This window comes from Littorina saxatilis, linkage group LG2, assembly GCF_037325665.1.
Source record: "Littorina saxatilis isolate snail1 linkage group LG2, US_GU_Lsax_2.0, whole genome shotgun sequence".
NCBI classification, from domain to species: Eukaryota; Metazoa; Mollusca; class Gastropoda; order Littorinimorpha; family Littorinidae; genus Littorina; species Littorina saxatilis.
Window position 1 is genome coordinate 11,373,893 of NC_090246.1, and position 72,089 is coordinate 11,445,981.

General features: G+C 41.2%; 3 protein-coding genes and 2 long non-coding RNA genes across 10 annotated transcripts in view; 3 read left to right on the plus strand and 2 right to left on the minus strand.

Moving 5' to 3' along the window:
• Nucleotides 1-3,806: 3,806 nt before the first annotated feature.
• On the minus strand, nt 3,807-14,266 carry LOC138958187 (uncharacterized). Of its 6 annotated transcripts, XR_011453334.1 has the most exons (7): nt 13,783-14,087; nt 13,057-13,122; nt 12,444-12,524; nt 11,362-11,453; nt 10,618-10,703; nt 9,894-10,024; nt 3,807-5,915 (listed from the first exon to the last, which is right to left on the minus strand). XR_011453334.1 is itself a non-coding variant. In XM_070329273.1 (6 exons), the coding sequence occupies exons 1-4, from the start codon at nt 13,635-13,637 to the stop codon at nt 10,631-10,633; spliced, it is 312 nt and encodes a 103-aa protein (XP_070185374.1). In that variant the 5' UTR covers nt 13,638-14,266; the 3' UTR covers nt 7,501-7,610; nt 9,894-10,024; nt 10,618-10,630. The 6 variants fall into 6 exon arrangements, 3 of the variants coding, with proteins under 3 accessions (XP_070185374.1, XP_070185375.1, XP_070185373.1); XM_070329273.1 differs by lacking the exons at nt 3,807-5,915; nt 11,362-11,453 and adding an exon at nt 7,501-7,610 and having other exon boundaries at nt 13,546-14,266; XR_011453333.1 differs by lacking the exon at nt 3,807-5,915 and having other exon boundaries at nt 9,512-10,024; nt 13,783-14,084.
• An 11,243-nt stretch (nt 14,267-25,509) lies between these two features.
• LOC138958188 (E3 ubiquitin-protein ligase TRIM39-like) lies at nt 25,510-32,324 on the minus strand. Its single transcript, XM_070329275.1, has 3 exons — nt 32,052-32,324; nt 28,885-29,241; nt 25,510-27,700 (listed from the first exon to the last, which is right to left on the minus strand). The coding sequence occupies exons 2-3, from the start codon at nt 29,230-29,232 to the stop codon at nt 27,470-27,472; spliced, it is 579 nt and encodes a 192-aa protein (XP_070185376.1). The 5' UTR covers nt 29,233-29,241; nt 32,052-32,324; the 3' UTR covers nt 25,510-27,469.
• An 11,711-nt stretch (nt 32,325-44,035) lies between these two features.
• On the plus strand, nt 44,036-47,406 carry LOC138958190 (uncharacterized). The gene is made up of 3 exons (XR_011453337.1): nt 44,036-44,166; nt 44,955-45,045; nt 46,056-47,406. It is a non-coding gene; the product is annotated as an uncharacterized lncRNA (long non-coding RNA).
• A 245-nt stretch (nt 47,407-47,651) lies between these two features.
• On the plus strand, nt 47,652-54,299 carry LOC138958189 (uncharacterized). The gene is made up of 2 exons (XR_011453336.1): nt 47,652-47,976; nt 53,399-54,299. It is a non-coding gene; the product is annotated as an uncharacterized lncRNA (long non-coding RNA).
• A 14,864-nt stretch (nt 54,300-69,163) lies between these two features.
• Nucleotides 69,164-72,089, plus strand: part of LOC138958191 (uncharacterized) — a 16,439-nt gene continuing 13,513 nt past the window's right edge. The window contains exon 1 of the mRNA XM_070329276.1: nt 69,164-70,124. The gene's annotated coding sequence lies outside the window, so the exon portion shown is untranslated. The remainder of the gene's footprint in view (nt 70,125-72,089) is intronic.

Below are 72,089 nucleotides of genomic sequence, written 5' to 3' on the forward strand. Positions count from 1 at the left end.
CTCATTCCAGCTGTGTTGCGTTTTTTTCTGCTCGTGAAGTGTATCGCCACATTGCCAAAGCCATTGGTCAAGAGAAGTCACCCTGTCTGCCCATTTTGCATAGCCTTACAGGCTGTGACACTATGTCGTTCTTCAATAATCAGAAGGCTTGGGAAGTATGGCAAGCATTTGAAGACGTCACTCAAACTTTCTTCAGGTTGTCTGCTCCTCTTTGTAAGCTGAGTACCACTGACAGGGCAGCACAAGAGCTTTTTGGTGTACATTTGTAGGACAAAACCAGCAACGTACTGGGTGTAAACAGTGCTAGACGGTACCTCTTCAGTAAAAAGAGCTGCCAAATTGACCATAATCCCCTTACAAGTGAGGTGCTGCTGCAGGACATGAGATTGAGAAGAGCCATCTACCTATTAGACTTCCAAACTCTGTGGGCTGGCAGTTCAAGGCTGGAAAGTGGGAGTCATTCTGGACGAGCTTTCAAGAGGTATCCAGCGTGTGCCGAGAACTCATGAGGTGTGCCTGCAAGAAGAGCTGTACAACAAAACGCTGCAAATGCTGCTAAGAAGGACTGCAGAGCACAGCTCTCTGCAAATGTGCTTGCATGCCTGTGAAAACTGTCAGCATCTAAACTGTGCAAAAATATTATTGCACCCATTTTCATACCCCAACTCAAACATTTATTCCTCAGGGGCTCACATCCACGTCGGACATCGGACATACACGGATATTTTTTCCAAATGTCCTATACATTGTCCATACAAGAGGACATATGTCCTATTGTTTTTGTCACAAAGTGGTCATTGTCCGATTATGATTTCATTTGATCTGAAAATTGTCAGTACTTTCCAATTTACAGTAGTTTGATTTGCTATGATGTGTCTCTCCAAGCAGACAAAACCATGACAAAACCATGCTGTTAGTGTACGTTTTGTTGCGAGAAAAAAAAGGTCCTATTCATTTTTGTTTTGTTTGGGACAAATGTCCTATCGCCTTTGCATTGTCCAGGACATTTGTCCTATGCCATCTCTCATGGATGTGAGCCCCTGATTCCTGTGTCATTTTATTCAAACTGTCTATGCCATTAAAGGCTCGCATCTTCGCTATCTGGCACATTTTTTTTTTTTAACATCATCATTTACGCCGTCAAAATAAGGATACCCTTGACGTGACAAAGAGATGTGACAAAAACTTCGGGTACCTTTTAAAAAGCCGACGACAATTCCTGAGGCACAACTGGGTCACTGTTGTATACGAAGAGAAAGTCAACTTGATCAGTGATGTTCCCAGGGGTCGGCCCTCGGCCCTGGGCCGGATACCTTGGTCTAATGACCGGTACCTTGTGTCTCTGGCGGACAAATGTCCGATAAGTTTATGTCAGAGACGGACACTGACCGATCGTTTTATTGCCACGTCGGACATGGCAACATTGATCCGTTTATTTAGATCAGGCATCAGATGATACGTCTCCTAATCTCCGAATCGGCAACGTCTTCTGTTGTTTGGTTTAGTAACTTCGCCGTTTGAAGACCGCGCAGTTTAAGAATTTCCGAAAGTTCAACTTCCGGTTGTATAGATTCTAGAAACTGCGAATGCGATCATGCCGCCTGCGAAGAAATTGAAACCGGACACTATATACTGTTTTGATTTAATTTGTGTTTCATGTGTCTTTGCTTTGTTTTAGTCTGATGTGTGTAAGAGAGTGCTGATTCCAGGTTCATTTTGGCATATTTCCCTAAGTTCCAGAAAATCGGTATGCACTCAGTTTAATTTTTGACCTTGACTTCTTCTTTACCTGAGATCTTTTGCTTTCTGTTAAACACACACACACACACACACACACACACACACACACACACACACACACACACACACACACACACACAGAGAGACACACACACAAGAACTAGAAGAAGGCAAGTTTGGAATACAATTACATTATATTTCTCTCTCTGGTGTGTGTCACAGTGTGTGTGTACCAAAGGAGGATGTGGACGGCTTATTTCTTTCCACGTGAAATGACCGATTGTTTTTTACAGTTCAGGACAAATGTCCTATACTTTCAGCAAGGCTAGGACATTTGTCCTATAAGGACAAAATCCAAGGAACATCCCTGCTTGATTATCCATCCAGAACAGGTTATTTTATTTCGCCATCTTGCATATTTCTGGTGTTGTGCCATTGTACCTACTGATGTATGTGTCGATCTCACGGATGAGATGTTTATGTGTCAAATTTGAGGGATACCCAAGTCAATTAAAATCCATGTATTTTAGCAATGACCAAGTGGGTTGCGTTGCAACTTTCAGGAATGTGTGTCTACACACGAGGCGTAGTTCAACCGTTTGAGTACACTTTCAAATCTTCACGAAAAAATATTTTAAAAACTGCCACAGGTTTGTTGACTTACATCCCACATATTTTTGACTTCGCATGTTATGACAGATGGTTGTTTCAAGTACTGCCAAAGTTTCTTTTGAGTATAGACACTTGCCGGAATGTGCTAGTTGTGTAAACACATGAGAACAAACAACGTTTTCGAAATACAGCGATTATGAATTTAAGTCGACTTTTGAGTTGATACATTACATTTTTATCAGTTTTATTTTGGGGGTACCCTTATTTGGGCGGCGGTCAAATAACCCATGTAAAGGCCACCTTTTATCTTAAAAGTGTTCCAGTTAGCCAAGTTGAGTGCCCTCAATAGCATACATTGAATATAACAGCACAGGAATGAATGTTTTCGTTTTGGTATAAAAATTGGTGCAATATATTTATTTTTGCACAGTTTAGGTAATCCACAAATTATTAAACCCTGCCACCCACACCGTCCAATCATTCTCTGCACCAACAATACATGTATTGTTTTGTTTTAAAATGTTTTTGTGTTAGTTTCTATTGCAAGAGAATGTCTTGTAGCATCAAAAATGCCTAAATACCCTTTTATTGGCGGCCATTTTGAAAATTGTAAAAAAACTACTGATTCCTTAATTTTTTCACGGTGGCTCTGTATCAGGTTTTGTTAAGCAAAAGCAAATGTCCATTTACGCCAAATTTGCTGTTAATCACATGAAGTGAAATATGCCTAACATACCCAACCGTTTACACTGGCGGCCATTTTGAAAAATTGTTTAAAAACTACCCATTTTTTAATTTTTCGCGATGGCTCTGTATCAGGTTTTGTTAAGCACATAAAACTCTTCATATTTGCTAAATTTGGTGTTTGTTGCATGATTTGAATGATTTTGCAACATAGGAGCCCCACTATAGTTCTACGTTCAAAACATGTATCTACCTCTTGGCACATTGCCTCTTTTAGTTTTACAGTGTAAAATTATCTGACAAATTCTATCATACTGTAATCAATGTGTCATCTGTTTGGGAAAATGCTGTCAGTTTCAGAGTCTAGTGATGTGTTGATTACGCTACCGTAAATTGCGTAGTTGAAATGATAGAGAAAAACAAAACGCAGCAGCAACGATCATTTTTCATGACTGTAGCATTCAGTCATCTTTATGCTCTTGGTTTAAATCAAATTTAGCTTAGTCACGAACACAAAGCAAATAGTGGCTGACTCAGTCACTGGGGTATTCGCATAAGAAGGCTCTCTTGCCTTGAAATTACCAAACAATAACACACACACGCACTCATTGCCAACCAAAAAAACCGCACACGCACACACACTGTGACCCGCACATGCATACTGTGAGACACACACACGCACACCGTACCGTCACACACCGTCACACACACACACACAGCCATACGCATGCACAGAGAAAGAGGGAGAGAGATGACAAATGAAATACTAATTTTGCTTTGCTGCTTTTATTTCCTCCAGTTAATGCCATCAAGACAAACAACAATCCTTCGTAATAAGGGACTTGACAGGGACAGATGACATCTACACTCCAAAGTGAAAGTACTTGCAAGAGCATTTAATTCTTCTGCCTGTCAGTGTCATCAAGAAACAACCTTCAGCCACAAATCGGGTAAGCTTGACACCAGCCTGTATGCTGTTGCTTCAAAAACCTGTTCAATTTACAGATCTAACAATAAAAATAGATCAATATTGGTGGGAGTGGAGATTGATGTATGCTTTGGCCTTGGGTGTGTGTGTTGGGGGGGGGGGGGGGGAGGTTATGATACATATGTTCTGCGCGAACTTAGAATCCGGTTTCATTCTAGAATGGACCGGGTCCAGGTTGGAATTCTAACCCTGCGCAAGTACAGGGGTGCCATTCTAGAATGAAACCCTTGAATAAAGGGGGCCGTAATGTTTGTAGGTAAGACAGAGTTGTCTTCCCTTGAATTATCTCCACCTGCACCTTCCCTTTGATAAAATGGGGCTGATTTGTCTACCCCTGAAAAAATCCTTTGGCGATCTTGCGAATGTCATGTCATGTCAAGAAAGTTGACACTCCTGAGTACGCAATAAACAAAGGCAGACCATAGCAAGGGGGACTACCAGGGCGGTATTGTTTGCAGGGCAGTTGTTTTTGTGATGAGAGCCGGTTGCGGCCGCTTGCAATGTCAGCGCTGTCTCCCTCTCGGAAATGTCCGGTTTTTTGACAATTTTTTTGACAGACAGACAGACAGACGGTCAGACCGACTAACCGACAGACAGACTAACAGAAGGACAGAGTGAGTTATAGAGCTGTTGTCACAGGTTTAAAAAAAAGTTGACATTATATCTTCACAATTCAGAAGACCAACTTCATGTATATGAATAAGATTAAAAGTTACAAGCGAGATCGGCAAAACACTGTCAGTCCGGAAATTTCCGTTCGTAGCGATCAGTGCTGAGTGTCTCTCAAAACGGCGTAATCACTTTCAGAACATCACAATCCCAATTCACGATGTCTTTGAGTAAAGTGTAAAAAAAACAGAAAAAAAACCCAACCAAACACACAAAAAACAAAAACAAACAGAAAATCCACATTTGTGGCTTTGGTTGTGTGATAGTCTAACTGAAATGACTATTCCAACTTGGACCCAAATTCCAACCTTGCGCACGGCCGATTCTAGAATGGACCAGCAACAAGGGTTTCATTCTAGAATGGCACCCCTGTACTTGCGCAGGGTTAGAATTCCAACCTGGACCTGGTCCATTCTAGAATGAAACCGGATTCTAAGTTCGCGCAGAACACATATACCAGACATTTAAAATCAAGTGAGCTTACTGTACACCATGTAAACAAGGTATGTGTAAAACCTTCTTTTCAGTCCATCATCATTCTGTCTGGAGCTGTGGTTTGAACCATGTGTTCCGTTTGTACCATTGTGACCAGGTGGGCATCGCCACCCATTAGGCATAATGCAATCACACTCACTCACTTGGTTGTGGGGAAAAAACTCATTACCAACAACCACATGAACAGTTGCATTGTGCAAGTCTGGAAGATATCTGGCAGGGGGAATGTTCAGTGTATTTTGATTTATTAGGTGTGAATGTTGAACGTTTGTATCACTGTTCCTTAAATTCACATCCATGTCAAACATCACACAAAGATAATGAGCGTCAATGATGGCAAGAAAAATAGCGGAATAAAAAAGCAAATAGACTTTAGAAATATAATATTACATAATTAATAAGAAAAGAGATGTATAGTATTCTTTTTATATAAATTTGAAATGGGCTGTGTGACTGTTTACTGTGCTTTCTTTTTTTTCTTTATTCTATTTTTTTTTAAAGATACATTCAACACAGTCTTTTGTGTTTGATGTTAATGTAATACTATATATATATGAAAGTAACAGAAGTAAAAACATGTTATAAAAACAAAACAAACACAAATTTGATCAACTGTTCTTGAAGCTCAAAGTGTCACGGGTCGTCTCGTCTATGACACACACGCAGTTAGGAAACAGCCACAAGTCTTCTGTAATGACTTCCACTTCGGCCTGTGTGTGTGGAGCACCTGCAAAACACACACACACACACACAGACAAGTTTATTTGCATGTTTACATTGTTTTTGAAATCGTTTAAACATGTTCCTCTATGTATGTTTCAGGGTGACACATTTGACAACAAAGAAGATAAGTTCTCAAAGTTGATCTGGATTACCTGCACAACGACCATGAAAACAAAAAAGGGGGGCGGGGGGGGGGGGGGGGGGTGGGGGGCACGGAGCCTCTGGGCCCTTCCCAACACGACCCTGAACAACCTTAACCAAGAACCAGTTTTGGATGACGACCCTATACTAGGCGGATCACCCGAATTTGGGCCATCGGCTGCTGATGTCAACACATCTTCAGAGAAGGTTCAAGACCCAAAACGTGTGTGGCTACAAAGGACACAAATACAAAGAAAAGGTTGGAAAACCAAGAGGCTGTGTGCTGAGGAATATTAGCTCTGTGCTGCAAAAGAGATTAAAGGCACATTCCTTCTCGTGAAAACAGTTCTATCCTTGGCACAAAGCTTTAATTGACGGTGGGGTTTTGAAGACGACCCATTTGGAAATTAAACAAACACAGAAAATAACAGTCACCTTCCTTGTATTTCAAATTTTTACATGTAGCTTATGATTTTATCATTACAGGTGGTATATTCTCAAATAATTGTTTAACCATAGCTTGAACCAAATGAGAAACAAGTTTAAAGTCAGTCTGCTTCAATTGAACACCTTAAAAGGGCTAACTGCTCAGGTTAAAAAAGAAGAAGGTTTAGACAAAAACAGAAACCACCAGAGTTATATCCCTTGCTAATGCCATACACAGTCTTCTGATGCTGCTTTTCAATTCATTTCAGGAGTTATATTTCAAAATAATTATTGAATCATAGCTTCAATTAACCTTTTAACTACCAAGTTTATTGTTGTGTAGACTCCCTCAGCTCCCAAGTTATTTTGAGCAGAGACGGTCAAAAACGGGTATGCGTGTTTAAATTATTATTACTCAGTTTCTCTTTGTCAGATTGATAAAAAAAATTGGTATGTTATTGGATAGGGATCAAACTTCAAAGAGTATGTGTTCTTCTTCTTGGTGGTATGTATGTCGCAGTGTTATCATGATTTATCTACCTGTTGACCTGTCAATAAAGTTGAAAAATTACGCTTACTTGTTGCTCCGGTATATCATCCGTTTCGCTGTCACTTGTTGATATTCATTGAACAATCAAAGTAGGTCAGATCAGCAGTGTTCACAGAAATGCTGATGTCGAAGCCAGAATCTTCTAATTGATGTCTATTTTCGTGGAGATAATCCAGCATAGTCATGAAATCAGGATCACTGTCATGTCGGCACCAAGCGCCCAACAAATTTGGTGAAAAAAGATCGATTGTAACTCTCACAGAGATCGAAAGCACATGGGGAAAAAACAAGGCGGAAGTGAGACAATCCCACAATGCATTTGCAACCGTCTTATTACTACTGCTCGCGCACAACAACCGCAAACAACCGAAACAGACGCTACACCGGCGAGGGGCGGTATCGGGCGGTATGGGAATGGCGGCAATGGCGGAAGACGGGCGGTATCGGGCGGTATGGTAGTTAAAAGGTCTGTTTCACTTGCTAACTTTCTAAAGGGCTCAATGCATCAGAAGCTAAATACCGCTGGTTCATAGATCAGGAATGCAAGTTTTCTGTTCCACAGCACTGAAGGTTTGTGAATCCCTGCAATAGGAGAATATAAAGATGTGGGTGAGCCGAGTTTACAAATAGCAACTATGATGCCACATTCCCCTGGATGACATGACATGACATTGCTGCCCCCTGTTAGTCACTCTGACATGGTGAAAGGTGGCTGACCTGGCACAACTACATCTCACATGAACCCAGTGTAAACAACAGCTGCCAGAGATTAACAAAAAAAAGGTATAAAAAAAAAGTTGCCAAATTCTTCCTGGGAATCCGTCTCCGAGGGAAGAAATCCCACCCCTGGCATTGCCTTCAAACTTTCGGATGTTTGTGCTAACACATGTCGTAAAGTGCATACTGAGTTTCAAGTTGTTTGAGACATTTAATAGGTCTGCTGTTATTTGTCATGTCAGAAACAAATTAAATTGACGGTAGGTTTTTGCTGACTCATCGAAAAAAATGATTTGTTGAAATCTTCAAAAACAATGACAGATGCGCCACATACTCACATTTCACGTACATATTTTATCAGACATGGGTGGTATGAGGATTTCAACGCGAAAGTACTTTTTAAGAAGTTGACTCATTCCGAGCGCTGAGCGCAAATGTCGGCCTACGCCTAGCAAAGCTCACTGCCGACACACTTAACTGATCAATGGCTCTTGAAAAAGCATTTTTCAAGAATTTGTGTGTGCGTTTAAACAAGTGCGCTGTAAACAGCCAATGTTAAAATGTTTTCAATTTAAAGGTAAATAGAAGGTTTCATTTTTCTAAATGCATGCTAATTTTAATTTGTTTCTGTTCAATCGGACAGGGTACCTCTTTATTATCAAAATTCTTTCTGGTATGTCGCATAACATCAATCAATCAATCAATGAGGCTTATATCGCGCATATTCCGTGGGTACAGTTCTAGGCGCTCTGCAGTGATGCCGTGTGAGATGAAATTTTATACGGCCAGTAGATTGCAGCCATGTCGGCGCATATTTACCTTTCACGGCCTTATTCCAAGTCACACGGGTATGGTAGACAATTATTAACTGTGCCTAAGCAATTTTGCCAGGAAAGACCCTTTTGTCAATCGTGGGATCTTTAACGTGCACACCCAATGTAGTATACACAGGGGGTGGTTCGGACACCGAAGAGAGTCTGCACACAAAGTTGACTGTGAAATAAATTTCCGCCGAACCTGGGATCGAACTCACGCTGACAGCGGCCAACTGAATACAAATCCAGCGCGCTACCAACTGAGCTATATCCCCGCCCCTAACAGCAGAACTAATATCTCTAATGACTTGGTATTTCGTGTGTAGTTTACGACATGTGTTTGCACAAATCCCCGTATTCGTAAGTTTGAAGGCAATGCCTTGCGAGTTACTCAAATGTACCATTTTTTTTGTCTCATTACCCGCTAAAACGGCTTCAAAAACTGCCTTTTATGCCTGCCGAGAGGATTGACGCCTACACCGCTCAGCATGCCATAGCGTCCTTGTTAGACAAGATATGTGAACAACACTGACTGATTTGGATGCAGATTTGATTGTACTGTCTAAGGACATGCTAAACATGTTTCGATTTGGTTCTGATTTTTTAGATTTTTTTGATCGCGGGAACCTTGATTTTGCGAATTCGATTTTGGGATGTGTCTGTGTTGTAGGTTCCACTGTATTGACACTACCTCATGTAAACTCAATCTGTTTTGTGAACAAGGTATGGGAATTAATTAACTTTTCAGTGATATATTTGGTTTTACAATCAACAGCCTCATCAGAAAGATCTCGTCGCGATATAACCTTCGTGGTTGAAAACGACGTTAAACACCAAATAAAGAAAGAAAGAAAGAAAGATCAGAAAGATCTGACCTCAAACGCATCTGTGTAGTTTTTCTTATGACGAGTAGTGTATACGTTTCAAAAACAGAAAAGTAGAAATGTGGGGTTCTTATCTGATATGAAATAAGAAAGCATGTATTGCACAGGTTGACACCGCAAAATGCAACCCACAAAAATGCTAATTACTGATACAGCCTTCCGCCGAATTACTTCATATTTGGTTTACATCAATTTCAGCTTATGCAAGGCCTGTCCACAAAGTGGCAAATCTGTAGGTGTGATTTTTTTGCAACAGATATTTTATATTTTATATTTCTTTCTTTATTCTTATCATAATTGCATATTGCATTCAATTAAGTCAAGTGCATTCTTTAGTTTCAGTCACACTGAGACAGCAATTTTGTCATAACATCTTTTGACCATGGGATAAAGTTCTACACGAGTGAATTCTGAGAACTTTAAAAAGGCAAAATCTTTAAACCAAGTACCTCTCAGGCTCTGCGGCTGATATGTCTCATACTCCAGGAGTAGATGGATGCACCTTTAGTCCATAAGCAAATGCACCAGGTGTTGATGTTGTCATACCAGAAGTCCCAGGTATATAGGCTGACCACCGTGGCTAAAAATTATTCAGGTCAATCATTTTTAGATCGTTAAGTACACTGAACCTAAAATAACACTGACAGACAGTACATGTACATAATAGATCCAAGGTACATGTATATACAAATTAGGAAAGAAGTCGTACAATGTCATTGAGAATATCACCGAGTCTGATAATGAAATTAATTCAGCATTAATTTGCTCCACCTGTACTAACTTATCATAGTTATGAAACAAGTATACAGGCAACAAGTATTGTTGTGTTTAAGGCAAGATTATATTCATAAAGTAACAAACAGCATACATATTGTATCGAGAAAACAAAGAAACTTCACAATCAACGTTTTCCCCATAAACCTGTTTTGGAATCGATCAATCTTCAATTGCACAATAAGATGGATTGCAACTGTCTTTTTTTCATCGTTTACAGATCATATAAACTATCAACTGACTGACCTATTACTTTGTTTGGCTTTTTCATAAATAATAAATACACTTCATGTATAACAAATTGCATGCATTCCTGATTTTGTGTGTGGATGTGAGACCATGCATGGGGATTTTTATTCTGTGTGTACTATTAACTGCTGGATATAAACATACAACTACCTGCTTATAGAAGTTAGATCAAGAGAAGAAGCACCACCTGCCTGTGTTCTGCTTGGCACAGTTGCAGTATGAACGTAGCCTCAATGCTGATTCACAAAATGTAAAACATAAATAAAATGAGCAATTAAAAAAAATGTACAATACTTTCAAAAACACAATGCATATATTATTATTATGTCCAATAAAATAATCATTTAAAAACCTCATGAAAACACAACCAACACCCACAGGGCCTAACAGACAGAGCCACAAACACCAAGGGCACACACACACACACATGTACAGTGTACACATGCACACACAGGTACACACGCATGTATGTATGGGTGCATGGTCCGAGGGGCATTAAGCCTGACCAATACAAAAAAATGGACAAACTTTGGCCGATTTAGGCGAATACTCTTTGAACATTTGGCCGATAGGGACATGAAAGTTTTGAATAAAGTAAAAATAAATCTGCGATTGGCAGATGGGCCGACCCAAACGACATCCCTTCTGTGATAATACTGTTATAGACTGTGTATTTTAACACCATAATATTCCAAAGGGAGTAGAAAAAAAAGTACAGTGATACCTGCGGTGAAAGGACAAAAATGTACCTGCAATGCAGGGGGCCTGTCATAACAGGTATAATCTGGTAGAGATAATAGAAAAAGGACAATATTAGGTGTCCTTTGAAGGGAGGTGTCCTCTCATCGCAGGGGCCAACCATCACAGGTAACACCAGAATAACAAATCTCTTACAGAATCGCTGTCAATGTGATGTTGGGATCATAATCAGGATCATCTAGTCCTCCTGATCCTCTCCAGACTCAACTGTAACTTCAATTGTGAGGCTGACCAAAGAAAAACAATATCAGTTAAAATGACACAAGCTATTAGGGCTCTAAAAACAAAAAAATAAGGTGCGTGAAGCAATATAAAACATTTAGTCAGTCGTTACCAAACTAAAAGATCAACATGACAAACCATGAGTCATTGCTGAGACTACATTTAAATAGTCTCGGGTAACCATCCCCAAAGACTGAGATGGGTCAAGCCTGCAGTCTCCGCAAAGCATGCGACCATAGCACCTGTACACCTCACTTTCGCTCGCAGTTCAATATGTGAAAAAACAGCTCCTGTCAATCTGGTACAGCACAGCAAACCATGTGGTATTCTCTATGTGTTTTAAAACTAACATGCACTCACTTGCTTTAGGTAGTACAAATTGTGTAAAGCCATGGGAAACATATGTTATCAACTCTTAGTCTTAGATCCACTACACTTTTCAATTAGTACTACCATTAGTGTAGCTGTCTTGAGCTGCTACCCATAACAATTAAATGCTGAAAGCTAATGATTGAGGGAAAACTAAGATAATTAAGTAAGATTAATGAATGGGTACATGTGTCACAAAGAGCCCCTATACCTACAATAGTCAAAGCAGTTTCTGAACATTCCAATAATGACCTGAAAGATAATTACACAATGCACAATTTATTGCTTATTGGAATCTGCAGAATTAACCAGTTCCTGACAAAAAAAAGAAAAACTTATTTGAAGAATTTATCATTCACTCAATGAGAATGAGATATTTTTGGCCAAGCAGTATCGACACACAGAGTTCAAGAAAATAGAAAAGGAATATATTTGTTCTGATCAATCATAAATGAAACAAATCCCAATACCCATTTGTAACCATAAAAGGATTTTATCATACACAGAAATTTGCAGTATTCACATTAATCAACTTTATTTTATAAATATTGTTTTAATACGTATACAACAAACAGCATGTGTTTTGAACACACCCACACAATATTTATCAAAGAAAAACAACTCACTCTAGTGGGTCAATGAAAGACTGAGATAGCTCTTTCTGCTTCACAGTCCTGCCAGCTCTTGATCCATGAAACTTCTTGTCGCTGAAAGCAGCATATAATGTTAACTAATCAACAGTTCTCTCCTGCAAATTCAACTACAATACCACTATACTTTAACTCTAGTCTAAGTGAAACCATTTCTCAGAATATTTGTTATTTCACGCAGCTTTCTTCATTATTTTCTGATGATCTAGACACAGATAGTGACACATATTTTCAAACATGGAAAAATACAAAATATGAATTATGTAACAAGCAAGCTCACCCTCTTCTCAGAACATCCTGGTCACCATCATCATTTCAATGCTTGTTAATCTACAACTGCCACAACGTCCTACCAAAAAAAGACATGATGTATACGTGATATACGTTAGGCGTGAGGCATGATATTCTATGGCCCAGCAGCCTGAGCTTAATTGTTATCGTTTACAAATCATAATATTATTTAGTATCAACTAACTGTTTGGCTTTTACACCAATAACAAACACACTTCCATCTTCATATATCTCATAACTATAATTATGACTTTTTTTGTACTATTTATTTTATTGATAATTTAAAACATACAACTACCTGCTGAGATCAAAAGAAGTACCGCCTGCCTGTGTTCTGCTTGGCATTGTTGCTGTAGCCTCAATGCTGATTCACAAAATAAGAAAAATTAAGTAAATGTCCTATAAATAAATAATGTTCAAGACTCATGAAAAACACAAGCCACAACCACAGGGATACACAGACATGGCCACATACACACACACACACACACACGAGGGCACATAGAACACAGGGGCACACACACACACACACACACACACACACACACACACTGTAGAGCAGAAATCGCACAATGCGCCGATCTATGTTTTGTAATATTTCATTTGCATAGTTCTATAAATAGTATCATAACAGACGCAAATGGCCGCAGAAAGAAACGGTTCGCTTATCCGAAATAAATCGTCAAACACCTCGTGCATACATTTTCCTTTTTACAGGTTATAAATTGGGAATCCCAACACCACAAGCAATGATGACTAAACGACACTAAACAAGACAGCAGCTTACGCAAGTTCCCAGTAATCAAAGCAAACGCCGAACGCAAAGTATCGACAGTTTGTCAGGGCAACGGGCACTTTTACTGACTCACGGTGATACATTTCTGCTCCACAACAAATCCCTCCCACCCTAATTCAGTAATTCTTTGGTCAATTTACTTTTCACAAACAAGTCCAATATACACTTCCATCACATAACATAAATAGCATCCTAAACATCTCATGAAATGCATGAAAAAATACCCACTTGTTCAGCAGGTGACGAGCAAACTGCGGATTGGTGATGAATCCAAATTAATTCTTCACTTCGTTCCAACGCGCAAGCTCCTCACCGATATACACGCGCGACGTGTCATAGTTACGTGCACGAGTGCGTTTTCGTTTCTTCTTGGTTGAATCCGGTACAGTCGGCCGGGGACCCTTGCGTTTTGTTCTTTTCTTATCACCCTGGTTCGATACGACTGAATGAGCCTCCATTTTTTCCTACAAGCTCATCAATTATGTGTGACCTAGTTTGCTTGTGACGTGTCATTCTTTGTGCATGTGGTGATCCTCAAGATGACGCAGATCTAAAAATAATTAAGAAATAGGCCAAGGACCGGCGGGTCCGAGTTAAAAATTAATTCGTAAAAAAATTGAAGTTCTTGACTCCTTGGATGGAAGTCAATGAAACTTGGTATTTATTCAAAGGAATAGATGCCTGAGGTATGACTAAAAGCCCCAGGGGCTCAGTGCACCTGGATTTGACAAGTCCAGTATCTTTAACTACTGCAGTTTTCAAGTCCATTGGCACAGTGCCAGAAGTGAGAGAAGAGTTGATTATGTTGGTTTTGATGGGAAGAAAAAGGTCAAGGTTTTCATATTTAAAACAAGTTGGTGGGGATGGGGTCTAGCTCACAAGACTTTGGCACTGTGTTCTTCAAGATCTTCAAAACAAACTGCTCAGATACAAGGAGTGAAGCTATCCAACAAAGAACCAGAGAATTGTGAAGCCGGAGGCGAAGCCACTGGTGGAGGAAAGCTATTTCTGATGGTTTCGATCTTCTCAGTGAAGTAGTCAGAAAATACAGTTGGCAGGTCCTTAGAGTCATGGGTGGTGGGGAGGCTGGAAACCGTCTGTTTGCCAAGCAGAGAATTGAAATTTTGAAAAAGTTCTTTGCATGTTCTACTACCTATAATCTGGGCAGAGAAGAAAGCAGTTTTAGCGCCTTCAACTAAGTCATTGACTTTGCGTTTGATGGTTTCAAAAATTTCTTTGTGAACAGTGAGTTTGGATTTAAGCCAGCACCTCTCCGCCTGACGACGTTCACGTTTCAGTTTGCCAAACTGCTCAGAGATGCTACTGAACCACGGGTTAGATTTCCGCTGACGAACCGTGCGTTGGCAGAGAGGGGCGTGCCCATCAAGAATTGAGCGCAACGTCTGGTTATATTCAGTGACAGAGCAATCTTGAGATAAAGTAGAAGTGCAACACCAAGGCACTGCATACCCCAGCGAAAGACAAACCTCTCTCTTACTCTCTCTCTCTCTCTTTGTCTGTATATCAATGATCTGCCACTGCACATTTCTGATAGTAATGTAAGAAGTGATATATTTGCTGACGATTCTTCTCTTCATGCAAGTGGAAAGTCTGTTCCAGTAATAGAGTCCTCCCTTCAAACAGCTTTAAACGATGTAAATAACTGGTGTAGTGCTAATGCTATGCTTGTCCATCCAATAAAAACTAAAAGTATGGTAATTGCAACCAGACAAAAACACCAGATTTCTCCACTCAAACTAAATCTTACTATTGGTACGCAATCAATTGAACAAGTTCAACAGCATCGCGTTTTAGGGGTAATTATTGATTGTGAATTCAAGTGACAGGCACAATTACAGCATATTTGCAAGAACGGAGAGAAGAGAAGCCAGTCAAAGAGACAAGTAAAACGAAGACGCTAAACCCCCACGGGATCTCTGGGCCAAATACAGAGTTGAGGCAGAAGCCCATGAGCGTCTCAATGATTCCCGTACAGTAGACATGGCACTAGTGTGAGAAAAAAACGGAGCCCTCTTGCCAGCCTTAAGAGGCCTGGCACCAAGATTGTACGGGCCCATACTATGCGACCTGCAGGCCGCTCAAAGTAAAATCAAGTGTATTGATCTTCCATGCTTTGAGATCAGGAAACAGGGAGAAGAACATAAGCAAAAGGCGATAGTACCAAAAGGCAAAAACTTATATCAGGGGCTTCTCCAATTCCCCCGAAGGCGTAGAAGCGCGTGGTGAGGTAGAGTCCACTCTGAGTGGACCTTCTTGATCGACAGACTTAGAGAGCCCGTCAAGTCATTAAGCCTCCCATGAAGGTACTTCGCTGCTAATAAGATCCCGTGTTGGTAAAACCACACCAGAACCTCTCATGCTCGATGAGGAAGCGATAGGGAGTGAGAGACCCCCTTGCTTGTTGAAATAAAGCACCACTGTGGTGTTGTCTGCTTGAATCAACACATGTTCTAGCCCTTTGTCTGACTGCTTAACGCCCAGCCGACCACAAAGGGCCATATCAAAGGTCCCAGCCCTGCAATTAATTCCAGTTTCCACCTGGAGTAGAGGGCTTCTAGACAGAGCCGCTTGCACAGTCTCCTCAAAAGAGACCAAAAACGGCCAAAACTTCGTTTGACTTAGAATAGAAATCAGAACCCTGAAGCTCAAAAACCAAAAAAAATGTAGCCACTTCCGATCTATTTTGTGAATCCAAATGTGGAAGTAACATCCATACGATCACTGTAAGAGACCCAAAAGGAAGGCCCCAGTGCCTCCCTCCATAAAGTGGGAGACCTAATCCCCATCAGCCGTTGTGGTAAAACACAAAGGCGGAAAGAAGAGTGATGCCGAGCACTAAAACTCCAGTTGACATAACTGCCGGGAGTGTGAGAGAAAGCGTGCTTTTGTGTGCCCACCGCTAAAACTCCCCAGGGGAAAGAGAGGTGGGTATTTGGCACAGAGCCCTGCCGCGAAGGATAGAGCCTGGAGATAAAAGCTGAAGCCGAGAACGGCGAGCCTGAAGCTTTTCTTTTGATAACAAGAAAAAGCCAAGGCCTGCCGTGCGCTTTCCTTTTGCAGTGAGCTTCTCTTTGTTAGAGAAGAGTCCGCGAGCATAAAAGCGGACTCGAAAAGAGAACCTTCAAGCAAAGAAGAGATTAAAGTCTCGCCAAAAGAACAATCCTTTTAGATAGAGACCTATTCTCAGGCGAACAGCAAAGCTACATCCTTTGTATCTGCGTCCCGACGGAACACAAAGATATCCAGAGAGGACGTAACCCCACAAGAAAGAGAACAAAAGAAAAATTGTTCAAAGGCGAAAATCATGAAGAAGTGCGACCACAATCTTCCACAGCCAGGAGATCCTTGTTCTTACAGAAAGACAGTTTCTCCTTGCTATAAACATCCAGATGGTGTTATCCGCCATGACCAAAAAACAACTCACGAAAAACTTTCAACAAAAGATTTCACAAGTCCAAATTAAGGCCAAAACGCCCACAAAATCATGAAAAACAAAGAACGATCTCACCTCAACATAGCAGCGAAGACAAGACAACAAGTAGAAACCAAGAGGAATGAAACCCAGTCCATAGACCAAGTAACAACGGCTGAAAACAGCCAGAGCGTACAGAAAACGCGACCAGCTAGGCTAAGCGTGGGGTTTGGAATGATACAAATGGCGGCATATGCGCACGCATACGGAAGTCAGACTCGAAGTTAGTCTGGCATTATGGGTATTGGTCACTCTTTTTAGAGTGGTCTCCCTTGTTACCAAGGGGACGCGTACAGCGTTACCAGCACTGAACCAGGGTTAATTGCTATATGTGAGTTGGGTAAGATATGTAATTTAATTGTTTTTTTTCTTTTCTTTTTTTTTTTTTTTTTTTTTTTTTGTGCCTCAGTTGCATGCAGTCCGCTTCAAGCTGAATTTAATTGTTGTTTTAAGGTCACTGACTGTCTACTGTTAGTTATGGCATCCTAGGTTCTTTAATAACCCCAGAGGTCACTGACTGTCTACTGTTAGTTATGGCATCCTAGGTTCTTTAATAACCCCAGAGGTAGCAATCTAAAGGGCGTAAATCGGGCTAGTTTGGCCATCACTCAATTTCAAACCTCGTACTGTTCACTCGATCCTCGAAACAGGCAACTGGTTTTGAAATTGTACAAAAGTCAGACCATTTAATCTACACAACTAACATGTTTTGGAAAGGCCATGCGTAGGCTGACGTTTATGTGTATTAAATATGAAGTTATTCTGTCAACAGATGTAGAAGTTATGTGTATGTTGGTGGGTAGCAGGTTTGTTGGGTCACCCTGTATTTTTTTTTTAAACTCCTCTGGGACCCTTCGTATTAGTCGTTGTGGACAGGTGGTCTCTTTCAAGAGGTGGCTGCATGCAAGGGCAGGTTCGACTGTATTAGGAAAACGGGAAAATACATCACCATCACGACCGAATCTATCGATATCGCCATCATCAAGAAAAGACAGAACAAAGGAGAAGGAGATAGAAATGTACGTTCAACAGGTGGACATGTACGACAACGCCCATACGACGTGAACACAAGGCACCAACGAGTGGCCTTTGATTGAATAATGTCTTCTTTGTATTCCTCCTCTTCTTCTTCCAGGTTCCCCAGTGTTCCGAATGTCTGATTGCACAAGATGATAAACAAGATGTCGTCCAATTAGTGATTTGTCCTTCTCGTCATGTCTCATGGTTGTCAATATAGAGCCTCAACCACACACACACACATTCCCCCCGCAGAAAACGAGGTCAGTGTACGTATAAGTTACAGCTCCGTCCATCCATGGTATCGCCTGATATTTTGTCGAGACTGGGTCAATGAATATGATGACGTCACTCGAGGCTCTGCCGAGAGTGACGTCATTATATTCTTTCACCCAGTCGAGACAAAATATCACGCGATACCATGGATGGACGGAGCTGTAACGTATATATGGCATGACCAAAGTAAAGAAAATTTGTCATGGGATGCGGAAACAAATCATTGGAAATTCACCATGGGCAATCAACCCAAGCCTAGAAGTTGTAGAACTATATTTTGCTTCAGTCTTGGCAAGGCCAGTTTTGTCCAGTTCCGGAAAAGACATCATGAATTCATTCACCCTGCCGAGACGAAAAAAACAATACACCAGTTAACAGTTCCGCGGCCATTTTAGATCTCGCACATGCGCACTTCTTTTATCGTGAGCAGATTTGACCCATTTCCTTTTCCGGGTGATGCGCATATCGTGTTTCGGCATGTTTATGTCTTTTTCCTTTTCCTGTTGATTTCACCGCATGCGCAGATCGTGTTATTCGCCCACGTTTCTACGCAAGGGACACTACTCCGGCGCACTACTCCACCCGTTGAAAGGGGGAAACATTTTCTTCAGTACAAGTAGTCTTTATGAATAAACAATTAACAAGAAGGACGTTGTAAATTCATTCAATGCAGATAAAATAAGAAATATGTTTGACGAACTTGTTCTGTTCTTATTCACATGACAAAATATGTGAAGATCGAGAGATGTTATTAAAATACCGTGTTCCATGCAACTCGCAAACAGATAACCGCTGTGTATTTCACCACAACCCAACGCAAAGGAAACATGACACACTACTATTTGGCATACCTTTTTGCATTCATTGAACTTTCCCCAATAAATTCAGCTCACATCAGTCGTACTAAAAGATTGTCAAAACACGACACACAGGCGATAACAAATGCCCACCTGAACTTGTGGTTCGCAACCACACACTATAACGACCGTCGAGGCACGTAATGAATTTTGCAATCTTCCGACCACCATTTTTTAAGTCGGTTACTCCCATTACTGCAACCAATAACACAGCATGGTGACGCCATCGCTAATTTGGATGTAACGTGAGGTTTTTGTTACAACGTAGAGGAAAACACACCGTCCCGTTCAATTGCTTCCATCACGTTGAGCAGACGATGCAGCGGTTGCTCGTCGAAATTTCTCGTCCAACCAGAATCGCTTTGGGTATCACATGAGTTTTCCTTCTTTGTACCATGTAAGTGCCGAAACTGTTAACTGGTGTATTCCATGGATGAAAACGTATAAGAGGGCCCCAAAGGGTTTAAAATCGTGATCGTGATTGGCGTTTTTTTACCTTTCTGTGACCGTGATTGCCGAAATTTCCATTTCTGTGATCGTGATGGGACTTTACCCGTGATCCGTGATGACAAAAAAATCAAGTCTCGTGATCGTGATCGTCATTTGTTTTCGTGATCGTGATGGGCATTATTGCAAAGCATTTTATTTTCAACGTACATTTTTCACAGCTGTATCACTCTATGATCCTCTATTCGTCAAGGAGCCAATCCTGATTGAAGGGAAGCAACAACACATTCAGAAAATAATATTATTTTGACAGAGATCCAATCAGAAGGCAAATTGCAAAAGTCTGCCAAACTTCATCCAATGGAAGGGCTTCGTGCAAAAGTTTTGAGTGCATTCAGTCAAATTCGAATTCGAAGATCAAAAATGGCGTGCAGCGGTACTGTCATCGAACTTCTGTTATATTTTGTGGATTCAAGCCAGACCAAAGCAGGCGGCGAGAATGCCTTCCTTCTACGGGTCGGTCTTTCCGAAGACGAAATATCAAGGTATGTCAGTTGATCTATGTTGCTCTATGACTGTTCTGAATGTAGGCAAAGATCTTGAAATTTGTTCAAGATCTTTGAGTTTGAGTGAGATCATTGACATTGTCGACATTGCCACGTCCGGCTGTCACTCGCTCAGTGTGACCTCGACTGGCTCGAGATCGAGTCTGCGTGTAGCCAAAACCGAAACTAGAAATGTGTTTTTTCATCCCAGCAACGTGGACACGCTTGGCATAGATTCTAATTGTCGCTTCTTTGCATTAAGCTTGGATTTATTTTAGCGCCTGTAAACTTTAATATCAACAATGGGTTAAATTCAGAAACAATGGCGGGGAGACGTGCCAGTTTGGGTCACTTGATCCTCATGTCAAAGACGATCAAAGTCATGTTCTTTGGGGATTTTGTCAGGCATGCTACTTTTCCGGTAATTGCCGGAAATCCGATAAAGCCGTTTTCAAAATCCGGTAAAGTCAAATTTATTCCTGTGAAGTTGAAAAATTTCCGCAAAAACGATCCGTGTGAATATCGCGCAACGCGACCGGGCGCCGGTCTGAATGAAGCCAGCGCACAGTAGTGTTGTTTTCACCCGTTTGGAGGTGTGTTGAATGGTGGTGGGGGGAGGCTAAAATGGGATTTTTAACAAGATCACAACACTATTACAGCCCTGAAAATGATGCCCAGAATGCACCAGATTGCACAGATTTTAACCGTTTTTTGAAAAAAAATTCGGGGGGGGCATGCCCCCGGACCCCCCTAGTTGGCTCGCCTGCTTCGCCACTGGCACTACGCGCTTCTTTCAGATAAAACCATTTTTGGCCTGTTTGTTTTTCAAGGCCATGAAACCAGGCGATGGTGTACCTCAAATTGAATGGCAAAGTTGAAAATAAAGAACCCATCACACATACATGTACTTTAATTTCAATCCACCCAATAGTTTTTGAGAAAATGGGTTTACAAGATTTAGCTCTGGAAATGTGAAATTATGCAAGTATATATTCATGTGTGTGAGTGAGGGTGTGGGAGTTGAATGTGTATGAGTGGAGAGAGAGAGAGAGAGAGAGAGAGAGAGAGAGAGAGAGAGAGAGAGAGAGAGAGAGAGAGAGAGAGAGAGAGAGAGAGAGAGAGAGAGAGAGAGAGAGAGAGAGAAAACAATGAAAACAACATTCTTGTTACTGATTACAAATCATGATATGTATTTCTATGTGTGTATGAAAGAGAATTCAAAAAATAATAATAAGGCCACACAAAAAGGTGTGGTTACGGTAACATAGCCACAAAAAAAATAGGGTAGGAAGGTAGGCAATCACTTTTTTTTTTTTTACTTTTTTTTCTAATGTGTACAAATTAAACCTACTTGACAGGGAAATAAGTGTGCGACTCGGGCGCTTTCGCTTTCATTGCGTTTTCTGCACTCGTTTTCTTGGTTTTCTTTTTTGTGGACAAAATAATGTAATAAAAAGTTATAGGGTCGGCCCCTAAAAATAGGGTAGGTCGTGTTACCGTAACCACACCTATTTTTTTTTTAGGCCTAACAAAGTGCAACAGTTCTCACTTTGTGTTGAATAAACAATAGATCCAGAGGAGCGAATTACTGTGTGGTTGTGTTTACTTTGACACGTGCTTTCTGTACATGCAACTTTTACCGTGACCGTGATTTGCCACTGGTGTTCGTGATCGTGAAAACAAAAATCAAGGTAACTGTGATCGTGAAAGCTAAAATTTCCCTTCCCGTGATCGTGATGATACCCCCCCTTTGGGGCCCTCGTATAAGCTTATTATCCCGTGACATATCAAAGCTAAATTTTGTTTTGAAATGTCTTCACAACGTACAGATAACTTATAACGACATAATCGCCTTCACAAGACAGGAAGAACGCACACTTTGTTTTTCGTCTGCTACAAATCTAGTCTTGTTGGTTGACGGAGAGAATAAAGCTTCAATCGTACCTTCATCAACAGGAATAAATGCTCAATCCGCTGTCAGTTCGCAACTGAACCTTGTTTTTTTTCTTTAACCTTTTGGTTAACATTGAAACGGCAATCCAAAAGAGTGTTTCAGCTGTTTCAAGACACAGGCTTAGCTCCTTCTTTTGAGTTGCTTTTCAGTCTAAAATGACACCGGAAGCGAACAAATTGTCGCGTATACTGTCGTCACAAAAAGACGTCATGACAAAGATACACGCAAAGCGAAAGAGACTTTAACGTCATTTACTTTTGTTCGGAATTTTCCGTCTGTTCCTAGCTTGTCAGTGAAGACCTGTAAGCTTACCCAAAACGTCTTTGTTCTCTATTCACATTGCAGCTGTGAAATAATCAGTCTTGTGTCTCGGTTGTGTAGGTACAGAGTTTGCTTCTGCAATCATTGTGTTCGTGTTGATGACGGCTTCATAAGACAAATCAGCGAATCTATCGTGAGGAAGACGTTTATGTACAAATCACCGAACCCAACCCATTTTTTGTGTGCATTTTTCTGAAGAATAAACTGCATGTGGTTAATTTCATCCGTTTAATACTTGTCGAAACGAGCCATAAGGCTTTAGAATAAAAGATTTCACGCATTGCTTGGCCATCTGATCACAGATGAGGTCGCAGTTTGTAGGTTGAATCTATGAATCGGCCAGAGATAGATCTGCATTTCTGGTACGACCTTCCAGATTATCAACAGCGGGTTCATGGTCGGAATCAAGAGGTCAAATTTGCGTGGCTCCCAATCATTTCATAAAAGATTTCCATTTTCTTGTTTCTGCGGCTGCGCAAGTTATTTTGCCTAGGTCATGGCCGAACTTTAGGCCTACGGAGAAATATTGCTGGATATTTTCTCCCTAGATTAACAGAGACAAAGAAGGGAAGTCATGCTGTATATAGAGCTTAAACAATGACCACGAATTGATTACTGGAAAATAAACCACGAGTGGGTATTTGCAGCCGCTTGGTAATTCACGAGTGTGCGGAGCACACGAGTGAATTACCAAGCGGAGTTGTCGTCATTGTTTAAAGGCATACTAACGCACTCCCGTGTTTACAAAGTGTAGTTTGCCCACAATCGATGTCAAACGCACCATAAGACCATATAATGACGATACGTCACCATGCGCGGACCATAATACATGCATTACAGCTTGTTCTAGCCTCTGAAAAAGTGAGGATGTCAACAAAGCCGCGGTGTTCTCTCCCTTGCATCAACGTTACATGTGTTGCCAAATCTATAAATAGGACGATCCAGATCAAAATGAAAATTCAAATATCTCAACATTTAAGGGGTCCTAGACCACAATATTTTGCAGGGAACTTAATTTAGTCTGTCTCCAGCTGTTGGTAAAGCAATTAGCGTGTATAGTCATCGAGTACATATGGCTTTAAGCTATTTATACAAAGAACAACACGGGTCGAACATGTAGTCATGCAGACGACATTTTGTAGGCAATTTCATTTCAGCCTAATCACTCAGAGTGTCAAATGCGCGTCATTCAAATAGTCCCTATTGTTTTACTTTATTCTTAGTCTCCGACTCGTCGGCATTATACTTGTCTCGTCTAAATATCGGACCCTATTGCTACGATTAAAACACAATAGCGTTTATATAGCTATTCTGACATTACATTCTGTGTTAAAATCATGTTTTTGTCAGCAACAAGGACCAGAATGGTCCATGTCGTTGACTGATTGCAGACGACGGTTCCCTTTCCGCATGAAGCCACGGAAATAACCGAACATTGAAAAACCCACGGACATGTATTACGGAGAAAACTCGAGATACGTCAATATGCTAGGAATCATATGACGTCATGACGTATCATGCTTGCCTACGTAGATTGTATGTTCGAAAGTCTGACTTCTGTTGTGAATTCGCGTGGTGAAGACTGCGGTAAATCTGTAGATGATAAGAGAACAAGGATTGTCTCAGAAGAAACGACTAAATGTTTCAGACCGGTAACTTCATTTCAACATTGCACTATATAATGGACGTTCTATGTGACAGGAGAGTTTGCTGATTTTGTGTTAAACATTGGAGAGATCGTCTGCTAGAATCAGAGATAGGTCGCTTTAGATTGCAGCTTCTGGAAATTTGCAAGGTTTGTTGCCTGTTAAAGAACTGGAATTTACACGTAATGTATGTCATGTACAGTAAGCAACAACAAAAACACACACAAAGCAAATGGCATCGTCTGTCGACTAGGCACAAAAACAAACCTGGCGAGGTATGCGTGTACTTTATACACGTCAGCCATTGTTGTTACAGTTTTGAGTCAACGTTGTATTCTTCCGCAACAGGGTCCAATCGTCTGGGTTTCAAATGATGTCATGTTCTAAAAATAAATTCTAGTATTGATTATGTTTTAGCCCTCTTTATTCTTACTTCGAATAATCCACGTGTGATTTTGGTGTAATCAAAGTAGTTCGTTCTAATTTCTCACTTGTCTAAAAATAATCAACTAGATTTAATCCACCCCTCGGTTGCATTGCAGGAGTTGTATAAACACTCATTACAGGGTGGTGCCGTAAGTATGGCGTGCAGGAAGACGTACATTTTGAGCAGTACATTTGGATGGCCCAAAGAAAAAGAAGTACAAACATTCATTCGCTTGTGTTTGTTTGTTTGTTTGCTTAACGCCCAGCCGACCACGAAGGGCCATATCAGGGCGGTGCTGCTTTGACATATAACGTGCACCACACACAAGACAGAAGTCGCAGCACAGGCTTCATGTCTCACCCAGTCCTAGCACTAACCCCATAATGCCAGACGCCAGGCGGAGCAGCCACTAGATTGCCAATTTTAAAGTCTTAGTGGGTTCGAACCCACGACCTCCCGATCACGGGGCGGACGCCTTACCACTAGGCCAACCGTGCCGGTTTCGCTTGTGTTGATCTTCACTAGTGGTAGTATAGTAGTGGCAGTTGCAGCCCAAAATCGTAATCGCCAGTCTACCTGGACGAACGAAAACTGATGCTCTTACTGAGGTTTTTCATTATGTCAAGGAATTGTGTTTGCTGATTTTGTGTCAAAAAACAAGAAAGGTATATACTGTGGTAACGTTTAATTATTGACAAAACAAGACGTGACGTTCACAATAATAGTTTTGTCAATAATCAAACGCTCCAACAATATACCTTTCTTGTTTTTTTAGTCTGAATTTTGGAACGTTGACAGTCTGTTGGATTTTTGCTGATTTAGTGGCCTGGTATTGGCTTTTCCGAACACGGGGTTTCTTCATTCACACACTCAAACGCACATTTCTTCACACTCAGTCATACGTAATCACACATATACATACGGGAGGATGACATCGCGCACTCGAACAACTCACAAGGCACAAAACGAATGAATATTTCAAACATTTCGCTATTAAATGAAATTATTAATCATAATCATAAAACACAATGCCTCTTTTTCACACCGAAGAAGAAAACACAGTCCGGTACTATACACACAACACTTCCATCATAATCCTTAGAACCGCTGTTCACGACACATGTCCTCGGAATAAAACACAAAAGTCACAGTATTGGAAGTTGGGATAGTCCGATATTGCCGAAGCACACCTTTCTGTCCTCTGACAAAAGTCAACATCTGCTTCCATCAGTTCTTCTGCCTTCACCACTAAAAGCCTACAATCCCAATTTCTAATAAATAAAACTAACGCATCCTAAACACAATTTTAAACAAACACTGTCGCAGTCTCCAATCCCTCTTTTCCGATTCCCAAGGTCAACCTCGGACTCTTTCATTCGAACACGGGGCAGCAAAATATTGTCATCAGTATGTTTGTTTCTCCTTTTAGGATCACCACTATAAGCTTATAGCTTATTCTTGATCCTATAAACATGCTTATTATGTATTATATCCATACATTGTTGAATAAAACACTTACAACCAACACGGGGTTGACAGCCTACGACCCCCCCTCACAGTGCATGCGTTCCTCATTGAAAACAAAGCATCGTTAGTCTTATGCAAATAAGTCCATGTGGGCTGTACCGCCAGACTATTTGACGGACACCTAAACACTACTCTTATGCAAGGAATTGGCACGTACACAGTCTGGTAGCGTACTCAATTGATAACCTACCATTGGATTTAACAACGACATTTTCCCTTGGCAAGATCAAAGATTGTCTTTTCACTGTTCTTCACAAATCAAGCCGTTTGAATACTCGCCAAAGATTTACTAACTTTCTCTCAGACACTGTTGAAGTCAGTGATTAAGCTTATCTACATTGTTTTCGTCTGTACTCATGAGGTTCTTTCTGCGCAACTGTCAGCCTGTTTTTCCTCTTCTGTCCGATTTCACAACTGTACAAGCAATTAGGCTTTCCAGAGCTTTTGGTCTGATTTGCACTCTTCCTCATAACTCACGCCGTTTGTATTCCTACGAAAAGTGTCCTTGCTTTCTCCCATACACTTTCTTTTCGAGATTAAGATTATCCAGCTTTTCTGTTGCTTCTGCCTTTCTGTCGTCTGTTTGCTCTTTCCTGACCATGTGCACAGTTACCACTGCTGCAAAAATCTGAAAGACGACCTTTGTAAGCTTCTGGGAAGAAAAGGTCACATCATGTGCTTTGAAAATTAATCAAGCTCCGTTTGTTTAGATCCGACAAAGCGAATTTGTGTGCGACGTGAAATGTCTTGTGGTAAAGAGTAAACAGCATGACGGAGAGTTTGCACTTCTTTATATGCTCAGAGTAAAATATTGACACGGTATCTTGATAGAAAGTCTCTCTGATATTACATAAAGAGACAATATGTATGGCGAAAATACAACAACAACAAAAGAGAAAGAAGATTGAACAGTTATTCTAGAAGACGAGTATAAACAAATGACAGCTGCACTTGTGCTCAAAAACGAGTCTGAGAAAACAGCGTGTCCATTTTTCACAATCATGTTAAATGTTCATAAATCACTTTTAAAATCCTCTTTACTGCAAGAAAGAGGATGGAAATGACAGAATAAACACCACACAATGATTCTATGTTGTTAAAAGAATACCTAAAAAGGCTGAAATCCCAAAACACGTTTTTAGACCAAAGTTTTTAGCCACCTCTGGCCTTAATGACTTTGTTTTCATTCGAGTCGCAATCGCTTAATCAAACAGTCGATATCTAAAGTGCCTATATTTTAGCATATTTGTATGACAGTCAACTGGTGCTGATTATGCATGTTATGTATTCACGCAAACATGACTTATGGCTACTCATCAATGCAAAACGAACACATTCTGAAGACAGAACAGAAAAATCTGTGTGGTGGCAAAGGGATCCAAAGTCTCTGATTATGCAAAGTCTCTCACGTAAGCTTGCCAAGCGAAGCAATTTCAGCCTTGATTTGAGTCATTTTCTGGAATCCCAAGGCGAAGTCTTTGACCTTCCTGTCAGGAGCTGTCATGCTGGCGTCTCTTTCTGCTTTCATCATTCTCCTGACTTCTTCACGTCTCTTTCTCACGCAGCGTTCCAGGTCATCGAACATCTCCTCGGCTTTGCTTTCCATATCTTTGAACATATCATTCACCTCGCCCATCTGCACAAAACAATCATTACTCACACAATGTGTATGATACCAAACCAAACATCGTCATCATCAGCAGGATGATGATGATGATGATGATGATGATGATGATGATGGTGATGATGATGATCATCATCATCCTCATCATCACCATCACCACCATTATCACCATCATTATCATCATCATCATCACCATCATCATCATCATCATCATCATCACCACCACCATCATCATCATCATCATCATCACCACCATCATCATCACTATCATCATCAGCAGCATCATCAGCGTCAGCATCAGCGGCGGCAACAGCAGCATCCAATGGGCAGAATATACCTGCGCAGTTTCAGCGGCACAGACGAAACACTGCCTATTATTTATGCCGCGATAGGGATTATGACGAGTACTTGGCCTGTTTTCCTTTCATGCAACGTGTAACGAGCTGGGATAATCTGCAGTGCGTCGTCTGTCCTGCTGAAGTTACATAGATGAGCGGAGCCCCTTAGGTAGCTTAGTTTCAGCTTCACCAAAGACGTCAAAGATGACAGTCCTCCCACCATACTGATCAAATTACAGGGGAGATCCAGTGTCTTCAGAGAAACCAGTCAACAACAAATCAATAACAGCAGCATCACAAGCAGCAGCAGCAGCAGCAGCATTCTCTAAAGGGAGCTAACCCTCCGACGAACTGTCTCAAATCGCATCAAAAGCAGTACATTTCAGTTTAAGGCTGGAAATAATGACATCCCACAACGGGAATACAACCCCCAGCAACGGGCTGTAATTATTTCACTACACCTGTTCTGAAGGCGGAGAGGGACACCAAAATCCTGGCACCCGAGAGAATAAGAACGGAAATGAGCGAGACATACACAAGACATAATACCTTACTAAAAAGCCATGCGTAAGTACTCTTACAGTAAGATTAGGATTTGACCCAATTTTGAATACAAAGAATACCTTTTTGTTAAAAAAAGCTGACAAAATGTAGAATAAATAGGGAAAGAAAACTCTCTCATTACCATGGACTGAGACTAGTGTTTTAAATCCACAGAGACTCGGCGTGTTACCTCTACCAATAATAATCTCCTCTGCCAGATGCAATGATAAAGTCGAAGAATTAATTATTAGGATTTGACAAAACTGTGGTATAAAAAGAATCTGACAAAATGTAAAATAAAGTCATTGAATATACCTGTATAGCCTTTGCCAGTTCACTGTCCTCCAATCTCCTCCTCGCAAGGTGACTGTTCTCCGATCGTTGGGCCTCGTGTCCACGACGTCTTTTCTTCTCTGCAGCGACGTATGGAGGTAGACTGTCGACAAACTGTTCAAACGGTTGTTGTCGATGAGACCGAGGAAATATATTCGTGCGACATACCGGGCAGCCCGCCCCAGCCCCTCGCGCGCGGAGCCACGAGAGAACACATGTCTTGCAAATGATATGCAGGCATTGCAGTATCTTGGGCTCTCGATACTCCCCACGGCAGACAGAGCATTCATGGTCCATTGAGTTGCTTCTGGTGAGGCGAGAAGCCGCCATGTTGTTTACCTGCACGGACACAGCAAAGATAGCAATGAGTTTCCTTGGAGTTCTGCTCTGCATTAAGCCCCTCTTGCCGAATATGTGACCAGCAATGCAAGGAAGGTAATCATATCATTATGTTGAGGTCCCTGAACGCGTGATTGAACATTCAGCCAATCCACTGTACTGGGCACAACATTCAGCCAATCCACTGTACTGGGCACAACATTCAGCCAATCCACTGTACTGGGCACAACATTAAAAGCTCTAGCTTCCACTCCATCCCCCCTCGCCCCCCACCCCCCCCCCCCCCGGCTTTTTGTTATAGTTTTGTTTGTTTTTATGTTTATGTTTTTTGCTTGTTTACCTGGACATGATTCAACTGCGACCTTGACATTTGACGATGGCCAACCCAATTTTGATCATGTCTAGAGGACATCACACTTTCCAAGTACGAGAAATGTTAACGCGCTGGCGGTCACATGGCCCCATCAACTTAAAATACATGCACATCCATATCGGGCCAGGCTTTTGCACGGGATAGGACCATCCCTCCACTTCTACCTTCCGACACACATACCAAGAATCAACACCCTGGCGGCTTGCTGTGTCAGTGAGTTAGATTTCATGATAAGTTAATTTCTTGAAACGCCACAAGTGGCTTTTTATAAAACTAACTCATCATAAAGTTTCCTTTGTGAGTAGAGAACACCCACGCTGTTCATGTTTGGTATCCGTCGCGATATAACCTTCGTGGTTGAAAACGACGTTAAACACCAAATAAAGTAAAGTAAATGTTTAGTATGTGACCAAGTGGATGATGGTTTTACCCCATGTACAAGCCTGGCCAGATATGAGATTGCGAGCCGAACTGTTCACATTTTGTTTGTTTGTTTGTTTGTTTGCTTAACGCCCAGCCGACCACGAAGGGTGATATCAGGGCGGTGCTGCTTTGACATAATTATAACGTGCGCCACACACAAGACAGAAGTCACAGCACAGGCTTCATGTCTCACCCAGTCACATTATTCTGACACCGGACCAACCCGTTCTAGCACTAACCCCATAATGCCAGACGCCACTATAGATTGCCAATTTTAAAGTCTTATGTATGACCCGGCCGGGGTTCGAACCCACGACCTCCCGATCACGGGGCGGACGCCTTACCACTAGGCCAACCGTGCCGGTAACTGTTCACAAGGGAAGGAGTGTGCCTGTAAGCAATCCAAAGCAACACTTGGAACAAACAAGAAAACGGTAAAGTTCCGATCGTTATTACACAAGAAGGACAAGAATAATCTACATGTGTTTTTACTGAATTTCGTTTACCGGACTTGGTAGCTTTTTCTAAGCCTGTAACGATGTCTTGAAACAATTTTGCTACAGAGGACATATCACGCAGGGCTCACTTCAGTGGTTTTAACAGCACAGCAATAACAGTGACATGTCTGCAGTGAACACGCGTAAAAATGTCCCCCCTGTAATACGATACTCTCAATAAAAAGGTATTAAAAGCTATAAACAACACTCGATATGTCACGTTGCAACGCGATCGAGGATTGCTCATCAGTACTTCCGAGAAACAGGTATGTCGTAGATCGATCTCCAGCAGTGAAAAAGGACCCTCCGCACTTTCTGTTTCGTGCTGTAGGCGTAATTATATTTATTCTTTCAGCTTTACTTCAGTGCTGTGTCGAATAGTTATAATGCTAGCTGCAGACCAGCCTACTGTTTACTCTACTTTCGTGTTGTATCGCTAGTTACGCTACCTGCAGTGTCCTATCTACTCTACTTTCGTGTTGTATCGCTAGTTACGCTACCTGCAGTGTCCTATCTACTCTACTTTCGTGTTGTATCGCTAGTTACGCTACCTTCAGTGTTCTATCTACTCTAGTTTGGTGTTGTATTGCTAGTTACGCAACCTTCAGTGTTCTATCTACTCTACTTTCGTGTTGAACCGCTAGTTACGCTACCTTCTGTATTCTATCTACTCTTCTTTCGTGTTGTATCGCTAGTTATGCTACCTTCAATGTTCTATCTACTCTACTTTCGTGTTGTATCGCTAGTTACGCAACATGCAGTGTTCTATCTACTCTAAGTTCGTGTTGTTTCGCTTCCGTGCTGTGTTTCGTGTTACTCAGTTTACTGGGCTCATCTTTACTTTCGTGCTGTATCTCGACTTACTCCATACAACCGTTTACTTTTTGTTTCTACCAGTCACAGTACTCTTTTTAACTTTCCTTTCGGGCTGTTTCTCCAAGTAACTCTACTTTCGTTTTGTATCTCTTGCTCCAGTCAACTGTACTTTAGTGGACCGTATCTCTATACACTACTCTACAATCTACGTTTTACTCTGCTTTCGTTTTGTATCTCTTACTCTGGTCAACTGTACTATTACTATTAGTAGACCGTATATCTATACTCTACAGTCTAATTCCTCCACTCTTCTTTTCTGCAGTATCTCTCGTTACTCTCCTCCGGCTATACTCTAACCTCAGTCGATCCACTCTTCTTTTGTACTGTAATTCTAAATTTAGTTACTCCTCTGTTATGTTGGCGTTCTACGCGTCTATCAGGAAGCAAACTGACACTAGTTAACACACTGAGTTCCCCCAAAAGCGGCGTGGGGCTGCCTGCCTGAATGGTGGGGTCAAAACGGCCATAGCCTACGCGTAAAAACCCACTCGTGCAAAACCATGAGTGAACGGAGTGGGAGTTTTAGCCCCTGAACGAAGAAAAAGAAGAAGAAGAGAAGAACACACTGAGTTTCTGCTCTGTGTTCCTAATTTCACTACACTGTGCTTGGATGGTGCGACACCCACCCCTTGTGCACTTACCTGATTTTCAAGATGTAATTGTTTCCGAATCCACTGTGCGTGATATGCATACAGCTCACACTATCATTCCCACAGAAGTAAACTTGAGTCACAGCCAAGAAGGAACGAGCAGTCATTCTGTATCATCAGTTCGAGGTAAATAGGTCATTTGCATCTGTCCTTCACCGCTGGGTCTCTTTTCCAGTGTGGTTTATTCTTGAAAGTGTCGTAAACAAAACTGCTCTGTACATGCAGTGCTTGCATTGCACAGCCGCTGCAGCGAAGACAGGTAGACGAATCCCGGGAAATAACTGCGTCGGGGTTTTGAAGGGCTGTGGTGGTCGAGTTGTCGCCACCTGACACTGATACTATATGATGAGGTAAGTCGACATGACGGCAGTAAATCGCAATCGATAATCAGTGGCGGATTTAGGAGGGGGTTAAGGGGGCCCGTCCCCCCCCCCCCCCCTTCAGGGAAAAAAAGAGAAGAGAGAGAGAGAGAGAGAGAGAGAGAGAGAGAGAGAGAGAGAGAGAGAGAGAGAGAGAGAGACAGATCTAGAGAGAGATGATTACATGACAGTTTCTGAGCTCAGGTGGCCCCAGATTGCAGCATTTTGCGTCCTTAAAAAAAACAAGAGGCGAAGCCTTCAAGGCTCCCGTAAGAAATCAACAAACAGTAACATAACACAAACTCACTCACTCCGTAACACACACACACAAACACACACACACACACACACACACACGCACACACACACACACACAGTTAAAACTAACGCATCATATCAACTCCATGTATAATTTTCAAAAGAAGGCAAACAGATAAAATGACTAGGGTAATAGGTTAGGTACCTGCCATGTGGGCACTTTTTCCACTGCTGTCCTCAGTCCTATACTTTTCATCAAGACTTGTCACCATGCCGAGTAGATCTAAATTCGGAAGTCTTCATGTGGCTGAGGCATATATCTGACATAGCGTCGATCTTGTTGTAGGTTAACCTCCTTTCTGAAACAAATGGCAAAATGCGATTAGTTATGATGACTACAACCTACACAAATATAAACAGTGTTTTGAAACAGAATAGTCAGGTTATACAAGCCACTTTACCTATGCAGCATGGTAACCCTACAATATGCGAAACATGTCGACTGCAGCAGCCTGATTCTTAAAATAATTCTGACGGTCAACACAGCCAGAAATGCCAACAAAGACAAGAAAGCTGTGGCAAGGTAAGCTTACCAAACGTTACATAGCGAATCATATGATAGTGCGTAAACAGCAAACAGTAGATCTACAATCAAAGAGAGGATCGAGTCTGGAATGAAACGCGATACAGATCTAGCATTCAAAAACTGTCTTTCACGTTCAAGGAAGTTGTTGCAAAGTACTTAAGACTTACTAAATTGTACAGACAAAACCATGACAGTGCATGTTTTGAATCTGAGGAAAAAATCGTGATCATTTTGACTTTGAGAACAGATTCATTCCGTTTCCTTATATCTGCATGTTCAAAAATGGTGGACAGTTTTTTTCGGGCAGAGTAAACTTAACTTGAGACTCTACTGCAAGTCTTGAAATTCACATAAATCGAACCACGAGCAAAGACATCCAAACATTACAGGCACTTTAGATCAACTCATTTCACTAGAGGTGACTGCCTAGCACTGTGTTTGACATCCGTGTCTGCTGAAATAAAAAGAAATTAAAACAAAACGGATTAACAGTAGGTGACACGTTATCAGAGTGGGAGACACTAGATCTGTCTCTGAACTTACCGGGATACGGCTGCAAGATCGACACTGACTGCCGCGCTTTCGACAGCTCTTCCTCGCGTGGACATTGGAAACACGCTGTGCAGATCAAATTGTAGGAAATCTCCCTTTGGTATCTTCTTTATTTACTTTTCTGGAGCTTAGAAACCGAACAACATGAAATCGTCTTCCCCGGCGAATCGGCGAGGTGAGAACTGGACCACAATCCTTCGCGCGACCCCTGACCTGATCTTGACACCTGACCTGCCGTCTACATGCCAAACACGACACAAATCAGTCAACTGCTTGTACCCCTTCAAAACCCCCCACCACCCGTTTTCTTTGGATACACGCTTTAACTACACACATGCCGACACAATGTTGATCATTGCTTCAATAATTTGAAGATGGTGCTTGAAAATTAACCACGTGAAATGAGTATTTCGGTGTTTAGCCAAAAATGTTAAAGTTTCTACCACAGACATACACACATACATACATACATACGCACGCACGCACGCACAGACAGACAAAGTTTACCATCGCATAGGCTACACTTACGTGAGCCAAAAATCCGATCGTATCGAGCGGGCATTGCATAAATTAGATTCGACTTGAGGTGATGCCTCCCGAGTTTGAAAAGCACGCACATTGATCGGATGTCATTATTCACAGGGATGCCATGATCGATTGCATTCACTGGTCAGTGAAGCATTTTAAAAAATGTGTGTCTGGGTAAAAATCGAACATTGTCTTGTCTACTGATTTGCCGTAAACTCTCCGGGATGCGAAAATGTATCTTCAAAGCTTACGTGTAATAACGTACGATAAAGTAGAATAACACCATGCAACTCCATGATAACGCCTATAGATACATCACCCAGATTTATCCTCGCTGCGACAGAATGTTGAAGTACAATACAGAGATAAACACACACACACATACACACACACACACACACACACACACACACTTACACTAACACACACACATACACTCACACTAACACACACACACGCACGCACGCGCGCACGAAACACTCATACACATGCACGCACGCACGCACGCACGCACACACACACACACACACACACACACACACACACACACACACACACACACACAGACACACACACACGCACGCAGTCAGAGTCACGACTGATTTCGGTGACACGTTTGTTGGGCGCCTTTCACAAATTGCAACGTAATGCGCCTGTGCTGGCAGCCGCATTGCGGAAAGGTTGTGGCAGACCTTCACGAAATTCACGTGGAAACCGTGCGGGTATCGGGTGATTTCGCTCACCGTTTAGATCACGTGTTCCAAGCATACTATAGGTGTGTTTGGTAGGCGACCAGTGATTGGTCAGGAAGATCGCTTGGTTTGGGGAAGCGACTGCCGATTGGTCAGGGAGATCACATGGTCTTTCTTTCTTTTCTACAAGCTGGGCAGACGACAGGTCTGGTGTTTGCTCCGTGACTAAGATTTGGGGGATTCCACGCGTTGCAAGACTGGTTTAGGTCGACCAACGGACTTCTGGCGTCAGTGCAGAACGCAGAAGGCTTAGGACGTGAGGGGGCTACATACTTTCGCTGACGAGCGGGAGCCAAATATTCAAGCGGTTTGCTTGGGAGAGCTGCGTTCCACGAGCTATTGAGGTAATTTAGACGTTACTTTAGTCTTTACGTTGGTGACCGGTCAATGTTTGTGAAATGTAAACTGTGTTTTGTTTCTCCATGATAGCGTATAACTTGCTCATTATAACCCTAAATTGTAATCTGTATAATATTATGGTTTTTGCAGATATGGAGAGGCGGAGAAAATGTCTTGATTTGTTATTAAAAGTCTATCCTTGCAGGTACCACGTGCTCGCTGAAGGGGGAAGTTAGATATGTCACGTTTAAAGGTGGTAAAAGGGGGATTGTTGGCATGGTCACTGCACCAATTGCTCTTGTTTCAGCTTGTTGCTGGTTGTTGCTGGAGGTGTTGCTGGACGTTTGCTACCTGGCTGCTACCTGTTTGCTGTTGAAAACGGGCTACACTGTTGCTGTCCTTTGCTGTACGGGCGACACAGTGTGTGGACGGTGGAGGGGCGCCTGCTATGTGTTAGCAAAAGACCCCCCGGCGTACGAAACAACGACGAGAGGCCGACCGTCATCGAATCACCCGACGATCTCTTCAGGATTGGATTCGACAGTGTTGATATGGCTGAATTGGGTCTCGGGGATTTTCTTCCTGAAGAATCCTAGGATCGCCCGGGGCTGTCGCTGAAAGGTAGACGTGATGTACCAGACGAGTTGCTGTGTGCTACACATGGCCGATTGTCAGCAGCTACACATGACAACAATGGCCCTGATTGGTCAGCGCCCTCAGGTGAACCAAGCGCGGATTGGATAATAGCGTGCGGGGCGAATGTGTCGTATGGAGATGGCGAAGAGAAACAGAAAAACACGACGCGTGCTAGAACTATCGAAAAACAGACTCGTGGTGATGTCGGTAACAATGAACGGAGTTACAAGGAACGTTCCGTATCTCTGTCATTGCCTATAGAGAGGAGAAGTGCTGAAGTGAGTGCAGGCATTACGACCTGTGTGCGTACAGCGAGACATGTGGATACAGTTCTTGACCTTGGCAGGACACGTGTTGATGGTGTGTGTGGCAGTGACAACGTAACTGAAGTTGGTATTACGAATGGAGCGAGTGAGAGAGAGAGAGAAAACGCCCTGTCTGAGCGGGAGAATGAGATTGAGATTGAGAATGGCAGTGACAACGTAACTGAAGTTGGTATTACGAATGGAGCGACTGAGAGAGAGAGAGAAAACGCCCTGTCTGAGCGGGAGAATGAGATTGAGATTGAGAATGGGAATGGGAATGTGAGTGAGAATGAGAATGAGAAGGAGGATGGGAGCGAATCTGAGAGTAACAACTCAGAAAGGGTGAGTGAGCCAGTGTGTCAAAAAGAACGTATGCGTTTCGTATCGTTAAATGTTGGTGGATTGTTGTCAAAATTGAAATATCCAGAATTCAACGAGCTGTTCTTGTGTAACGATATTATATGCCTGTCCGAAACCAAGCTAGATGATTTTGATTCCTGTGAAGTTGAAGGTTTTACTTGTTTTAAGAAAAACAGATTGATATGTAAACGAAAGTCGGGTGGGGTTGCAGTTTATATCAGGGACGAGCTCTGTAAACACATTAAAATTGTAGAAGACATTAAATTAAAAACAAGAATTGAAGAAAGTGCCAACAGTAAATACAGGTTTGTGAACTTCCCAGTATTTCAAGATGGTATTTTTATTGAGCTGTCTGAACATGTAGGTCAGCAGATGATTGAAAGGTTATTGTTGTGTGTGGTATATATGCCACCAGAAGGCTCACCCTATGTCAGACCCAGTGCTTACCAAGAGTTAGAAGAAACACTATCATATTTGAATGCAGAAAACGTTGTCATGATTGGAGATTTTAATGCTAGAAGTGGATATGCAAGAGACTATTTGGAAGACTGTGCTATTATGAATGAATTAACTGATGAAGTATCAACAGTGCAGATGATGGACATGTTTGGAATTATAAAAGAGAGGTGCTCAATGGACCATGTTATGAACAATTTTGGCCGCAGTTTTATTGACTTTTGTATTAGTCAACGATTATTAGTAGTGAACGGCAGAATGGGAGAGGACGCAAGATTGGGTCGAGTAACTTGTAATAATGTGAGTTTGGTAGATTATGTACTAGCTACGCCAAATGTTTTTCCGTCATTTTCAAAATTTCAAGTATGTGACTATAATGAATGTTTATCTGATGTCCATTGTCCTATATTTTTTGCCCTGTCAGATATCCTAATGGACAATGAACACGTTAAGAATGAAACTGAAAGCAATTATAACACTAGCAGTGTGTTGAAACCAATATGGAAAGTAGGAGCAAATCAGAATTTTGTAGATGAAATTGATGATAATAAAGTATTATTAGTGGAAGGGATATTAGTTTCCCTAATTGGTAGCGTAGAGGATGTAACTCAGGACCAGATCGATAATGTAATGAAACAAATAGAAGGAATTCTATCCGAAGCTGCCAATAAATTGAACATGCTTAGAAAGAATAAGCAGAAGAAAAAAATAAATACATGTAGCAGTAACGATGCACATAGCGGAGTTAAGAAAATTTGGTTTGATAACGAATGTAAACAGACGAGAAGGAAATATAGAAAAATAAAGAGAAAATTTAAAGCCCAACCAAATAACAGAGAGATCATACAAGATAAGGCCCAAGCATTCAAGGATTATAAGGGAACACTGAGTAAAAGTTATAATAGTTATTTAAAGCAACTACATAAGAAAATTCGAACAATGAAGTCTTCTGACCCCAGCAGTTATTGGAAATTGATAAGTGGATGTGACCAGCAGAAGAAACAAGCGATGCATGATATATCCCGTGAGGTATTTGTAAAACATTTTGAAAAACTTAGTAATGTATCTGAGCACGACTTGATTGATGTGCAAGATGATGTGCTTGATGACACAGACCTTATGAATGAACAATTGAATGTTGATATTACAAAGGAGGAGGTGATGATATGTGTAAACAATTTAAAGAATAACAAAGCTTGCGGATACGATGGTATTATAAACGAGTTTTTGAAATATTCCTCACCAAAACTATTAACTATTGTAACACGTGTATTTAATTTGATATTGCATACTGGGAAAATGCCTAAAGCTTGGACAGTGGGGTATATAAGCCCAATCTTTAAAGGTAAAGGCTCAACAGCCGACCCTGATAATTATAGAGGAATCAGTGTACTAAGTTGTTTTGGAAAACTTTTTACAAGTGTGATAAATAAAAGATTGCATGCATTTCTGGATGACAATTCTGTGATCGGCAACGAACAAGCTGGTTTCCGAAAAGGCCACTCTACTGTAGACCACATTTTTGCACTACATTGTCTTATTGATATATTTTTACAACAAAAGAAAAAGTTATATTGTGCTTTCATTGATCTGCGTAAAGCTTTTGATTCTGTGCAACGCAATCTCCTGTGGCAGAAGCTGATGCAACGGAATATTAATGGTAAGGTATTGAATGTAATTAAGGACATGTATGATAAGGCAAAATTGTGCGTGAAGGTGAACAGTGTATTCTCCGAGACGTTCACCTCAAACATCGGGCTTCTTCAGGGCGAAAATTTATCACCGATTCTTTTCTCACTATTTTTAAACGACCTGAAGCAGTTTTTGATTGAATATGATGTCAGCCTAGAGTTGCCCCTAAAAAGAGCCCAAGAAATAGATGTTGAACGCATTAATGACTATATGTATTTGTTCCTGTTAATATATGCTGATGATACTGCTATACTCGCCGAAACACCTGGAGAAATGCAAAAAGCCCTGGATGGACTAGATCGTTATTGTAAGAACTGGGGACTAAGCATAAATATTGAAAAGACAAAAATAGTTGTTTTTTCGCGGGGGAAAATACGGAATATCCCAAATTTTGTCTTGAATGGAGTACCTGTCCAAGTAGTTTGGGACTATGTGTACTTAGGTGTACTATTTAATTATAATAACAAATTTCATAATGCCATGAAACGTCAATGTTTGATTGGTAACCGTGCAATGTTCTCGTTAATTCGAAAATGTAGAAAACTAAATTTACCAATTGATGTGCAATTGGATCTTTTTGAGAAGTGTGTACATCCAATTTTGTTGTATGGTTGTGAGGTGTGGGGATATGATTCATTAGACATATTGTCAAGGTTTCAATTGCGATTTTTAAAAATGCTTCTTGATGTATATAAAACTACACCCACTTGTATGGTTTACGGAGAGCTTGGTCGTTATCCAATTAGAATTGAGGTACAATGTCAGTTACTGGTTTATTGGTATAAACTGATGAAAGAAATGAACGATGGTGCGAATAAGATGTCTTGTTTAATGTTAAAACTACATTTGAAGTTGTACCATGTACAAAACGTTAAATTGCCCTGGCTGTCGCATGTCAATACTATGTTAAATAAGTTGGGTCTATCATATTTATGGACAACTCAGAGTCTTGCCGTCTCAGGTTTTAAAAACGTTGTAAAACAAAGGCTAAGAGATCAATTCCTGCAGGAATGGAACACTGACGTGAATGCCAACAGCTTGTGTTTTAATTACAGAATATATAAAAAGGATTTTTGTCTGGAAAGGTATTTGCTTTGGTTGCCTAGGAAACTCCAAGTTAAACTAGCAAAATTTAGAACAAGCAATCATAAGTTGCCAATACATCAGCACAGATTTTTTAATGTTCCTAGAAATGAAAGATTGTGTGACATGTGCGATAAAAATGAATTAGGTGATGAGTTTCACTATTTGTTCAGTTGTACCGACGAAAGTATAGTGTCTGAAAGAAGAACATTAATTAGTCCTTATTACCGATCTCACCCAAATTGTTTAAAATATGAACAGCTAATGAATTGTAAATCTAAGATAAAACTAATGAAGCTAGCAAGATTTGTAGCCCATGTTATGATCTTAGTATGTTAGCGTTATATCTAGTTTCTTTATTGGTATGTATATATGTAATACATGCTTTTGTTTTGTGTTTTTACAAAAGATGCATGGCATAATGGTATTGCCAATTTACTTCAGCTGTATATTATCGTTGTCTGCTTAATGTATACATATTATCTGCCTGATTTCTTACCTGATTTTGTTAAACCTATTTTTCTTTTTGTTTGCATGTATGGAAGTGTATATTGCCAATTTAATTTGGTCGTATAGTAATGTTGTATTTGTCCGCTCAATTTATATACATATATTAACTGTCTGATTTGTTACCTTTTTTTTGTTAAAGTTATATCTTTGTTTCAAAGCCCTCTGGGCCCAAAACAATAAATAAAATACTTGAAATACTTGAATACTTGGTTGCTGTTCTACGGCTGTTACTACTGTTGCTCCAACTTTCACCTGTATGCTCCACTGCGTTTCATCGAATGGACCCTGGCTACACCGAGAGTTGAGTGCACCCATGCGTAAACGCCCCCCCCCCCCCCCCACCTTGTCATCTTTCTAACCCTTTATGAAGAACTTTGAGTTGTGACAACGTGGAGTGTTAACGCCTGTCAGTACAGGCAGACTTTTTACAGAGCAGCTAAGTGTTTTCTAACTTTACACGGTTCAGCGTGTTCTTATTATTTCATAAACTTTAACTGGCTTTTTGTCAGTTATTTTTGTTTTACGACTTGGTCGTAAAAACACTTTTGGCTTCACGAGAAGAGGGAGGTGGAGAGTTAGTGTACATAAACAGACGTCTAGAACTTTTACTTTTGTTGTTTCTAACTTTTTTGTGACTGTGAGAGTGGATTGTGGTGTGGTTAGTCAGTTAGCAGTAATTGACCGTTTTAGGTCAATCATTTGACCATATAAAACGTGACACGCGCACACTAACATACACGCGCACGCAGGCAACACAAATACACACACATAGGTTACCGTTTTCTGCAAGTTGGCCGATATAACAAGTAAGCCTACTGTACACGCAATGTATTCCTCTCTCAGATTCAGCCTTGTCCCTGATTCAGATGGTGACAAAATTATCACCTAAACTGACCCCAGGGAGACTGTCCGCTTACCTGTGTTTCGGTAATGGCTCGTACGACAGTCGCAGTTTTCAATTGCTTCGTGAGTCTTTGTTTCGTGACCAGTACTCTTGATGTTGGTACCGTTATGTGCCAAAGACAGCTCACGTAATCTCAACCTAAGGGGATGGTAAAGTAAACTAATAAGCTACGTACGTATGAAAGTCACAGTGTGCTATTGCTTCGTGAGTCTTTGTTTTCTGACCAGTACTCTTGGGTTTGGTACCGTTGGGTCAGTTCTTGGTCAGTTGATTATCTGCTAGAGGAATTAGATATCGGCAAAATATTAAATATGGCTGCATTTTCCATTTTCCAAAATATCATCATCGTTTCATATCAATTGCGTTCTGATCACTTGTGTGTGACAGGGGAGGCTACCGCTCCTTTTACAGCAGACTCTGCACCCGAGTTGTTGGCCTTTAAGTCAACACCGGTGGATTGTATGTTCTTGGAAACCTTCGGGTTTGCATAACAGTTTTTCTAGAGCTAAGAAATTAGCCCTAACATTTTCAATCCTGTTTGATTGCACTTCGCCTTCCGAGGTGATCGTAGTGTTTCGGCACTCGGTTACATCTGGCGCTTGCGAGCAGGGATGGGACTCGGCATGATGATTATGTTCAGGTAATGGCATAATATGACCACTGAACATTTTCGTGCTGTTCCCATTCTGCGAACTTGGGATAAACAGTGGTCCCCCGGTTCGGGACGAGGTTCATTCAAACGGGGGCGATTGTGACAGGGGAGGCTACCGCTCCTTTCACAGCAGACTCTGCACCCGAGTTGTTGGCCTTTAAGTCAACACCGGTGGATTGTGGAATTCTGTTTGTGATGGGGTCTGGTGGTTTCCGATTGTCTGTATGTTCATGGAAACCTTCGGGTTTGCACAACAGTTTTAATAGGGCTAATTTCTTAACATTTTCGTAACATTTTCAATCCTGTTTGATTGCACTTCGCCTCCCGAGGTGATCGTAGTGTTTCGGCACTCGGTTACATGTGTAATGGCTATATAAGTTTGAGTCACATTTGACTGCACAGAGATCAATACAAATTGAAGAGTGTTTACGGGATACGTCTCATCTCATGTAATTATCCAATCCACAACCGTATGAGGTAACTTCCATACACTCACTCTTCATCTCGCTCATTCATTGTTTGTTGGTTTCTTTGCTGTCTCTGATCTGTGTTTTGGTCGTTCTCACCAGACACGAGACAGAAACACTTGCTCTGATCTGTCTTTTGGTCGTTCTCACCAGACACGAGACAGAAACACTTGCTCTGATCTGTCTTTTGGTCGTTCTCACCAGACACGAGACAGCAACACTTTCTCTGATCTGTCTTTTGGCCGTTCTCACCAGACACGAGACAGCAACACTTTCTAAGCTATTGTAACCGAGTGCAAGAGCACACCAATCACCTTTGGAGGCAAAGCCCTTCAAACAGGATTGAGATTTTAGAGCTTATGTCTTGGCCTTATAACAACTGTTATTCCTTGTGGGTACACTAAGGTTCCCAAGAACAAGTTACATGCACGGAGACAGCAGCAGCCAGACCCTACCACAAACAGAACTCTACAATGCACAGGTGTCAGCAACGTTCAAGAAGGATTTGGGAAACGACATTGAACATGGGGAGGGAGGGAGATAGACAGACAGCGAGTTACACACACACACGCACGCACACACACACACACACACACACACACACACACACACACACACACTCACATACCGTGGCACGCGCGCTCGCTGTTTGGCACACGAGAGACGGACAGAGACAGACATTGACGTTTACACTCTTGGCTAGCTTCGAGTGACCAAGACTTATTCAGCTGAGCTTAGCCAAACACTGTACATAAAGAAGACGTGGAACTTGCGAAGAAAATGCGAAAAAGTGTTTGTGGGTTATCGTCCCTAGTCACATGCTGACGGCGAAAACAAAATGGCGGATCGCGTAGGTACCGATCGCGTGCGAGGTGGTGGTAAATTGTGCTCGGCTTTTTGTTGCAAGAACGCCCGTTACAAACAGAGCTGCTTCGGGAAAACTTTCCACAAGTTCCCTAAAGAAGAAAACAGGTGGGTTGTGCAGTGATTATTTCATCAGGTTTACCTTCTTCAGAATGAGAATGCAATGGCTCGAGTCAACTCACTCAGATAAGCCAACTGTCTCTGGGCATTTTTGTCTGCTATGATACTACAGTATTTATAGAACTAATATGCAAATGAAATATTACAAACATAGCATGGATCGGTTCATCCTGAGATTTCTGTACTAGCTGTACTATGTACGCGTGTGTCTGCGTGTGTACCTGTGTGTGCATGTGTACACTGTACTTACGACTGTGAGTGTGAGTCAGCAGTCAGTACAAAACAACAGTTTACACTTGATGACAAACTACCCGTGGGCATATTTGCCGAAATCTTTATCAAACCTTGCTTACGGGAAAACTACAGTACAAAGGTACATCACTCATCCGTTTTGCGTTCAGGCAGAGCGTTAGATTTAGACTGAAGATCTGATTTATTTTTTGTCTTTCCTTTTTGCTTAGTTTAACAATAACATTGTTGTTTTTATTGTCAAACTAGGTGCAGAATATGGATGCAATTCACAAGGCGAGAGGACTTTGAAAAGCTGCAGCCAGCTGATGTTCAAGGTCTCAAGCTTTGTACTGATCACTTTGAGGCCAACCAGTAAAACAATCCTGCAGAGAGGATCACTTGTGTGGAATGCTGTCCCGACATTGTTTGCAGTGCCCAATCCACCACCGAAGGTTATTTATTTATTGGTTTTAGGTTTTTGCAAACCAATGAAGCACACTATTTAATGCAGGTTGAGTAATGACAAGTTTGAGGCTGATGTAAGAATTGAAAAAAACCCAGCATTGTTCCCATCAAATAATGCCTGTTTGCATTTAGCGCAAAAAAATGATAAGGCCAACCAAAAAAAGTTACTTATTTTGGATCGACGTCTTGATTATGATGATATGATGAACTTATTTTGCAAAAAAACAGCCCCAAATGGCAAAAAAAGTATAGGGTCGGCGTCAACAACAAAAAAGTTGTATGTTTCTGGTCACCTGACCCTACCTATGTTTTCCCGACGACCCTAGACTTTTATTTTGCATTTTCAAAAATAAAAGGGGTATTCAAAAATCAATTGTTTTCCTGTTTTTCAACAAAATAAGTTAAAAAGATAGTTTAAAAAAAAAAGTTTAGAAAAAAAATCTCCACCTTTAGTCATGTTAGGCCACAAAAAAAGTCTGTTTAAGGTAACATAGGCCCTCCAAAAATAGCGTCGGTAGGTCGGCTTTTTATTTTTGTATTTTAGCCATCTGAATATTTTAATTTCATTTTTTAATGCCCCAAAAAAGTCTAGGGCCGGTGGGAAAAAAATAGGGTCGGTCCGGATACTGTAAACAGATTATTTTTTGTTTTGCCTTACGAGAAACATACACTTTTTTGTGTGGCCTAAGACCAATGCCATGAAATTGGGAGAATTGTTTCATTGTGACTGGGTGTTGGTTGTGAGTTTGTCAGTTAAAGAGCTGTGCATTTGCAGGTTGCTAGTGGGAGGAAGCCACCATCGCAAAGGGTAGCTACAAATGAAGCCAGCACCGACCTGTCGCCTGATGCACAAATTGTTCAACCAGGTAAGAGATTTTTAACCATGAAGAACACCATGACATCAAAAAATGTTTAAACCCATCCATTACATAGTTGATAATTGCTGTATAGGGTGACGGGCGCTGTGGCGGGGTGGTAAGACGTCGGTCTATTAACTCGGAAGGTCGAGGGTTCGAATCCCGGTCGCGGCCGCCTGGTGGGTTAAGTGTGGAGATGTTTCCGATCTCCCAGGTCAACTTATGTGAAGACCTGCTAGTGACTTATCCCCCTTCATGTGTACACGCAAGCACAAGACCAAGTACGCACGAAAAAGATCCTGTAATCTATGTCAGAGTTCGGTGGGTTTTAGAAACACAAAAATACCCCGCACGCTTCCTCCGAAAGCGGCGTATGGCTGCCTAAATGGCGGGGTAAAAACGATCATACACGTAAAATTCCACTTGTGCAAAAAAAATGAGTGCACGTGGGAGTTTCAGCCCACGAGCGCAGAAGAAGAAGAAGAAGAAGAAGAAGAAGAAGCTGTATAGGGCGGATGCATGGATGGATGAAATTGTACCTGTAGTTCCAACACGTAAAGATGGGAAACATATCCTGTTAGAGGCATGGTGTAACAAGAAACAATTAAGTGGCTCTATTCCCATCTCCCCCCCCCCCCCTTTCCCCGTCGCGATATAAGCTTCGTAATTGAAAACGACGTTAAACACCAAATAAAGAAAGAAAGAAAGAGGCATGGTGTGTGAGGAGTTTACCTGGTACTGTTGTCCTAATCAATCAATCAATCAATCAATCAATATGAAGCTTATATAGCGCGTATTCCGTGGGTACAGTTCTAATGGCCTCACCCATTCAGTACCAAACAAGGTCAATTCCATCATTGTTCCACATCGTATCCATAGTTGCTAATACACTTCATTTCTGGCCTGCCTTCCTACGCTATTGTTTATTTTCATTTTGTGATTTAATTACACGTGTTTTAATTTCTTCCAGGTTGTAACTTGTTATGGTTATGTTATTTTATGTGTGTTTTCTTTTTTAGATGACATTCAGGCGATCCTGGAGGACATAGGATGTAAAGCATCAAAGTCGTCATCTTCCCATCCCCTCGTGAAGCGGAACTTTGGCAGAAGGTCAACAAACTGAGGAGCAAGGTTTTCCGATTAGAAAAGAAAACGATGGAACCCCGTGTAAAACGAGCGAGTAAATTAGCCAAGCCTCCCAAGAAAGACTTTGTAGTAGAACAGTTGTCTCATATATTATCAGGCGAGGCGAGCTATTTTGCCATTTATGCCTGTTACATATTTACCGGTTATCTGCTGCTGTGTCCAATCCTGGCAGAGACGGGAACGCATGTTACCAAGGAGCTGAAGGAGAGTCAATGAGATGAGAGAATGTGATTAACAATTGCCAACTCTCTCCGTACAAAGAGGGTCCAAAATTGTATAAATAAAATAGATGGTAGGCAATTCAAAATTAAAAAAAGGACTCTCGGAGCATGGACTTAATGAGTCAAAAATTAAAGAAGGCTCTATGAGCCGAAGTACATGTTTTGTCTATTGTCTTTTTTTATTTTGAATTCCCTACCATCTATATTTTGATACAATTTTGGACCCTCCCTGGTGTGTTGTTTCTGATGTACCTTTTAGTCTGTTTACAGTAACATAGGCACACAAAAAGAGGGTCGGTAGGTCGGCTTTTCTTAAAAAAATTTTATAACCATCTTTTTAAATTATTTTGCAAAAAAACAGGAACAAAATTGATTTTTTTTTTCTTTTTCTTTTTTTCCAAATGCCAAAAAAAAAGTCTAGGGTTGGTCTAGAAAAATAGGGTTGGTCGGGATACCGTAAACAGGCTATTTTGCTTTGTTTTGCCTAAGCAAAGACTAACAAACTTTCTTTAGGGTCTGACATTGTATATACTATACAATTTTTGGGGTATTAACTAAATACATGTATACAGTTTTCGATTCCTTTTATACTTTTTCACAAATTAGGCCCCCCCCCCCCCCCCCTTTTTTTTTTTTTTAGTCTGCCCTGGGGGCGGGAGGTCTCCTAATTTCGGTTTCTAGGGTCACCTTATGCTTCCCCATGAGCTGAGAACTTAATTTAAAATGAGCCTCGATTTTTTTATTTGTATTTTGTAATTGTGCCTTTGTCCAGTCACATGATTTCACTTTTTACTTAAAAACTTGGCACTGTCATCATTTATTGCTATTTATTGTTCAGTTGTTCAGTATTTATTGCTATTGGGCATCAGTTATTCAGTTGCCCTCTTTCGAATGAGCCATGCATGCATTATGGATGTGTTTAGCGAATTGGGATACCTAAAGCAATGTAAAAGAAACAATGTGAAGCAAACATATAGCACCAAATAAAATAACCGAATCAGAATGGAAACTTCTTCAGTGTATGTGTGTGTGTGTGTGTGTGTGTGTGTTTGCTGTTTTAAATACCGAAAATGTGAAAATAAAGCAAGTCACAGCATGAGAAAGATCGACTGTACTAGTCATGACAAAGCAGGAGACAGCCTGGTCAGCATGTAGAAAAGGGGAATAACTCGTATTTAGCCATTCTCATTTCTAAGCATGCCCAATGAGGAAGTTATCCTTCTTCCCATTGTAGTTTCTTTGGCTTAGCACTCAGCAATGACGCCACAAACAGCATATGACGCAGTGACAGACAGTGACGTAAGTAAATAGACGACAGAAATTAGGACAGCGGCAAAGGAGATAATTATTTCAGATAAAGCGCCAACAACCGTGTAGATCTACTCGACGGTCTTTGGACGCTTGCTCCGGTTTTTGGACGCTAAGGTCTCCCGATCGTCTGCAAGTTTTGTCGCAGTGCATCCTGGATCTCGTAATTATTGAGCTGAACTGAGAACGGATACATAAGAGAGTGAGAGAGAGAGAGAAACAGAGCTATCAAGTCGACTGGCACATTCTCTGGAACTATAAAAGGGTGTGTGCATTTTCTTTCCTGTGTCGTGGGGTGTTCATTGTGTTTGCTACTGAACTTGTTTTTGTTTCGTACTGTTTGCATACCTTTCACTTTTATGTTGAGTTGGGTCTGCTTTCTTGGCCGGAGTGCTGTGTTAATTATGAACAGTGCTTCCACACCCGTTTAAAAAATATGACACTAACAGCATGTTTCCGCATATTGAGTCAGAATATTTTGTTTTGGCAAATCGACATTGCAGTTCCGGAGCAAATGATCAAACTTTCTTGGCGAATTTGCGTTCAAACGTGTTTTTCCCATAATATAACAATGCGCAGCTCGAAAATATGGCCAAGAACAAATCCATGGTACTTCGAAGAAAGAAGAATAACAACATTCACTGTCCAATAGGCTACGACTTGCAATTTACCGTGTGCGCTGTAAAATCTCCCTACCTTCAAAGCAGACGAAAAGCAGACATCTTCATTTTCTTCCAAGGGAGAAATCGTTGGTCATAAAGTCTTGCAGGACCCAAATATACTTCTGCACGCTTTCTTTTGTTGGCTCACGAAGTGTAGCCTATGCGATCGTAACTTTGTCTGTCTGTGCGTGTGTGCGTGTGTATTGTCTGTGGTAGAAACTTTAACATTTCGTCATTTGAAGACGTCACATGATGGCGTAAGAGGGTTAGACGTCACGCGAAGGAATTACTGGAAGTCTCGGCCATTGTTATTTTATTTTTTTTTAGCGGGCCGAGACTAGTTGGCAGTCGTGTCCCTGTACAGTAGGCTACATGCAGACAGATAAATCTAGATCTAGTGTCTCGCTTTCTTGCACAGTTTCACCTATGCTTACTGTGTGTGTGTGTATGTGTGTGTATGTGTGTGTATGTGTGACGGAGTGATTGAGTTTGTGTTACTGTGTCACGGTTCACTTTTGTTAAAACTGATGGTTTCCATTTCTGCCCGAGATATGTGGTAGAAGGGAGGGAAGCCAGGTTAGGAAAACAAAACAAGGTTAAGAGTTATAGAACCTAGTGTCAGAAGTGAGACAGTCACGTGAGTGTGACGGACAGGACGGCAGTTGTAAGCGCGAGGACATGAAGTGTCGGTCTCAGGTGGTTCTCGATTGAACTCCTGACAGGACGGAAAGTGTGAAGGCTTGTTTGAATTCCGTTTCCCAAGAACAGTGTGGTGTGGTGTCTTCAAGGAAGAAAGCCCTTGTTCAAATGGCTTCTGTCAAGATGATGTTTTGCTCAAAGATTCATCCTATCACGGGATATTATGGTGAGCGAAAATGTTGAGTCTGCAGTGTGAGCGTGTTATGCTGAATATTCTGTAACTACAGGGACGTAGCACCCGGTAGGGCATGTAGGGCGACCGCCCGACCACTTTTTTCGTAAAAAAAAAAAAAAAAAGAGAGAGAGAGAGAGAGAGAGAGAGAGAGAGAGAGAGAGAGAGAGAGAGAGAGAGAGATCTACCAACAGAACACCCCACGTAGTATTCACGCCGGCGATGGCATAAGGTCGGTTTTTTGGGTTTTTTTTTGTGTGTGTTAGTCTTGGTCAACTGCTGGAATAGGATGACGTCTTATTTTGACGAGAACGTCACACGTGACGAGTTCCGTCAGGCCATAAAAGTATTGGCGCCAATTTAGTGAAAATTGCTTCTTCGTCCGTCTGCTCCCATGAGAAACAATGGAGGTAAGAAATGTTTTGTATATTCTGTGTGTGAAGCTGGGGTCAGACTGAGGGGTGAGTGATTGTGTGTCAACCGTAAGTACGCCATAACAATTGAGTAACACAGTAACTTGTGGGGTTAACAGTGTCACATGAAACAACATGTAGAGAGAGAATTGAACAATGGACACAAGTGTGCATCCTGGTTGTGATGGATCGAAAACGCGCTAAAAATATTCTGACAAATCCCTCTATTTTTCAGTCATCACTCAGGCTGCCAATGTTGATGGCTGGACGGATCAATAAATTGCTTGTTTAGAAGTAAACCAGTTTGTCAATCCTTGCTTTTTAACACACTAGACAATAATGAAGACGAAAGTCATTTGAAGTAAGTGCTCATCACATTCAACGTATCGGAATTTAGATATAAATGTAAGTCGATTGATAATCACTGATACATTCACCAGCCCGTTGTTTGGTGGAGGATGGAAAGATGATTAGATGGAACTGAGCTCAGAAGGCACGAAATCGCATCATGTTTTCTTTCTTTTTTAGACCATTACAAGGGGACGGGAAGGGGGGGGGGGGGGGGCGGTAGTGTAAGCCCCATATTTCCTTAGCTGTCTCAGCATTTTGTCTTCCATTTTTTTCCGCCCTACCACTTTTATTAGGTGTGCTACGTCCCTGAACTAGCAAGACCCTTAGTATGCTGGAAAGAATGTGTGAATATGTGCTTTATTTTTTGAGTTTCAGTTTGGTTTATGTTCGATTGTAGTAGGTATTATTTGGGATAGGAGGTTGGTAACATTTTCTAATTGCCTATGCGCTTGTAGATAGTTTGGCCATGCATTTTTTGTTTTTCAAAATGGCGGACCTAATGGTCCCACATGGTAAATAACTTTGAAGCTACCTGATGTAAAAATGATTTAGGAGATTCCTAAAATGAAAATGGATACATGGTGTTATAATGTGAAGCAGGAGGGCTTGGATTTTGAATGAGGGTGTGAAGATGAACTTGCGGACAATGAGTAACTATTTCTGGGGGAAGTGGGTTATGTCCATTGATAAAAGTGAGCGGAGAGTTGTGTCCCTTGAATTCAAAATGGCGGAAGCATGTTGTTGTAATTTTCATAACCTGTTGTGAAAATTCTTTGGAAGACTAGTGTGAAAGGCTGTCATTTGAGATAATTTTGTTATGAATTTGTAGAACATGTTTGACCTTGACCTTGTGTGTATATAATTGGACAGGAAGTTAGAGAGGTCATAAGTTATGTTTTAAAAGCAATTTTGACTTAGTGAATACTTTTGGCAAAAGGAAAATAACAACTTTGAAGAAAGTTAACTTATAAATATTTTCGAAGAAGAATCTTCATGTTCTGATAGTGAATCGGAACTTAGATTATTTTTGAAGGAAGATTTTTCATGTGGACATTAGAAGTTCATATTTGTAAAATTTTAGGTTCAAGTTTAGCAGCAAAATTGAATTGTTGTTTGAACTTGGAGATAAACACACAAGGTTTGGTGACTATGGTTTAGGTCTTATGATCAGATTACTTGGACCAAATTTTATTTAACATATCCTGCTGTGAATCCAGCCTGGATGTCAAGCCTGTAAATCCAGTCCTCAGGGCATTGAGCCTGTTCTCGATGCTGTTCCTGATGTGGAACCTGTCAGCTTCGTCCGCGTTCTCGTCGTCGACTGATCCTGATCTAACACTGATCGGGAACTCAACTTCGTCTACGTCGTCGAATGATCTCATGCATGGGCTGACACTGATAGGGTTCTCGACTTCATCCTCGTTTTCATCGTTGGCTGATCCGGGTCAAGATCTGACACTGATTGGATTCTCGGCTTTGACTTCGTTCTCGTCGTCGAATGTTATAGTTCTGGATATGAGACTGAACCTGGCAGGCTTGCCAGGCAAATGAACAACGAATCTGGATAATTGTTCCAAAAACTGTTTTCTTAGTGTTTGACAGTATTGGTTTATTCTGGCACTTTTTAAGTTATATAAGTATACTATGTTACAGTCATTTTTCCTTTGAGTTATTTCTTTTTTAGTTTGAGTACATGAAAGTTGATAAATTTGTGTTTGTGATGATCAAGACTTTATTAGTTGACTAAATTGATTTGTTCTACAAATAGTTTTCCTGGTTTAGTATAGGGCATGAAAGCGAGTGATTGAATGTGAGTATCTGATTTTGATTCTGTGTATTCATCTTCCACGCATCAGTGCGTGACATACTGTTTGTCGATTTCTTACGTGAGCCTTGAAGGCCTCGCCTCTTGTTGGCTCACGTAAGCGTAGCCTATGCGATGCTAACTTTTGTCTGTCTGTGCGTGCGTGCGTGCGTATGTATGTATGTCACACGCTTTCCTTCTTTGCCACTACTAAAGCAAACGTGTGCAAGATTGTATGTTACACGCTTTGGAGCATGTGCAAGAACGGATTCAAACTCGAAATCGTCCCTCCAAAAACCCCAAAATGCACACACGACTTTTATTTCTCCTGCTGTTATCGTTTCTTCTCTTTACAAATTCTTCAACGCTGAGAATACTGAAAACGGCATCCCAGACGACAGTACTGTTTCCATACGCGAATTTAGCTGCCCTTGGAAAGTGGCTCGCTCAGGAGGCCTGTTAGTCTGAATCTAGAAGGACAGAGTTATGAACATAGATGACAAAGATCCCGGAAAGAACAAACATTTCGCGGATGCAGACACAGAAAGACGTCATGAAGATTGCAATGCTTCAAAAGATACAGACTGTGACGATGACTGTGACGTCATTCACATATACCGAGACGTCATTTATAGTTGTTCGGTCACTTTCGTCAAAAAGTAGATCTCTCCACAATGGCTGCTCCTGTGTTTAGGTTTATCAAGCGTGAGTACGCAAAATGTGTTTGTTCTCTCCTCTGTTGAAGCTGTGAGACATAATCGCCATTACGAGCTAGTCGTGTGACAGAGAGTTTTCTTGCACACGAGACTGTAGATGTTTCACGACGGCTTTAGCCGGAGTGAAACAGCAGCAGTCGAGTGTGCAAGAAAACTCTCTGTCACACGACTAGCTCGTAATAGCGGGTAATGTCTGTGGTAGAAACTTTAACATTTGAAGACGTCACATTATGACGTAAGAGGGTTAGACGTCACGCGAAGGAATTACTGAAAGTCTCGGTCATTGCTATTTTGAGCGGGCCGAGACTAGTTGGAAGTCGTGTCCCTAAGTAGGCTACATGCAGACAGACAGATCTAGATCTAGTGTCTCGCTTTCTTGCACAGTTTCACCTATGCTTACTGTGTGTGTGTGTGTGTGTGTGTGTGTGTGTATGTGACGGAGTGATTGAGTTTGTGTTACTGTTTGTCGATTTCTTACGTGAGCCTTGAAGGCTTCGCCTCTTGTTTTCATATTCAGTTGCTTCGCAAAAATGAAATTTCATTGGTTTTTCTCAACTTGTCAAGTCAGTCAAAACGACCGCAGAACACAGAACTGGGAAATGACACTGATTGAAATAAGAAAGATCTTCGATGACAAAAGTATAAATGACGTCATGTGGTCACACCTATCTCGAGAACTAAGCGTCGCTCAGAACCAGCGCCCTTCCATTAGTAAGACATGATTGTTGTTTGTAACACTAACAGTGTGTGAAGTTTTAACACTGCTCGTAGGTGCTTTTACTTTTAAAATCCCCCCTTAACCTCCAACAATTCGTGCAAATGTACCAGCCCTGAATATCTTGCTGTAATCGGTCTTTATTTTGCTTTCAGAATAACACAAGGCACAAGAACTGAGACAGCAACACAAACAGGCGGACACAGCAGCAGCTCTTGACTCCAGAGATCCCAGGTGCCATCCACTGCCGCACAGGTCCAGACCAAGCTTGCGGAGGGAAAGCAGGCAGCCACCGACGCAGCAATCAGCGCGAGATAACTTGTCGTCAGCCGCCACAAAGGTTCAAGACAAGGCGGTTAAGGGAAAGCAGGCAGTGAAAGATGCAGCTATCATCGCTAAGGATCATATGTCGTCAACACATGACAGCGATAAGGTCAACGCCTCGCCAGCATATGTCTGACAGCGCTAAGGATCTCGTGTCGTCCGCCGCCAGTAAGGTTCAGAAAAAGGCGGTTGAGGGAAAGCAGGCAGTGAAAGATGCAGCGGTCACCGCTAAGGATCAAATGTCGTCAACATATGATATCGCTAAGGACAAGATGGGTGAAGCTAAGGACAAGATGGGTCAAGCTAAGGACAAGATGGGTCAAGCTAAGGACAAGATGGGTCAAGCTAAGGACAAGATGGGTCAAGCTAAGGACAAGATGGGTGAAGCTAAGGACAAGGTGGTGTAGACCTTGAACTGAGAATGCAGGCATATAGAGGCTCGTGTGTTCCATGATATACCACCCATTTAAATGCTTTTTTTTTTGTTAAACCTCAGTTGCATGCAGGTTTGCTACTACAATTATTTTTTGCCTTATTTTTTTACATTTAGTTAAGTTTTGACGAAATGTTTTAAGGGCAGACCGGGTAGGCAAAATGAGTTATTTTTGGTCTCATACACCTTTTTGGGGTTGTTGCATTTTTCACACCTTTGAACATCCTGGAATGCATTCAATAATCTGCTTTTATCATTTTAGACATGTATTCATGTAAATAAAACCATTTTCAAACCGATGTTTTGTTTTATCGAAAAAATCGAAAAAATGGTCTACTTTGGATACTCCGTGCTGGTAAATGTGCGCACATGACATGGCCCTTTGCTGTTCAAACTGTGTGGAAATTTTCGTTCTTCAAGATGACGTCATCACCGTTGGGGAATTTCCGTTGACATAGGCACAAAGAGAGAGAATCCGTTCCAACCGAAACCCCGGAATTAATATATGCAAATATATGTAGGTCAAAGGCATTTGGCGCAAGCGCAGTAGACAACTTATCAGTCCCCCGGTGTCAACAAATCCATGACTTTTTCACCGATTCAGCAGCATTTTTCAAAGTTTAGAGCTGCGGAGAACAACCCTAACATTGGAAATGTTCGGCATAGTGGCAAGAAATATCAGAAAAAGATGAACCAGCAGCAGCGAACAGTAGAAGGAAGTAACAACACTCCGAAATGAACCAACATGATCGTATTAAAGCAGACGACATTCTAAGATTCTTGCCTCGACGAGGTGGGTTTTGCTTCTTTCTCTTTTCGATCTTGTTTGTTTGACAACGTGATTTATTGCACATTGTTATGTTGTTGTTGTAAGAATGTGTTAGGGTTTATGATAAACAGTTTGTGTCTGAAGTATTTTGTGGGTTTCTTGATCCAATTTACTGACCATGCCGCCGCCGCACCCCCCCCCCCCCCCCTCCCTCGATCATCTCTGTGATATCGTCTTCACAACCCCTATTTTATTGTTCTTCGCTGGCCAGTCCTTGAGAGCTTACTATGGTGTAACATGTCATCATTATTCTTTGTCTGGGGTCAAACTGAGAAGCAGCATCTGAGCGATGTACGACTGACACAGTTTCTGTTTCTGGTCCTTGACCGTAGGAAAATAATAGTGGGGCTTGTATGTTGCAAAATCATTCAAATCATGCAACAAACACCAAATTTAGCAAATAGGAAGAGTTTTATGTGCTTAACAAAACCTGATACAGAGCCACCGCGAAAAATTTAAAAAATAGGTAGTTTTTAAACAATTTTTCAAAATGGCCGCCAGTGTAAACGGTTGGGTATGTTAGGCATATTTCACTTCATGTGATTAACAGCAAATTTGGCGTAAATGGACATTTGCTTTTGCTTAACAAAACCTGATACAGAACCACCGTGAAAAAATTAAGAAATCAGTAGTTTTTTAACAATTTTCAAAATGGCCGCCAATGAAAAGGGTATTTAGGCATTTTTGATGCTACAAGACATTCTCTTGCAATAGAAACTAACACATAAACACTTTTAAACAAAACAATACAATACAATGGTGCAGAGAATGATTGGACGGTGTGGGTGGCAGGGTTGAAGAATTTGTGGATTACCTAAACTGTGCAAAAATAAATATATTGCACCAATTTTCATACCAAAACGAAAACATTCATTCCTGTGCTGTTGTATTCAATGTAGGCCCCTATGCTATTGAGGGCACTCAACTTGGCTAACTGGAACACTTTTAAGATAAAAGGTGGCCTTTACATGGGTTATTTGACCGCCGCCCAAAAAAGGGTACCCCCAAAATAAAACTGATAAAAATGTAATGTATCAACTCAAAAGTCGACTAAAATTCATAATCGCTGTATTTCGAAAACGTTGTTTGTTCTCATGTGTTTACACAACTAGCACATTTCGGCAAGTGTCTATACTCAAAAGAAACTTTGGCATTACTTGAAACAACCATCTGTCATATACATGCGAAGTCAAAAATATGTGGGATGTAAATCAACAAACCTGTGGCAGTTTTTAAAATATTATTTCGTGAAGATTTAAAAGTGTACTCAAACGGTTGAACTACGCCTCGTGTGTAGACACACATTCCTGAAAGTTTCAACGCAACCCACTTGGTCATTGCTAAAATACATGGATTTTAGTTGACTTGGGTATCCCTCAAATTTGACACATAAACATCTCATCCGTGAGATCGACACATACATCAGTAGGTACAATGGCACAACACTAGAAATATGCAAGATGGCGAAATAAAACAACCTGTTCTGGATGGATAATCAAGTTGACTTTCTCTTCGTATACAACAGTGACCCATTTGTGCCTCAGGAATTGTTGTCGGATTTTTAAAAGGTACCCGAAGTTTTTGTCACATCTCTTTGTCACGTCAAGGGTATCCTTATTTTGACGGCGTAAATGATGATGTAAAAAAAAAATGTGCCAGATAGCAAAGATGCGAGCCTTTAATGGCATAGACAGTTTGAATAAAATGACACAGGAATAAATGTTTGAGTTGGGGTATGAAAATGGGTGCAATAATATTTTTGCACAGTTTAGATGCTGACAGTTTTCACAGGCATGCAAGCACATTTGCAGAGAGCTGTGCTCTGTAGTCCTTCTTTGCAGCATTTGCAGCGTTTTGTTGTACAGCTCTTCTTGCAGGCACACCTCATGAGTTCTCGGCACACGCTGGATACCTCTTGAAAGCTCGTCCAGAATGACTCCCACTTTCCAGCCTTGAACTGCCAGCCCACAGAGTTGGGTAGTCTAATAGGTAGATGGCTCTTCTCAGATCTCATGTCCTGCAGCAGCACCTCACTTGTAAGGGGATTATGGTCAATTTGGCAGCTCTTTTTACTGAAGAGGTACCGTCTAGCACTGTTTACACCAAGTACGTTGCTGGTTTTGTCCTACAAATGTACACCAAAAAGCTCTTGTGCTGCCTTGTCAGTGGTACTCAGCTTACAAAGAGGAGCAGACAACCTGAAGAAAGTTTGAGTGACGTCTTCAAATGCTTGCCATACTTCCCAAGCCTTCTGTTTCCCCAATACCATTGAAGAACGACATAGTGTCACAGCCTGTAAGGCTATGCAAAATGGGCAGACAGGGTGACTTCTCTTGGCCAATGGATTTGGCAATGTGGCGATACACTTCACGAGCAGAAAAAAACGCAACACAGCTGGAATGAGAAGCAGACTGTCTGGCCTCCTCTACATCCATGGTGCAGGAAATCAGCCTGGGGTACCCTTCACACAAAAGATGAAAAGTGACATTTTTATTTGAATGTATTTGAATAATGTTTACTATCTCAGAGAGTCGGTCAAAGCCGGGGTAGCAAGCCTTCACACAACAGACCAAAATGAAAGAAAATTTTATTTCATGAATTCGTATAATTCTTACTGTTTCATGTTAAAAAAATTTTTTTTTACAAAAAACAGTTTCCAGTGACCCAACTGATTCTGGAATCTTTCTGACCGCTACATTTATTCGCTTCAAACAGTCGCTAACAGAATGTTGACCATAGTGAGGGTACGTTAAACCCATCAAATTCACAGAGGTCGCTTACAAATTAATTATGTGCAAACATGTTCCAATTAATACAAATAAAAAAATCTTACTGTTAAGCTAGACAGGATGTATTAGGTAACAAACCTTGATACAGTAGTACTAGTGAAATCAGCTCCCTTCTGTGGTACCGGAATAATTGCAGAACGCTTGTTCCCAGGAACCGGCATGTGGTGTAACTCTTGTATATCCTGTAAAAATAAAATTCACACCAATGCACGGTCAACTTAAAATAAGCAAAAGGATGAGAAACAAGCAACAAACCAAAATTGTAAAACTCAAAGAGCGGTACCTCTTCATTTTTCAAAACCACTTATCTCATTTGATTAGCATACACTGTATGCTTTTGTCTGTTACCTACCGTCTTTGAAAGTTTGATCACAACACTGTAAAGACATGGGGAGTGGAGTGTTTTTATCTCCAGCTGGTCATCCTACTATCTGGCCTACCCTCACTCAGTTTTTGACTCTACCACTCCCCCCACCTCAGCCGTTTAGAGACTTATGGAAGTCCTTAACGTAGGCAGGATTAATTATCATACCATGAACAATCTCTTTCTCCTCGCCTTTTATTCAAAGTTCGTTTAATCTGTTTAAAATCACCAGCGTGGCGATCATGATTTCCTTACTTGTAATCAACAGATAGATCTAGATCTATCAGCATCACAACCCAGCTAATGAGCTATTGCAAGATTAAACAAAGTCTCTGCATTTCAGCGCTTCACCCGATAAATAACAGACCCCAGGGGAGAATTAAACAGTAAGATTATGTGACATTGGTGAATGGATGCGTATTCTTGAAAACTTACCTTCAGAAACGTTGTTTTCGCTCAAATCAAAGCACGCAATGTTGCGGAGGCCGCCATCTTGAATTTTTATGCTGCGGATATATAAAATTCTAAAAACGATCAAATTAAATACCAGAACACAAAAATACCCATAAGAGTATTTATGTCATGCATGTGTTATCAGCAGACAACTTCTGGTGCATGGTAAATCATTGAATTTTACATTTGCTGAGTTGGGAATATTTACTACTGAGCGCTTTTGGTACGAACTTCGTCTGCTGTAAATGCAGCCTTTTATTCCCTATCAAAAACAAAAAAAACCGATTTCTGAAGTGGCTCTGTATCTGAAATCCCTTAAATAATTATAAGGAACAATATCACAAAGTATGATGTTTGTTGCAATATGTGAATGATTGATGAGTGCGTCTGCAACATACGAGCCCCACTATAAGTACCCTACTAGAGAGCGTTCTCTAATTCTTAAGGATTGGTTTACACCTGCATGGCTGACCAACCTATCATTGACAGCAATATTGTTGTCAGATTTTTTCCATTAACTAAGGAATAAAACAAAAATAGATACAAATTTACTTCACCAACAAACAAGTCGCGTAAGGCGAAAATACAATATTTAGTCAAGTAGCTGTCGAACTCACAGAATGAAACTGAACGCAATGCCATTTTTCAGCAAGACCGTATACTCGTAGCATCGTCAGTCCACCGCTCATGGCAAAGGCAGTGAAATTGACAAGAAGAGCGGGGTAGTAGTTGCGCTAAGAAGGATAGCACGCTTTTCTGTACCTCTCTTTGTTTTAACTTTCTGAGCGTGTTTTTAATCCAAACATATCATATGTATATGTTTTTGGAATCAGGAACCGACAAGGAATAAGATAAAAGTGTTTTTAAATTGATTTCGACAATTTAATTTTGATAATAATTTTTATATATTTAATTTCCAGAGCTTGTTTTTAATCCAAATATAACATATTTATATGTTTTTGGAATCAGAAAATGATGGAGAATAAGATGAACGTAAATTTGGATCGTTTTATAAATTTTTATTTTTTTTTACAATTTTCAGATTTTTAATGACCAAAGTCATTAATTAATTTTTAAGCCACCAAGCTGAAATGCAATACCGAAGTCCGGACTTTGTCGAAGATTACTTGACCAAAATTTCAACCAATTTGGTTGAAAAATGAGAGCGTGACAGTGCCGCCTCAACTTTCACGAAAAGCCGGATATGACGTCATAAGACATTTATCCAAAAAATGAAAAAAACGTCTGGGGATTTCATACACAGGAACTCTCATGTCAAATTTCATAAAGATCGGTCCAGTAGTTTAGTCTGAATCGCTCTACACACACACACAGACGTACACACACACACACACACACACACACACACACACCACGCACGCACGCACGCACGCACATACACCACGACCCTCGTCTCGATTCCCCCCTCTACGTTAAAACATTTAGTCAAAACTTGACTAAATATAAAAAGAGTTAAACTAAAGGACTGGGGATGCAACTCATGAATCAAAAGCATAAAGATCACCTGCAAACAGTGCTAGGTTTAGGAAATCTGAAAATGTATACACACACACAGAACACACACACACACACACACACACACACACACACACACACACACACACACACACACACACACACACACACACAACAGACAAGAAACAAGCAAATACATAGCAAGTGTGATGAAATAAATTAATTTTAAAAGAAAAATATGAAAAGAAAGAAAGAAAATAATTCAGCTAGTTTCAGTATTAGTTCCTGTGTGTATGTGATTGTGTGGTTACTCAAATCCCATAGTAAACTTGACATGTACATTTTGTGATAGGGGCCGGTATGTATATGTTCTGCGCGAAGTTAGAATCCGGTTCCATTCTAGAATGGACCGGGTCCAAGTTGGAATTCTAACCCTGCGCAAGTACAGGGGTGCCATTCTAGAATGGTACCCTTGTTGCTGGTCCATTCTAGAATCGGCCGTGCGCAAGGTTGGAATTTGGGTCCAAGTTGGAATAGTCATTTCAGTTAGACTATCACACAGCCAAAGCCACAAATGTGGATTTTCTGTTTGTTTTTGTTTTTTGTGTGTTTGGTTGGGGTTTTTTTCTCGGGTTTTTTACACTTTACTCAAAGACATCGTGAATTGGGATTGTGATGTTCTGAAAGTGATTACGATTTTGAGAGACACTCAGCACTGATCGCTACGAACGGAAATTTCCGGACTGACAGTGTTTTGCCGATCTCGCTTGTAACTTTTAATCTTATTCATATACATGAAGTTGGTCTTCTGAATTGTGAAGATAAAGTCTTTAGCTTTGTATCGATATATAATATGACTATATAGTTTGAGCGAGGGAAAGGATTTTTTTATTTTTTTATTTTTTATTTTTTTTTAACTAGCTTTAACGTTCTATCAGGCATGCGCACCTTAAGAACGGTGCTGCTTTGACCACAAGACTCGCAGCCATAGCAAACCCCTCGTTATGAGCGCCGACCACAACGAAAGCAATTGGCTGCGGTGGGCCCCACGAAAATCGGCAAAGGCGAGGCTAGTTTCTGTAGAAAATCGTCTCTGTTTTCTCCAAAATGACATATCATCCCATAACTGGCGTTTGTATTTCGACATAAGGTCTTGTGGCATCTAATCATCGATTTCATTCTTTCATTTGATTCATTTGTGAACGCTGAGCTTCGAGTATTTATGCTTTTCAGGGAAATTTTTTGAAAATTCTGACTTTCCACAGTTATTACGGAAAATCAAGCTTGTCAATCAAGATGCTGTGAATTGGAATGTCATTAATAATCATTAGTTGACCTCTGGCTCAAGTGGTGTCATCTTGCTACTCGGTTGAATTGCAATTCGTCAATCTCTGCCGTCACTGGGCACGTCAGGAGCCTGTATTTTTTTCAAGGGCAATTAGAGGTTATTTGAAAGTATGACATGGTATAATGTTGTGATTTTGGAGAGAAAAATTAATTGACTGTCATTGCAATGAGGCTTGGTCAGAAATAAAGGGTATTCACTGATTTTAAGCTACAATTCAGTTGCTTGGAAATGACAGACCTCCAATCCATTTGTAAATCAAGTGAACTCTCTTGAATGATTGGTACTTCCTCTACAAATAAATGTGCACCAGGATATAATTCTTGGAACTTTGTTCTTTTGTGTAGTAGTAATGCAGGGTTGTAGGAGTTTGAAACGTGGGCATATCACAGTTTGGAAGGTAGGGATTCTGATAGATTAAATAAAAACTGTCAAACTTTTAGGCATGGAATTCCCCTTTGAGAGTATTTGTTGTGGTAGTACTACTACTATGAATTGCTTTCAATGTTTTCCCATAATACAGGGTGACACGAAAAAAACAGATCCCACCAAAAGTTTAATATTTTCTGAAATAATCAGCCGATTCTTTTATTTTTTCAGGTGAGCCAAGCTGAAATGATGTTCTAACAGCCCACCAAGTTTGAGCTTCAAGATGTCATGGACAACGGAGCATAAGACATTTATAGTCGAGGCCTATTTTCGCCGGCGAACAGATTTGCTCGGGCTGCGCACAACAGACTCTCTGACTGAATCAATATTCCTCGGTGTCCTTGCTGATTTAGGTCGACCAGAGTGGGATCCCCTGTTAGGGTTTTTACTATTGAGGTTATTGACAGTCCCATGGTCTCTGAACTTATCCCTCCATCCATAGATAACTGATTTAACAGGAAAGTCTCTACGTCCAAACTGTCTTTTGAATTCCAGTTGAGCAGCGTGGATAGAATTCGACCGAAAATAGGCCTCGACTATAAATGTCTTATGCTCCGTTGTCCATGACATCTTGAAGCTCAAACTTGGTGGGCTGTTAGAACATCATTTCAGCTTGGCTCACCTGAAAAAATAAAAGAATCGGCTGATTATTTCAGAAAATATTAAACTTTTGGTGGGATCTGTTTTTTTCGTGTCACCCTGTATTATAAAACCAGACAAAAGTTGTTGTTGATTTCTGTTTTTGTTAATGTCAACTTTTTGTAAAACCTGTGACAACAGCTTTATGACTCACTCTGTCCTTCTGTTGGTCTGTCTGTCGGTTAGTCGGTCTGACCGTCTGTCTGTCTGTCTGTCAAAAAAATTGTCAAAAAATCGGACATTGCCGAGAGGAAGACAGCGCTGACATTGCAAGCGGCCGCAACCGGCTCTCATCACAAAAACAACTGCCCTGCAAACATTACCGCCCTGGTAGTCCCCCTTGCTATGGTCTGCCTTTGTTTATTGCGTACTCAGGAGTGTCAATTTTCTTGACATGACATGATGGTGACAAAATTATCACCTAAACTGACCCCAGGGAGACTGTCCGCTTACCTGTGTTTCGGTAATGGCTCTTACGACAGTCGCAGTTTTCAATTGCTTCGTGAGTCTTTGTTTCGTGACCAGTACTCTTGATGTTGGTACCGTTATGTGCCAAAGACAGCTCACGTAATCTCAACCTAAGGGGAAGGTAAAGTAAACTAATAAGCTACGTACGAAAGTCAGTGTGCAATTGCTTCGTGAGTCTTTGTTTTCTGACCAGTACTCTTGGGTTTGGTACCGTTGGGTCAGTTCTTGGTCAGTTGATTATCTGCTAGAGGAAGTAGATATCGGCAAAATATTAACTATGGCTGCATTTCCTATTTTCCAAAATATCATCATCGTTTCATATCAATTGCGTTCTGATCACTTGTGTGTGACATGGGAGGCTACCGCTCCTTTCACAGCAGACTCTGCACCCGAGTTGTTGGCCTTTAAGTCAACACCGGTGGATTATGGAATTCTGTTTGTGATGGGGTCTGGTGGTTTCCGATTGTCTATATGTTCATGGAAACCTTCGGGTTTGCATAAGTTTTTCTTAGCCCTAACATTTTCAATCCTGTTTGATTGCACTTCGCCTCCCGAGGTGATCGTTGTGTTTCGGCACTCGGTTACATGTGTAATGGCTATATAAGTTTGAGTCACATTTGACTGCACAGAGATCAATACAAATTGAAGAGGGTTTACGGGATACGTCTCATCTCATGTAATTATTATCCAATCCACAACCGTATGAGGTAACTTCCATACACTCACTCTTCATCTCGCTCATTCATTGTTTGTTGGTTTCTTTGCTTTCTCTGATCTGTCTTTTGGTCGTTCTCACCAGACACGAGACAGCAACACTTTCTCTGATCTGTCTTTTGGTCGTTCTCACCAGACACGAGACAGCAACACTTTCTCTGATCTGTCTTTTGGTCGTTCTCACCAGACACGAGACAGCAACACTTTCTCTGATCTGTCTTTTGGTCGTTCTCACCAGACACGAGACAGCAACACTTTCTCTGATCTGTCTTTTGGTCGTTCTCACCAGACACGAGACAGCAACACTTTCTCTGATCTGTCTTTTGGTCGTTCTCACCAGACACGAGACAGCAACACTTTCTCTGATCTGTCTTTTGGTCGTTCTCACCAGACACGAGACAGCAACACTTTCTAAGCGAATGTAACCGAGTGCAAGAGCACACCAACCACCTTTGGAGGCAAAGCCCTTCAAACAGGATTGACATTTTAGAGTTTATGTCTTGGCCTTATAACAACTAAGAGACCAAAAAGCAATGTACTCACGTTAAAATGACGAACACGGAACGAATAACAGCGACGTTTCGACCTAAGGAGCCGTCGCGATATAACCTTGTATGGTTGAAAACGACGTTAAACACCAAATAAATAAATAAAGAAAGAAAGACCTAAGGGTCTTCTTCAGGCACAAAAACACAAAAGTACACATACAAAAAAGAAGAAGAAAGACGATAGAACAAATAAAGAGGAGAACAACTGACAAAACAACTGCACTTCTTCTTTTTTGTGTGTGTACTTTTGTGTTTTTGTGCCTGAAAAAGACCCTTAGGTCGAAACGTCGCTGTTATTCGTTCCGTGTTCGTCATTTTAACGTGAGTAGCCTACATTGCTTTTTGGTCTCTTTATTGTTCCCTCTCACGTGCAGTCGCCATTGTTTAATACTTATTACAACTGTTATGGGTACACTAAGGTTCCCAAGAACAAGTTACATGCACGGAGACGGCAGCAGCCAGACTCTATCACAAACAGAACTCTACAATGCACAAGTGTCAGCAACGTTCAAGAAGGATTTGGGAAACAACGACATTGAACATGGGGAGGGAGGGAGATAGACAGACATCCAGTTACACACACACACACACAAATACCGTGGCACGCGCGCTCGCTGTTTGGCACACGAGAGACAGGCAGAGACAGACATTGACGTTTACACTCTTGGCTAGCCTCGAGTGACCAAGACTTATTCAGCTGAACTTAGCACTTAGCAATGACGCCACAAACAGCATATGACGCAGTGACAGACAGTGACGTAAGTAAATAGACTACAGAAATTAGATAAGGACAGCGGCAAAGGAGATATTTCAGATATAAGGCGCCAACAACCTACTCGACGGGCTTTGGACCCTTGCTCCGGTTTTTGGACGCTAAGATCTCCCGATCGTATGCAAATTTTGTCGCAGTGCATCCTGGATCTCGTAATTGTTGAGCTGAACTGAGAACGGATACAGAAGAGAGTGAGAGAGAGAGAAAAACAGAGCTATCAAGTCGACTGGCACATTCTCTGGAACTAAAGGGTGTGTGCATTTTCTTTCCTGTGTCGTGGGGTGTTCTTTGTGTTTGCTACTGTACTTGTTCTTGTTTCGTACTGTTTGCATACCTTTCACTTTTATGTTGAGTTGGGTCTGCTTTCTTGTGATGTATAATGCTGCGTCGCCCAAAACAAATAACGGTTTTGTGTGTCACGAAAAAAAGAACAGGGCCGGAGTGCTGTGTTAATTATGAGCAGTTCTTCCACACCCATTTAAAAAATATGACACTACCAGCATGTTTCCGCATATTGAGCCAGAATATTTTGTTTTGGCAAATCGACATTGCAGTTCCGGAGCAAATGATCAAACTTTCTTAGCGAATTTGCGTTCAAACGTGTTTTTCCCATAATATAACAATGCGCAGCTCGAAAATATGGCCAAGAACAAATCTATGGTACTTCGAAGAAAGAAGAATAACAACATTCTTGTCCAATAGGCTACGACTTGCAATTTACCGTGTGCGCTGTAAAATCTCCCTACCTTCAAAGCAGACGAAAAGCAGACATCTTCATTTTCTTCCAAGGGAGAAATCGTTGGTCATAAAGTGTTGCAGGACCCAAACATACTTCTGCACGTTTTCTTTTGTTTTCATATTCAGTTGCTTCGCAAAAATGAAATTTCATTGGTTTTTCTCAACTTGTCAAGTCAAGTCAGTCAAAACGACCGCAGAACACAGAACTGGGAAATGACACTGATTGAAATACGAAAGATCTTCGATGACGAAAGTATAAATGACGTCATGTGGTCACACCTATCTCGAGAACCAAGCGTCGCTCAGAACCAGCGCCCTTCCATTAGTAAGACATGATTGTTGTTTGTAACACTAACAGTGTGTGAAGTTTTAACACTGCTCGTAGGTGCTTTTACTTTTAAAATCCCCCCTTAACCTCCAACACCCTTCACCAAACATTTCGTGCAAATGTACCAGCCCTGAATATCTTGCTGTAATCGGTCTTTATTTTGCTTTCAGAATAACACAAGGCACAAGAACTGAGACAGCAACACAAACAGGCGGACACAGCAGCAGCTCTTGACTCCAGAGATCCCAGGTGCCATCCACTGCCGCACAAGTCCAGGCCAAGCTTGCGGAGGGAAAGCAGGCAGCCACCGACGCGGCAATCAGCGCGGGATAACATGTCGTCAGCCACCACAAAGGTTCAGGACAAGGCGGTTGAGGGATATCAGGCAGTGAAAGGTGCATTTGACAGCGCTAAGGTCAACGCCTCGCCAGCATATGACAGCGCTAAGGATTTCGTGTCGTTAGCCGGCACTTTGGTTCAGGAAACGGCGGTTGAGGGAAAGCAGGCAGTGAAAGATGTAGCGGTCATCGCTAAGGATCAAATGTCGCCAACATATGATATCGCTAAGGACAAGATGGGTCAAGCTAAGGACAAGATGGGTCAAGCTAAGGACAAGGTGGTGGAGGCCTTGAAATGAGAATGCAGGCATATAGAGGCTCGTGTGTTCCATGATAGGCCTATTCATCCGCTGGGTCTTCACTGAAATACAGGGTGACCCCAATGAAATACCACCCATTTAAATGCTCTTTTTATATTTAGTCAAGTTTTGACTAAATATTTTAACATCGAGGGGGAATCGAAACGAGGGTCGTGGTGTATGTGCGTGTGTGCGTGTGTGTGTGTGTCTGTGTGTGTGTCTGTGTGTGTGTGTGTGTGTGTAGAGCGATTCAGACTAAACTACTGGACCGATCTTTATGAAATTTGACATGAGAGTTCCTGGGTATGAAATCCCCGAACGTTTTTTTCATTTTTTTGATAAATGTCTTTGATGACGTCATATCCGGCTTTTCGTGAAAGTTGAGGCGGCACTGTCACGCCCTCATTTTTCAACCAAATTGGTTGAAATTTTGGTCAAGTACTCTTCGACGAAGCCCGGGGTTCGGTATTGCATTTCAGCTTGGTGGCTTAAAAATTAATTAATGACTTTGGTCATTAAAAATCTGAAAATTGTAAAAAAAATTAAAAATTTATAAAACGATCCAAATTTACGTTTATCTTATTCTCCATCATTTGCTGATTCCAAAAACATATCAATATGTTATATTTGGATTAAAAACAAGCTCTGAAAATTAAATATATAAAAATTATTATCAAATTTTTTTTTTCGAAATCAATTTAAAAACACTTTCATCGTATTCCTTGTCGGTTCCTGATTCCAAAAATATATAGATATGATATGTTTGGATTAAAAACACGCTCAGAAAGTTAAAACGAAGAGAGGTACAGAAAAGCGTGCTATCCTTCTTAGCGCAACGAATACCCCGCTCTTCTTGTCAATTCCACGGGCACTGCCTTTGCCACGGGCGGTGGAGTGACGATGCTACGAGTATACGGTCTTGCTGCGTTCAGTTTCATTCTGTGAGTTCGACAGCTACTTGACTAAATATTGTATTTTCGCCTTACGCGACTTGTTTAAACCTCAGTTGCATGCAGGTTTGCTACTACAATTTATTTTTGCCTTATTTTTTTTTAATGTTTTGTGTGTGTGTGGCTTGAAGCAAACCTTCTTCATAGGTCTTTTCTTTTCTCAGTCAAATGTGTACATTTTTAAATTAACAAACTTTATCAGTAAACTAATATGTTTAACCTTTGCCGTGCTTCCTGGGTTCACCTGTACCCAGAGACACACTAAAATCATTGTAACTCTGGAACCATTAAAGGTATCGTTTTGAAATTTTAAGTATCTCTCACACACCTAATTTGCTCTCTGTCTGCAAATTTTTAGTGTGTACATGACAAAACATTAAAATTAATTGATTATGATAATTTACACAAACCCATACTTTTAAAGAGTAGTAGTGATTGTAACTATCCCTCTGCCGACGGCGCGGGTTCTGCTACACCCATAATTACCAAAGCGGCGGAACAGTGTCTGTCTGCCTGTTTGTCTCCAAGAGACTGTCTGTCTCTCTGTCTGTCTGTCCGTATCTCTCTGTCTGTATGTCTGTTGTCAGTTGCTCTGTCTGTCTGTCTGTCTATCTGTCTATCCGTCTATCTGACTGTCTGTCTCTGTCTCTCTCTCTCTCTCTCTGTCTCTCTCTCTCTCTGTCTCTCTCTCTTTGTCTCTCTCTCTCTTAGTCTCTCTCTCTGTCTCTCTCTCTTAGTCTCTCTCTCTGTCTCTCTCTCTCTCTCTTTCTTAGTATCTCTCTCTCTCTTTCTTAGTCTCTCTCTCTCTCTCTTTCTTAGTCTCTCTCTCTCTCTCTTTCTTAGTCTCTTTCTTTCTTAGTCTCTCTCTCTCTCTTTCTTAGTCTCTCTCTCTCTTTCTTAGTCTCTCTCTCTCTCTCTCTTTCTTAGTCTCTCTCACTCTCTCTCTTTCTTAGTCTCTCTCTCTTTCTTAGTCTCTCTCTCTCTCTCTTTCTTAGTCTATCTCTCTCTCTTTCTTAGTCTCTCTCTCTTTCTTAGTCTCTCTTTCTCTCTCTTTCTTAGTCTCTCTCTCTCTCTCTCTCTCTCTCTCTTAGTCTCTCTCTCTCTCTCTTTCTTAGTCTCTCTCTCTCTTTCTTTCTTAGTCTCTCTCTCTTTCTTAGTCTCTCTCTGACTCTTTCTTAGTCTCTCTCTCTCTCTCTTTCTTAGTCTCTCTCTCTCTCTTTCTTAGTCTCTCTCTCTCTCTTTCTTTGTCTCTCTCTCTCAGTCTCTCTCTCTCTCTCTCTTAGTCTCTCTCTCTCTTTCTTTCTCTCTCTCTCTCTCTTTCTTTCTTAGTCTCTCTCTCTCTCTTTCTTAGTCTCTCTCTCTCTCTTTCTTAGTCTCACTCTCTCTTTCTTAGTCTCTCTCTTTCTTAGTCTCTCTCTGTCTCTCTCTTTCTTAGTCTCTCTCTCTCTCTCTCTTTCTTAGTCTCTCTCTCTTTCTTAGTCTCTCTCTCTCTCTCTCTCTCTTTCTTAGTCTCTCTCTCTCTTTCTTAGTCTCTCTCTCTCTCTCTCTTTCTTAGTGTCTCTCTCTCTCTTTCTTAGTCTCTCTCTCTCTCTTTCTTTGTCTCTCTCTTTCTTAATCTCTCTCTCTCTTTCTTAGTCTCTCTCTCTCTTTCTTAGTCTCTCTCTCTCTTTCTTAGTCTCTCTCTCTCTCTCTCTCTTTCTTAGTCTCTCTCTCTCTCTTTCTTAGTCTCTCTCTCATTTCAAAAAGCGCAATAAAAGCGCAATAAATTCAGGCTGTTCAGTCACATTTCATATCAAATCACAAAAGGATACCAAAAAAAAGGGTTCTCATTGCGGTCAGCAAGATTGTTTTTATCCTTTTTATAAAACTTTAAAACTGGCAATTAAAATTAGTTCATAAAAAGGCAGAAAAACAAGCACAAAAAAGGAATAACAATTTATCACAAAGAAAACAAAAAAGAATGTTTCTATAAAGAAACTTGACTCAAAAGGGTTTTTAATTTCAAAAGGTCAATTGAGAATTCAGAACTTTTCTTATGCCAATTCCAAGGTTTTATACTTTGAGAGAAGCCAAGCATTCTTGTGCCAAACTTAGCTGAAAAACAAGTCAAATCATAACTTATGCGCTACAAGGCACAAAAACAATAGAAAATTCAACACCTTTGTTTTCATCATTCCTAAAGATGCTGACCACAATTTGACACTGCTTTACCACTAAATTCTAGCCTATTTTCTGTCAATTCGAGACTAGCCTAATAAAACTGGATTTTATTTCTAGGCTGCAAGGCTAAACTAAACATAAAAAGTAAAAGTTTACCTATTCCTGGCCTGTGAGACTTCGGGTTTACAGAGATAACTTCTGAGTCTTCATAACTTCTGGAGATTCTTCTTCTTCATCTTCGGTGTGTTCTTCAAAGTTCTTGCTACTCTCGGCGAATTCTTCAGTGGGTTCTTCTTTAGACAATTCAACTTCAAGGGACGACCAGTCGCCTACCAGCTCGACACACCAACTGAATTCTAAGTTCGTTGGATGCAGAGACTCAGAATTCTTCACGTGACAGAGTTCACTCACAAAAAATAGACCGATTCGGAAAGAGCGTGACACCGAGAGTGGCCTTGAAGGGGAGCGACTATTTTTAGTAAAACGTAAGTTTGCGTAATGTCAAAAAACAAAGTCTAGAGGTCACAACTTCTCTACCAGAGGTTATAAAAAGGGTGCCGTTTCTATTTTTATTATTATTAGTGAGTATTTCTACGCACATACCCTCCCAGAGGGAGGCTCATGGCGTTTACAATATGCCGTGTGAGATGGAATTTTTTACACAATATATCACGCATTCACATCGGCCAGTAAATCTCAAGCGTGTTAGGCGAGTATATACTTTTGACGGCCTATTATTCCAAGTCACACGGGTATTTGGTGGACATTTTTATATATGTCTATACAATTTTGCCAGGAAAGACCCTTTTGTCAATCGTGGGATCTTTAACGTGCACACCCCAATGTAGTGTACACGGGACCTCGGTTTTTCGTCTCATCCGAAAGACTAGCACTTGAACCCACCACCTAGGTTAGGAAAGGGGGGAGAAAATTGCGGCCTGACCCAGGCCTGAACACGCAACCTCTCGCTTCCGAGGCAAGTGCGTTTACCACTCGGCCACCCAGTCTACTAAAAATAAACAATCAAGTAATGGTCAAGATATGCGCTGATCTAGATTTTAGGTTTTTACTATTTCCATACCACTCTCGCTAACACCTCCCCCCGAATCTCTCCATTATAAATCTTGGTGCAGCGAACCAACATAAGAATCTCAAGATCCACGCAAAGCACGTGTGGCCACAACATGCAGTGACGTCGAGCAGCAAGTTCTAAGTTTCGATTCTATAGGCCTACTTTTGCAAACACACGCTGAAGGGAAGTAACACATCAAAATCAACTGCTCTTGATGCCAAGACTTGTCTTGCCTCCCTTGCTCATCAAGCTGTCATTTTACTGTTGCAAAGAATGACATTGACTCTGGGATTCTACCCCTACCTACCTGCCCCAGCAGTGGTAAGTATTAGGCCGTTCCCTTTTAGTCTCCCAGTCAGTGCCACCACGGCTCCTCTTTCCCTCGCCATGTGTACGACGTGTGTGTGTGAGCGCGTGTGTGTGTGTGTGTGTGTGAGTGAGTCTGTGTCTGTGTATGAGAGTGTGTGTGTTTATGGGGCGGGGATATAGCTCAGTTGGTAGCGCGCTGGATTTGTATTCAGTTGGCCGTGTCAGCGTGTGTTCGATCCCAGGTTCGGCGGAAATTTATTTCAGAGTCAACTTTGTGTGCAGACTCTCTTCGGTGTCCGAAGTCTCCCCCCGTGTACACTACATTGGGTATGCACGTTAAAGATCCCACGATTGACAAAAGGGTCTTTCCTGGCAAAATTGCTTAGGCACAGTTAATAATTGTCTACCGATACCCGTGTGACTTGGAATAATAGGCCGTGAAAGGTAAATATGCGCCGAAATGGCTGCAATTACTGGCCGTATAAAATTTCATCTCACACGGCATCACTGCAGAGCGCCTAGAACTGTACCCACGGAATATGCGCGATATAAGCCTCATTGATTGATTGATTGATTGTATGTGTGCGTGCTTTTATGTCTTTGTATTTATGTGTCTGTTTCTGTGTGTGTTTCTGCATGCATGCATATGTGAAACACGAAACAAAAACAAGAGGCGAAGCCTTCAAGGCTCACGTAAGAAATCGACAAACAGTAACACAAACTCAATCACTCCGTCACACACACACACACACACACACACACACACACACACACACACACACACACACACACACACACACACACACACACACACACAGAAAGAGCATAGGTGAAACTGTGCAAGAAAGCGAGACACTAGATCTAGATCTGTCTCTCGCTTTCTTGCACAGTTTCACCTATCATAATAATGGGTAAAAAGCCTGCCTGTATCTTTCCTCCTCTTGTGCCTTGAGCAAAGATCGTCCAGGCAGGCGTAGACCGGTGTAACACGAAATTTTTACTCCACGAAACATTTACTCCGGAGTAAATATTTCGTACGAAATTCTTACTCCGGGTACACTTTTCGTAC

Coding starts and splice junctions, on each gene's coding strand:
- LOC138958187 (XM_070329273.1), bottom strand. CDS start 13,637: ATGTATCACCGTGAGTCAGTAAAAGTGCCCGTTGCCCTGACAAACTGT. Junction 13,123..13,545: donor TTTGATTACTGGGAACTTGC/GTAAGCTGCTGT, acceptor TTTGTGAATCAG/CATTGAGGCTACAGCAACAA. Junction 12,525..13,056: donor ACTTCTTTTGATCTCAGCAG/GTAGTTGTATGT, acceptor TGCTGCTTTCAG/CGACAAGAAGTTTCATGGAT.
- LOC138958188 (XM_070329275.1), bottom strand. CDS start 29,232: ATGGCGGCTTCTCGCCTCACCAGAAGCAACTCAATGGACCATGAATGC. Junction 27,701..28,884: donor AACTGGCAAAGGCTATACAG/GTATATTCAATG, acceptor TGTTTTGTGCAG/ATGGGCGAGGTGAATGATAT.